The sequence below is a fragment of the Salvelinus alpinus genome, chromosome 4, assembly GCF_045679555.1.
Source record: "Salvelinus alpinus chromosome 4, SLU_Salpinus.1, whole genome shotgun sequence".
NCBI classification, from domain to species: domain Eukaryota; kingdom Metazoa; phylum Chordata; class Actinopteri; order Salmoniformes; family Salmonidae; genus Salvelinus; species Salvelinus alpinus.
The window spans coordinates 35,668,484-35,729,198 of record NC_092089.1 but is presented as its reverse complement, the minus strand read 5'-3'; the positions used below and the strand labels follow the sequence as shown (position 1 = coordinate 35,729,198).

General features: G+C 43.1%; 7 protein-coding genes across 8 annotated transcripts in view; 2 read left to right on the top strand and 5 right to left on the bottom strand.

The window, feature by feature from the left end:
- The window catches only part of LOC139572373 (trypsinogen-like protein 3), a 1,784-nt gene extending 1,164 nt beyond the window's left edge, over positions 1-620 (bottom strand). The window contains exons 1-2 of one of the 2 annotated variants that reach the window (XR_011674391.1): positions 468-620; positions 1-39 (exon numbers count right to left, since the gene is read on the bottom strand). The exon at positions 1-39 is cut by the window's left edge and continues 136 nt beyond it. Coding sequence is in view for 1 of the 2 variants with exons in the window: in XM_071395103.1 (XP_071251204.1) it covers positions 1-39; positions 468-510 (82 nt within the window). In the remaining variant the exon portion in view is untranslated. The remainder of the gene's footprint in view (positions 40-467) is intronic. The other variant, XM_071395103.1, reaches the window with a different exon arrangement.
- A 2,004-nt stretch (positions 621-2,624) lies between these two features.
- Positions 2,625-6,530, bottom strand: LOC139572374 (apolipoprotein C-II-like). The gene is made up of 4 exons (XM_071395104.1): positions 6,168-6,530; positions 5,248-5,310; positions 3,222-3,420; positions 2,625-3,126 (listed from the first exon to the last, which is right to left on the bottom strand). The coding sequence occupies exons 2-4, from the start codon at positions 5,294-5,296 to the stop codon at positions 3,039-3,041; spliced, it is 336 nt and encodes a 111-aa protein (XP_071251205.1). The 5' UTR covers positions 5,297-5,310; positions 6,168-6,530; the 3' UTR covers positions 2,625-3,038.
- A 2,353-nt stretch (positions 6,531-8,883) lies between these two features.
- Positions 8,884-9,501, top strand: LOC139572579 (membrane-spanning protein YciB-like). Its single transcript, XM_071395284.1, has one exon. It carries the CDS (start codon positions 8,884-8,886, stop codon positions 9,499-9,501), a length of 618 nt encoding a protein of 205 aa, XP_071251385.1.
- A 15,128-nt stretch (positions 9,502-24,629) lies between these two features.
- Positions 24,630-27,303, bottom strand: LOC139572372 (apolipoprotein C-I-like). The gene is made up of 4 exons (XM_071395102.1): positions 27,062-27,303; positions 26,279-26,345; positions 25,039-25,180; positions 24,630-24,914 (listed from the first exon to the last, which is right to left on the bottom strand). Exons 2-4 carry the CDS (start codon positions 26,331-26,333, stop codon positions 24,848-24,850), a joined length of 264 nt encoding a protein of 87 aa, XP_071251203.1. The 5' UTR covers positions 26,334-26,345; positions 27,062-27,303; the 3' UTR covers positions 24,630-24,847.
- Positions 27,304-33,021: 5,718 nt separating this feature from the next.
- LOC139572371 (apolipoprotein Eb-like) lies at positions 33,022-37,330 on the bottom strand. Its single transcript, XM_071395101.1, has 5 exons — positions 37,165-37,330; positions 36,500-36,565; positions 35,369-35,522; positions 34,436-34,723; positions 33,022-34,315 (listed from the first exon to the last, which is right to left on the bottom strand). Exons 2-5 carry the CDS (start codon positions 36,540-36,542, stop codon positions 33,973-33,975), a joined length of 828 nt encoding a protein of 275 aa, XP_071251202.1. The 5' UTR covers positions 36,543-36,565; positions 37,165-37,330; the 3' UTR covers positions 33,022-33,972.
- Positions 37,331-53,862: 16,532 nt separating this feature from the next.
- On the bottom strand, positions 53,863-55,473 carry LOC139572370 (apolipoprotein A-IV-like). The gene is made up of 4 exons (XM_071395099.1): positions 55,385-55,473; positions 55,225-55,280; positions 54,848-54,998; positions 53,863-54,730 (listed from the first exon to the last, which is right to left on the bottom strand). Exons 2-4 carry the CDS (start codon positions 55,262-55,264, stop codon positions 54,154-54,156), a joined length of 768 nt encoding a protein of 255 aa, XP_071251200.1. The 5' UTR covers positions 55,265-55,280; positions 55,385-55,473; the 3' UTR covers positions 53,863-54,153.
- A 2,632-nt stretch (positions 55,474-58,105) lies between these two features.
- On the top strand, positions 58,106-59,714 carry LOC139572369 (apolipoprotein A-IV-like). The gene is made up of 4 exons (XM_071395098.1): positions 58,106-58,206; positions 58,316-58,369; positions 58,564-58,714; positions 58,863-59,714. The coding sequence occupies exons 2-4, from the start codon at positions 58,330-58,332 to the stop codon at positions 59,437-59,439; spliced, it is 768 nt and encodes a 255-aa protein (XP_071251199.1). The 5' UTR covers positions 58,106-58,206; positions 58,316-58,329; the 3' UTR covers positions 59,440-59,714.
- Positions 59,715-60,715: the final 1,001 nt, after the last annotated feature.

Below are 60,715 nucleotides of genomic sequence, written 5' to 3'. Positions count from 1 at the left end.
CCTGCAACAACGCTCCATCCTCCTTCACTGGAACAGCCGCTAAATAAGAGAGAGAGAAATGGTCATAGTATAGATGAGTGTAAAGACTGAGTGTACAAAACATTAAGAACACCTTCCTAATATTGAGATACACCCGGTCAGTCTATGTCATGGAAAGAGCATAATGTTCAGTACACTCAGTGTATTTTATTTTACTAGGCAAATCAGTTCAGAACAAATTCTTATTTTCAATGACAGCCTAGGAACAGTGGGTTAACTGCCTTGTTCAGGGGCAGAACTACAGATTTGTACCTTGTCAGCTCGGGGATTTGATCTTGCAACCTTTACGGTTACTAGTCCAACGCACTAGGCTACGCTGCCGTATATCTCCCTCCCTAACCTGTCTCTAAAAGAAGGTATCATTCTTCATGCTCTTGCATTGCATAACTGTCTCATGATGCTGTAGATACTGTGTATTACAGTCTTACCTGCACATCCCAAAGCCAAGGCCAGCAGTAGCAGCTTCATCATGTCTTGGTCTCTGTATGAGACTGGGTTTAGTCTGTGGTTCTTTTATACCTGTGTATCTGTGCCTCTAGCCTTTAGATCTCTGGGAGTTGACCGCCTGGGCTGCACCTGTGCTTTGTTTTCCTGGCACTTCTCTCATGTCTGTGACTGGATTGGTATGCTGTGACTGGATAGGTATGCTGTGACTGGATAGGTATGCTGCGACTGGATAGGTATGCTGTGACTGGATAGGTATGCTGTGACTGGATAGGTATGCTGTGACTGGATAGGTATGCTGTGACTGGATAGGTATGCTGCGACTGGATAGGTATGCTGTGACTGGATAGGTATGCTGTGACTGGATAGGTATGCTGTGACTGTATGCTGCGACTGGATAGGTATGCTGTGACTGGATAGGTATGCTGCGACTGGATAGGTATGCTGTGACTGGATAGGTATGCTGCGACTGGATAGGTATGCTGTGACTGGATAGGTATGCTGTGACTGGATAGGTATGCTGTGACTGGATAGGTATGCTGTGACTATAGGCCCCCATCCAGTCAATTACAGATGTGTTTGTAATATACTTTTATTTTATTGGACATACAGATGTAGGATCTTAATTTCAGCCAGTTTTCTAAAGCAAGAAAACAATCCTGCAGCAACAGAACATGTGGATTATTATGTGCATTATAATCAATGGACATTTTTGTAAGGGTTGATACTGGGAAAATCAAGTCTGAAATTTCTACATTACATTTACATTTAAGTCATTTAGCAGACGCTCTTATCCAGAGCGACTTACAAATTGGAAAGTTCATACATATTCATCCTGGTCGCCCCGTGGGGAATGAACCCACAACCCTGGCGTTGCAAGCGCCATGCTCTACCAACTGAGCCACACGGGACCGTGGAGATTAAATACTTCAGGAGCCTTTTTAAACCTCAAATACACAACAAGCTCTCCTGCAGCAAGGTGATCAAATGAAGATCCTACATCTGTATAAGAGCATACAATTTGCCATTTTTGACATAAGTACAAATATACAGTATATATTTTTTACATTATTAAAACAACAAACAACAAAGCAAAAACAAACAAACAGAACAAAAAACTTAAAGCCCTTTAATTTAAAACACGTTGGCCCTTTAGTATGAGACGCATGTGTTGTTCTTTATAGTACAGGTGCTATGTCCTTTTACTGTCACCATTGGAAAAAAACGAATAAACAAGAGAGATAAGGCTACTCATATAATTCCTAGCATTTAGAGTTAATATTTCACTGTGATCAAAGTACTCAGTGGGATCTACTATTATGTAACCCCTTGTATCAATGTGCAGTGCCCTCATTTAGTAATATCAAGTGAAGCTATTCATTAACCGTGGTTTGATTACTAAGAGAAGGCAACAATGTGGCCTTGTGAGACAGATAAAGTTGTGAGAGAATTGGGAAATCATGATGGGGAAATGTAGGTACTCAGAAGAAGCCTACTCAGGGATTTCAGGTATTTAGTTTGAATACATTTTGAGTCAGTTTGAATGAATCTTAGACTGAGGCTACATCAGATTGGCCATATCCCTGCTAGTGTATCACAACCCTATGAAGAGGTTAACTAACAGTTCAAGATGTTCTTCTCTGTGGTCTTGTAGCTCTAGGCTCTTACATCTTCAGTGAGCATGGTCATATTTGAGGTAAAATGTATTATTTCTGTCTGTTATCATTGCAGCTTCAAAAGGATCATGAATAGCTCACTTCGAACCTTTCTGAGATCAGAAACCCAGAGGACACCCTTTATTTCCACTCATTTAGAAACTCAAGCTCTGGTTGAGAATGTGTCTGTCAGAAACAGTCACAGGAATCAGTGTTTTCTTTTTCCTCTATATTCAGGTGGAGAGGCAGTTGACTCAGTGTTAGGTGATAGTTATGTACAGTAGGCATTGTGAGACTCCATATTGTCCATATTGTAAACTCTGAGACATGATGTACACACAACCATATTGACATCACAAACCTGTGGGAGATATGCATGAACATATCCTACGTCTCTCAACTTTGTCTGATAATAAAACACTAAGTACAATGATCGTACTGATTCATATGAATAATGCCCCTCAAGAAACACATAGGGTTTACTGGTTTTCTACAAACGCATGTTTTTATTTCAAGATACGTTGACATTAAAAATAACATTTAAAAAAGTATTTTCCTACTTTCACTGACTTTGCTGATAGCTACTTTACTGTAAAATGTTTTAACTTCCTACGACTGTGATATGTGGTTGTCTCACCTAGCTATCTTTAGATGAATGCACTAATTGTAAGTTGTTCTGGATAAGAGCGTCTGCTAAATGATTGAAACGTAAAATGTTGACATAAAATAATACTGTATTTCAATCTACACAGACTCCAGGGGGACGTCACGAGGGTTGGAGGTCTGGTGAAGCTGATCAGAGGCTCCAGGATGAGAGAGTAGAGGCCCACAGCTGCGACACTCTCCTCACCAAGGCATTTTGAAGACGTTGGGGACACAGAGGGAAACAAGGAAGGGTCTTTACTGTTGGTATAAGATGTGGTAGACCTGGTCCTGCAGGATGCCAGCGTAAGTGATCACCGCCACGGTGGTGTCACTGAGGGCATTCCTGATGGACACAGACACATGGACAGTGCATTAACTGTCAGCCTGCTATCTTGACCTGCTGTTCCGTTCTTGTGTGTGTGTGCGTGTCTGTCTTACTTGGCCTTCTCCTTCAGCTTCACGCCATCGATGCTGTCCAGCCAGCTAGAGGCGGTGCTGATGGATGTTTCGTAGTAGCTCTTGGCGGCGCTGGTCAGCTTTTCCAGGGTTCCCTGCTCTCCATCAGCCTCGGCAACATCTGCAACCGGTTCCTCAGGCGTACCCTCAGCTTGTCTAGGCAGACGGAGGCCCTGAGCACCTAGAAGGGGAGGGTTAGGGTTAGAGGGTCAAAATGGTTGGTTGGTCAGTCTGTCAGTCAGTCATTATTGCCGCTCGAGGTGCTCTTATCTGGAGTGTTTAATGTTTCAAATCAAATCAAATTTTATTGGTCGCATACACAAAATTAGCAGATGTTATTGTAGGTGTAGCGAAATGCTATTATGATAAAGCAACCTTCTGGGATGCCCAGTGAGACTGCATAAAAGACAACCTGGAACACCACCAGTATGTCAGTCAGTTAGTCAGTCAGTCATCAGTCATCAGTCAGTCAGTCAGTCAGTTAGTCAGTCAGTCAGTTAGTTAGTCAGTCAGTCAGTCAGTCAGTTCAGTCAGTCAGTTAGTCAGTCAGTTAGTCAGTCAGTTAGTCAGTCAGTCAGTCAGTCAGTCAGTCAGTCAGTTAGTCAGTCAGTCAGTCAGTCAGTCAGTCAGTCAGTCAGTCAGTTAGTCAGACAGTCAGTCAGTCAGACAGTTAGTCAGTCAGTCAGTCAGTCAGTTAGTCAGTCAGTCAGTCAGTCAGTCAGTCAGTCAGTCAGTTAGTCAGTCAGTTAGTCAGTCAGTTAGTCAGACAGTTAGTCAGTCAGTCAGTTAGTCAGTCAGTCAGTCAATCAATCAGTCAGTTAGTTAGTCAGTCAGTCAGTTAGTCAGTCAGTCAGTCAGTCAGTCAGTCAGTCAGTCAGTCAGTCAGTCAGTCAGTCAGTCAGTCAGTCAGGTAGTCAGACAGTTAGTCAGTTAGTCAGTCAGGTAGTCAGACAGTCAGTCAGTCAGTCAGTCAGTTAGTCAGTCAGTCAGTCAGTCAGTCAGTCAGTCAGACAGTTAGTTAGTCAGTCAGTCAGTTAGTCAGTCAGTCAGTTAGTCAGTCGGTTAGTCAGACAGTCAGTCAGTTAGTCAGTCAGTTAGTCAGTCAGTCAATCGGTCAGTTAGTCAGTCAGTCAGTTAGTCAGTCAGTTAGTCAGTCAGTCAGTCAGTTAGTCAGTCAGTCAGTCAGTTAGTCAGTTAGTCAGTTAGTCAGTCAGTCAGTCAGTCAGTTAGTCAGTCAGTTAGTTAGTCAGTCAGTCAGTCAGTCAGTCAGTTAGTCAGTCAGTTAGTCAGTCAGTCAGTTAGTTAGTCAGTCAGTCAGTCAGTCAGTCAGTCAGTCAGTTAGTCAGTCAGTCAGTTAGTCAGTCAGTCAGTCAGTCAGTCAGTCAGTCAGTCAGTCAGTCAGTCAGTCAGTCAGTCAGTCAGTCAGTCAGTCAGTCAGTCAGTCAGTCAGTCAGTCAGTCAGTCAGTCGGTCGATAGATCAGTTAGTCAGTCAGTCAGTCAGTCAGTCAGATTCAGTCAGATCAGTCAGTCAGTTAGTCAGTCAGTCAGTCGAGTCAGATCAGTTCAGTCAGATCAGTCAGTCAGTCAGATCAGTCAGTCAGTCAGTCAGTTCAGTCAGTCAGTCAGTTAGTCAGTCAGTCAGTCAGTCAGTCAGTCAGTCGGTCAGTCAGTCAGTCAGTCAGTCAGTCAGTCAGTCAGTTAGTCAGTCAGTCAGTCAGTTCAGTCAGTCAGTCAGTCGGTCAGTCAGTTAGTCAGTCAGTCAGTCAGTCAGTCAGTCAGTCAGTCAGTTAGTCAGTCAGTCAGTCGGTCAGTCAGTCAGTTAGTCAGTCAGTCAGTCGGTCAGTCAGTTAGTCAGTTAGTCAGTCAGTCAGTTAGTCAGTCAGTCAGTCAGTTAGTCAGTCAGTCAGTCAGTCAGTCAGTCAGTCAGTCAGTTAGTCAGTCAGTTAGTCAGTCAGTCAGTCAGTTAGTCAGTCAATCAGTCAGTCAGGGTCTTGACTGTGTACTTACTGAGGCCCAGAAGAGTGACAAGCACAGTGATGATCAGAATCTTGTTCATGATGTCACTCAGATCTGTGTGCAAAGCAAACATCTTGGTGAGGATCAGACAAACCATTCATCAACTTGTCCACTAGTCGGCATCATTTCCTCTTCCTTTTCAGCTCTGCTCTTAGCCTTATCTCATCTCAGGCTGATCTAATCTCTTCTATTTTATCTCAAACATGTCTTTTAACATGTGTCCAATGACTAAGGTAAGGCTATTCTGAGGTTGGCAATGTTTTTAATGACAATGAAACTATAATTTTTCTGGGTTTGTGTCACACTATGATGCAGCAGACCACATACAGATGCAGGATCTTACTTTGACCAGTTTCTCACAGCAGGAAAATAATCCTGGAGAAACAGGAAATAATAATTATAATATTATTATAATTAATGGCCATTTTTGTAGGGGGTTGATACATTTTAGTTAGCAAATCAAGTCTGAAATGTTAAATTGCAAACTTTAGAAGCCTTTTTAAATCTTGAATATACTACAAGTTTGCATTTCCTGCTCTTTCCAGCTCATTTCCTGGATCAAATTAAGGTTCTACATCTGTATAGACATGCTATAATTTATTTAGTTATTCCGTTCAGTTGGAACCCCTCTCAATACCCTCTACTTGATCTCTCCCAGAGAGTGTTTTGTCCAACATTCTGGAGACAGACGTGTAATACCCATCTTACCCACCCAATACCCATCTACAACACCTTATAACAGTGATATTATCATGACGTGCACCCTTTTCTTTTTCTCCATACAGATGTGTGAACCTAAAGAAGATGGTGAACTAAAAGATGGTGAACTAAAAAATGGCAAACCAAAAGAGGGTGAACCAAAAGATGGTGAACCAAAACAGGGTGAACCAAACGAACATGGCTGTACTCACTGTTTCTCCTCTCCGTACTGGGTGACAGTAATGAATAGCAGGCAGTAGCTGAGAGGCGGCGGTGAGCTAGCCTGTATATATATGAGTGGGGATGTGTTGACTTGTCGTTCTCCGAGCCAAAGTGCACTCCTCTGAGATAAACACCCACTGTTCAGGTGTTTGTGTATGTGATAAAGAAAGTGAGAGAGAGGACAGACAGGGTCAAAGATGGAGATGCTATGACAGTAACATGTTCATAATTTGTTGATTTAGTATCATTTGAGTTTAGTGTAGGGGATTCTGTGTATTTGCCAATCCAGATAGGTGTCCTGAAATGTAACAGAACAAGTTATCCTGATTGCTGATTGGTTTTCATTGGAGACTGGTTGATTTTTATTGGTCTTTATTAAGTCAGTAGAGTTCATATTACAACCCCCTACCACCACCCCCTCCCATGCCTAAGCACACAGTCCTAAGTCTAGATCACCATTGACACGTCCGTCGGTCTGGTTACTACAGGTTAGCACAGACCCCACTGCACTCAAATGGTGCTGGTAAACTAAGACAAAGATTCACCAAGTGGTGCTGGTAAACTAAGACAAAGATTCACCAAGTGGTGCTGGTAAACTATCGGTCAATGACTCACTACCAGTGAAAGTGAATGGTGGGGCAGCATGATCTGTATCACTGAATATCTAATGTGAAGCCCAGTGCTGTAGCTGTGAGCTGTTTAAACTGCATCATTCAAATCTTCAGGTGTATTGTGATGAATCTGCCATGATCTTTTAGCAAAAAAATCCTCTTAATAACCTGTCCTGGCTGTGTGTGTGAGGTCAAGTGATTTTACAATAAAGTATGATTGTACATTTCCAGTATTACGTTACATTTCCCGTGTTAGACTTGATTGGTACAACGGGGGAGTTCAGTATTTATTTCCAACTTGTTGTTAGATGTTTCCTCTATGGGCCAGAAGAAACTGTCATCCATGCTTCAGTTCTTTTAACTGACACTGCAAACTCAACATTAAGTTGTGAAATACTGAACTTTTTCTTAGTATTGAAAGATTTTTTTTCCTTCTTTGTTTACTAAATTTAGTGCTGTGTAAACACTCCAGTCACCTGATTCCCTGTCACACGTCAGGTTGTTTTGTGTCCTGTCACTATGACAGGTTGTTTTGTGCCCTGTCAATATGACCAGGTCTCTGGTAGGTGGTGGTGGTGATAAACTGAAGGGACAGGCTGGTATGCATCTAATGTCTTGACATTTGTCAATCACTTTGAGATCTGTCGGGTAAAAACGTTGACTGAATAGAAGGTATCAATAAATGAGTTGACATAGCAAGGGAACAGACAAGGACAGAGTAATGCACGTTTTCTTAGATTATCTGTAGCACTAAAGCAAAAACCTCCTGACCATATCCCTTCTCACTGATCATTGGTTGAATAGGGAGGGTTGTGCCCTTGATCATTATCTAATCTGTTTGGCGCGGAATTAGCTTTTGGAGTGAGATTGAAGATCGAACTCATTAAACATATTTTAATTGGTGTATATGTCTTATTTATTTAATTATTAATTGAGGCCCTTTATTTAGCCAAGTAGGTTATGAAGAACATGTTCAGCTACATAGCGACCTGGCAAGAGGGTGCAGTGAAACAGGGCAGCAACAGCAGACATGTAATATTTGCACTTTGTGATTGACCACCCACACTGTATGTCTGCTGTATTTCTCTCTGGTAGTGGGAAAAACGTGTTGGACTTGTGTGACTCAGTTGCCCAGTTCAGGAAACATATTGTTATATCCCTCCTCTGTACTCTACTCTACTATTCTGTACTGTTCTGGACTGTTCTGTTCGGTTATGGACTTTTCTGTTCTGGACTGTTTTGGACTGTACTATTCTGTTCTGGACTGTTCTGGACTATTCTGTTCTGGACTATTCTGTTCTTGACTGTTCTGTTCTGTTCTGGACTGTTTTGTTCTGGACTGTTATGTACTATTCTGTTCTGGACTGGACTGTTCTGTACTATTCTGTTCTGGACTGTTCTGTTCTGTACTGGACTGTTCTGGACTGTCCTGTTCTGGACTGGACTGTTCTGTACTATTCTGTTCTGGACTGTTCTGGACTGTTCTGTTCTGTACTATTCTGTACTGGCCTGTAATGTTCATCATACAAATCTGGGAGATATGCATGAACATATCCTACATTACACAACTTTGTCTAATAATACACAACTGAACAAACAGGTCATACAGACTCATACAACTGAATCATACTCCTCAAGAAACACATAGGGTCTACTGTTTTCCTGCTATTCATGTTTTTATTTCAAGAGAATTTGTTGACATAAAATAACACAGTATTTCAAACTGTTCCAGATGTGCCTGAAATCTGACGTCAGAGTCATTTGAGTTGACTGCACCACTGGGTGCCACTATAATTTGACATGTGTTTCTGCCCAACTGGGTTTCCCGTGGTGAAACACTAGGGCTCTTTTCTTCATTCATAATGGTAAGGTTCTGTGTGCAGTCTGAGGTGAGCCTAAAGAGAGTAGGGGCGCACAGCTACGACAGTCTCCTCACCAAGGGACTTTGAAGATGCAGAGGTAAGCAAGGAATTATATTTACTGTTGGTGTAAGATATGGTAAACCTGTTCCTGCAGGATGCCAGAGTAGGTGCTCACCGCCATGGTGGTGTCAATGTAGGCATTCCTGATGGACACACAGACACATGGAAAATAAATGAGCAACATCAGCCACCGGGGCCGGTTCCTCAACCACAGCCTCCTCAGCCGCACGCTCCTCAGCTACCTCTTCTGGAGCCTCACGCTCCTCAGCTACCTCTTCTGGAGCCTCACGCTCCTCAGCTACCTCTTCTGGAGCCTCACGCTCCTCAGCTACCTCTTCTGGAGCCTAACGCTCCTCAGCTACCTCTTCTGGAGCCTCACGCTCCTCAGCTACCTCTTCTGGAGCCTCACGCTCCTCAGCTACCTCTTCTGGAGCCTAACGCTCCTCAGCTACCTCTTCTGGAGCCTCACGCTCCTCAGCTACCTCTTCTGGAGCCTCACGCTCCTCAGCTACCTCTTCTGGAGCCTCACGCTCCTCAGCTACCTCTTCTGGAGCCTAACGCTCCTCAGCTACCTCTTCTGGAGCCTCACGCTCCGCAGCTACCTCTTCTGGAGCCTCACGCTCCTCAGCTACCTCTTCTGGAGCCTCACGCTCCTCAGCTACCTCTTCTGGAGCCTCACGCTCCTCAGCTACCTCTTCTGGAGCCTCACGCTCCTCAGCTTGCCTCGGCAAACGGATGCCCTGAGCATCCGTGGAAGAGAGGGGAGGGTTAGAGATTCAAAGTGTGTGTGAAAGTCTACATTTAGCCGGCTCAAAATGTTTGGTTGGTCAGACTGTCAGTCAGTCGATGGTGCCGCTCCAGGTGGTATTTTTTTCAGACTGGAGAAGTTTTTACGTTTCAGGAACCACACTAATATGACATAGAAACCTTCTGGGATGCACAGTGAGACTGCAAAAAAGACAACCTGGAACACCACCAGTAAGTCAGTCTGTCTGTAAGGATCTTGACTGTGTACAGTCGTGGCCAAAAGTTTTGAGAATGACACAAATATTCATTTTCACAAAGTCTGTTGCCTCAGTGTCTTTAGATATTTTTGTCAGATGTTACTATGGAATACTGAAGTATAATTACAAGCATTTCATAAGTGTCAAAGGCTTTTATTGACAATTACATGAAGTTGATGCAAAGAGTCAATATTTGCAGTGTTGACCCTTCTTTTTCAAGACCTCTGCAATCCTCCCTGGCATGCTGTCAATCAACTTCTGGGCCACATCCTGACTGATGGCAGCCCATTCTTGCATAATCAATGCTTGGAGTTTGTCAGAATTTGTGGGTTTTTGTTTGTCCACCCGCCTTTTGAGGATTGACCACAAGTTCTCAATGGGATTAAGGTCTGGGGAGTTTCCTGACCATGGATCCAAAATATCGATGTTTTGTTCCCCTAGCCACTTAGTTATCACTTTTGCCTTATGGCAAGGTGCTCCATCATGCTGGAAAAGGCATTGTTCGTCACCAAACTGTTCCTGGATGGTTGGGAGAAGTTGCTCTCGGAGGATGTGTTGGTACCATTCTTTATTCATGACTGTGTTCTTAGGCCAAAATGTGAGTGAGCCCACTCCCTTGGCTGAGAAGCAACCCCACACATGAATGGTCTCAGGATGCTTTACTGTTGGCATGACACAGGACTGATGGTAGCACTCACCTTGTCTTCTCCGGACAAACTTTTATCCAGGATGCCTCAAACAATCGGAAAGGGGATTCATCAGAGAAAATGACTTTACCCCAGTCCTCAGCAGTCCAATCCCTGTACCTTTTGCAGAATATCAGTCTGTCCCTGATGTTTTTCCTGGAGAGAAGTGGCTTCTTTGCTGCCCTTCTTGACACCAGGCCATCCTCCAAAGTCTTTGCCTCACTGTGCGTGCAGATGCACTCACACCTGCCTGCTGCCATTCCTGAGCAATCTCTGTACTGGTGGTGCCCCGATCCCGCAGCTGAATCAACTTTAGGAGACGGTCCTGGCGCTTGCTGGACTTTCTTGGGCGCCCTGAAGCCTTCTTCACAACAATTGAACCACTCTCCTTGAAGTTCTTGATGATCCAATAAATGGTTGATTTAGGTGCAATCTTACTGGCAGCAATATCCTTGCCTGTGAAGCCCTTTTTGTGCAAAGCAATGATGATGGCATGTGTTTCCTTGCAGGTAACCATGATAGACAGAGGAAGAACAATTATTCCAAGCACCACCCTCCTTTTGAAGCTTCTAGTCTGTTATTCAAACTCAATCAGCATGACAGAGTGATCTCCAGCCTTGTCCTCGTCAACAATCACACCTGTGTTAACGAGAGAATCACTGACATGATGTCAGCTGGTCTTTTTGTGGCAGGGCTGAAATGCAGTGGAAATGTTTTTGGGGGATTCAGTTCATTTGCATGGCAAAGAGGGACTTTGCAATTAATTGCAATTCATCTGATCACTCTTCATAACATTCTGGAGTATATGCAAATTTACCAAAACATGGTGAACCAAAATATGGGGAACTAAAAGATGGTGTACCAACAGATGGATAACCAACGAATATGGCTGTTCTCACTGTTTCTCCTCTCCGTACTGGGTAACAGGAATGAATAGCAGGCAGTAGCTGAGAGGAAGCAGTGAGCTAGCCTGTATGTACACTACCGTTCAAAAGTTTGGGGTCAAATAGAAATGTCCATGTTTTTGAAAGAAAAGCAACAAAAAAATTGTCCATTAAAATAACATACAATTGATCTGAAATACAGTGTAGACATTGTTAATGTTGTAAATGACTATTGTGGCTGGAAACGGCATATTTTTTATGGAATATCTACATAGACGTACAGAGGCCCATTATCAGCAACCATCATTCCTGTGTTCCAATGGCACATTGTGTTAGCTAATCCAAGTTTATCATTTTAAAAGGCTAATTGATCATTAGAAAACGCTTTTGCAATTATGTCAGCACAGCTGAAAACTGTTGTTCTGATTAAAGAAGCAATAAAACTGGCCTTCTTTAGACTAGCTGAGTATCTGGAGCATCAGCATTTGTGGGTTCGATTACAGGCTCAAAATGTCCAGAAACAAAGATCTTTCTTCTGAAACTCATCAGTCTATTCTTCTTCTGAGAAATGAAGGCTATTCCATTCTAGAAATTGTCAAGAAACTGAAGATCTCGTACAACGCTGTGTACTACTCCCTTCACAGAACAGCGCGAACTGACTCTAACCAGAATAGAAAGAGGAGTGGGAGGCCCCGGTGCACAACTGAGCAAGAGGACAAGTACATTAGAGTGTCTAGTTTGAGAAACAGACACCTCAACTGGCAGCTTCATTAAATAGTTCCCACAAAACACCAATCTCAACGTCAACAGTGAAGAGGCGACTCCGGGATGCTGCTCTTCTAAGCAGAGTTCCTCTGTCCAGTGTCTGTGTTCTTTTGCCCATCTTAATCTTTTATTTTTATTGGCCAGTCTGAGATATGGTTGCTAATAATAGGCCTCTGTACGCCTATGTAGTTATTCCATTACAAATCTGCCATTTCCAGCTACAATAGTCATTTCCAACATTGACAATGTCTACACTGTATTTCTGATCAATTAGATGTTATTTTAATGGACAAAAAATGTGCATTTCTTTCAAAAACAAGGACATTTCTAAGTGACCACAAACTTTTGAATGGTAGTGTATATTTGAGTGGGGATGTGTTGACTGAGTCAAAGTCAAAGTTCACTCCTCCGTTCAGGTGTTGATGAAGAGAGCTGTAACGATTGTCGTCGGGAGAAGGAGAAGAGGACCAAGGTGCAGCGTGGTAAGTATTCATAAATACGTTTCTTTAATAAATATGAACACTAACAAAACGACAAACGAACAGTTCTGAAAGGTGACGACAAACACTAAACAGAAAATAATCACCCACAACTCAAAGTGGGAGAACAGGCTACGTAAATATGGTTCTCAATCAAAGACAACGATAGACAGCTGCCTCTGATTGAGAACCACACACGGCCAAACACAAAGAAATAGACAACATAGAACACCAGACCTAGAATGCCCACCCAAACTCACGCCCTGACCAACCAAAATAGAGACATAAAAAGGATCTCTACGGTCAGGGCGTGACAAGAGCAAGAGAGAGTGGGTCAAAATGGAGGTGCTATCCCCACATCATTTCGTTAATCAATGAGATTACAACCTATTTTCACCGACTAAAAATACAGCAAAAAGTTTGCTGAAATCCCAATGTGTTTTCACTGTGATATCAACAATCTAAAAGCACAACCAAATTCCGACGGAAAATCAATGTGAGATTTTTGGTTTAGTTGTCACCTAAATGTGTTATCACTGTGCATTCAACCATTTAAAAGCACAACAAAGTTCAAATTTGAATACAATGTCAGATATTTTATACAGCAACTTAAAGGTGATACACATAGGATTTTCTATTTAATATTTGCATTGTAATTTCAGAAAATGTCCATAATATATCTGCAGTAATAGTGGAATGATAATGTTTCAAAGGGAGATTTGTTTTGAATGCAGCCTAGTGCTAGATGAATTGTAACAGCACTAGGCTACATTCAAAACAAATCTCCCTTCCCCTCATCCCATGGCGGAGACTTGCGCTTGAGCCTTTTACTTTTAGTTTTGGTCCACCAGCTTCAAACAGCTGTAAAAAATATTTTTTTGTTATTGAAAATATATTTCACAGTGTCTGTTACTTGAACTCTATGAAGCATTTATTTGGGCTGCAATTTCTGAGGCTGGTAACTAATGAACTTACCCTCTGCAGCAGAGGTAACTCTGGGTCTTCCTTTCCTGTGACGGTCCTCATGAGAGACAGTTTCATCATAGTGCTTGATGGTTTTTGCGACTGCACTTGAGGAAACTTTCAAAATTCTTGTCTTAAAGTAATGATGGACTGTCATTTCTCTTCGCTTATTTTAGCTTTTCTTGCCATAATATGGACTTGTTTTTTTACCAAATAGGGATATCTTCTGTATACCACCCCTACCTTATTTAACCTTTATTTAACTAGGCAAGTCAGTTAAGAACAAATTCTTATTTTCAATGACAGCCTAGGAACAGTGGGTTAACTGCCTTGTTCAGGGGCAGAACGATAGATTTGTACCTTATCCACTTGGGGATTTGATCTTGCAATCTTTCGGTTACTAGTCCAACACTCTAACCACTAGGCTACGCTGCCGCTAACTTGTCACAACACAACTGATTGGCTCAAATACATTAAGAAGGAAAGAAACATCACAAGTTAACTTTTAAGAACACATACCTGTTAATTACACCATGCCTAAACCGGACGCGTTGCGTGTGCGAGCGTTGCAAAATAAATGTACACATACAGTGGCTTGCGAAAGTATTAACCCCCTTGTATTAACCCCCTGTTTTGTTGCCTTACAACCTGGAGTTAAAATTGATTTTTGGGGGGTTTGTATCATTTGATTTACACAACATGCCTACCAAATTGAAAATGCTAAATATTTTTTTATTGTGAAACAAACAAGAAATAAGACAAAGAAACAGAAAACTTGAGCGTGTATAACTATTCACCCCCTCAAAGTAAATACTTTGTAGAGCCACCTTTTGCAGCAATTACAGCTGCAAGTCTCTTGGGGTATGTCTCTATAAGTTTGGCACATCTAGCCACTGGGATTTTTGCCCATTCTTCAAGGCAACACTGCTCCAGCTCCTTCAAGTTGGATGGGTTCCGCTGGTGTACAGCCATCTTTAAGTCATACCACAGATTCTGAATTGGGTTGAGGTCTGTTTCCCCTTAAACCACTCGAATGTTGCTTTAGCAGTATGCTTAGGGTCATTGTCCTGCTGGAAGGTGAACCTCCCTCCCAGTCTCAAATCTCTGGAAGACTGAAACAGGTTTCCCTCAAGAATTTCCCTGTATTTAGCACCATCCATCATTCCTTCAATTCTGACCAGTTTCCCAGTCCCTGCCGATGAAAAACATCCCCACAGCATTATGCTTCCCCCACCAGGCTCCACCACCATGCTTTGCCTGTTTGGCAGTTCTTCAGTTTCAGGCCAAATAATTAATGTGAGCCAGCAGACCTGACTGGTCACTTGCAGAGTATGCAAAAAGATAATCAGGGCAAAGTATGGACAAACCTCTGTCAACATTTACAAGTCCATCATCTTGCTGAGTTCGCTGTTCTGGATGAACATAATGGTGTTCCTTACTAGAAACCTTCACGTAGGCCTAAGACATGGTAAAAAAAAATACACTACCTGATGGTTCCTCATTGCACTTTATTTTAAATGTAATTTTATATTGTAGCCTAAATTCAAATCAAGACTAATTTTGTTCGAAAAAATATATATATTCTGTCAAACCTTGAATGACCGATTTACACAGGTTTTTTTGCATTCATTTAGGTCATTTTTATATTTATTTTGTTTAGGATACTTTATATATTTTCAAACTTTAAGGCCAATATTTAGGATTTGTACAGTTCTATAGGTTAAAGGCATATTCTGATAGGCCTATTCATTTATTCGTTTTTAAGTGTTATAAAGAATGTTATAAATATTAATTTGTTTTATCTGATTGTATATTTAGTATTTTTACAGTTCGATAGTTTACAAGTTGAACTTGATCAAAGTAACATTTACTGCAACTTTTATTGACAGTGGCCTATGTGTTGGTCTATATTTTTTATTTTATTTTACCTTTATTTAACCAGGTAGGCTAGTTGAGAACAAGTTCTCATTTGCAACTGCGACCTGGCTGTTTGGTTTGCAAGGAGGGATTTTCCGACCTAACAATTTATTTTGCCTATACTTTGGTCAAGTAAAGCAGAAACGTACCAGGTTTGTTACATTTATATATTTGATTAGTCTATCTTTTAATTGTTTGTTCTATCTCTAGTCAACTTTCTGAGCTCAAACTCCGTCAGGCCTATACAGGGACTTCAGAAAGTATTCACACTCCTTGACTTTTTCCACATTTTGTTATGTTACAGCCTGAATTCGAAATGTATTCAATTAGATGTTGTGTCATTGGCCTACACAATTTACTCCTGAACTTATTTTGTCTTCCATAACAAAGGGGTTGAATGCTTAAGATATTTCAGCTTTTCATTTTTTATTCATTTGTAAAAATGTTTAAAAACCTAATTCCACTTTTGACATTATGGGGTATTGTGTGTATCTACATTGGTCTCTTGCATTATGTTAATAGTCTAACTATCGCATATGTATTGGAATGTATTTTGCTATGGCAAATAGGGAATGGGCCATTTGGCATGTCACCCTGCCGTGTGCTCCCTCCACTGTGCTGTTGTCAGCTGCCGGACTCTGGAGGTGCAGTCAAATTTAAATATGCTAATCGTTTGTGACATTACGATGTCGTCACCATCGTCAATGGTTGTCAAATATCGTCAATAGAAGATGCAATCTTAAAATCACCCAACCCTACTGTCAGTATGGATCACACATTGGCACACAAGTCTCTGGTAGGCATGGTAGTGGTGGTAAACTGAGGGAACATTTGTAAATCACTTTGACATTAAAAAAATATTTATTTTTTACAAAAATCTCAAAGTATGTAGTATACCCTCTGTTACTATGGGTATTCTCATCTGTCCTGTCAAGTTCTGTCCTGTTCTCATCTGTCCTGTTCACATCTGTCCTTTTCTCATCTGTCCTGTTCTCCTCTGTTCTGTCATGTTCTGTCCTGTTCTCATCTGTCCTGTTCACATCTGTCCTTTTCTCATCTGTCCTGTTCTCCTCTGTTCTGTCATGTTCTGTCCTGTTTTAATCTGTCCTGTTCACATCTGTCCTTTTCCCATCTCTCCTGTTCTTATCTGTCCTTTTCCCATCTGTCCTTTTCTCATCTGTCCTGTTCTCATCTGTTCTGTCCTGTTGACATCTGTCCTGATCTCATCTGTTCTGTCATGTTCTGTCCTGTTCTCAACTGTTCTGTCATGTTCTGTCCTGTTCTCATCTGTTCTGGCCTGTTCTGTTCTGCTCTCCTCTGTTCTGTTCTGTTCTCAATCAAAACAAGTGACGGGCTACAGTTTTGTTGTGTGTGTTAAAATCTCAAAATGCTGCTTTAACCACTTTGTACCGAAATGGTGCTTGTTTTAATGAATTCCAAAGAAACATATGTTTTTATAGGTTGTTATTGTGTATTTACCATGTAACTCTTAAATAATGAATCATAATAATAAGTACATAATTTCTTTACCCTAAAATAAAGTGCTATCCATAACTTCTTAATAATTAAACAATTAAGCAGTTTGATCAACATTTCTCACTTGTGGTATTTAAAGAAAAATCTGGTTCATGATATTATTATTCATATGGATGAGTAAAAATGTTTCTGCACCAAATACCCTAATTAAACATGATGCACAAGTATCAGTCGAGTGTTTCAACTTTCAGATCTTTATTGAACACAAACACACACACACACACAAACTCCTGTTAGAGTATCAAACACGTAGTTATATACATGCACAATGTTGAATGAATGTTTAAGCTCTTTCGAGATGTCAATCTTCCTATCTACCATGCTTTGACCTTTCTTTCACTTGAACAGTCATGTCTAGGAAAGTGTTGACATAGAAAACGGGAGGGGATGTGTTTTGCATTGTGCATTTCTCTTCTCAATCACCTTCAGGTATTTCCCCCCTCTAGCATTTAATACATGTATCAGAAGCACAGCTAAAGCAGAGCCAAGCCCTGTGTGGAAAGGTACAAGCGTGTGGGGTGGTCCGATGCGACGGAGGCTATCTAGGGCTCATTCCTCGACGGGTAGGACTTTGTCGAGGTAAACCTTGATGGAGTTGATGGCCTCGTCCAGGTAGGTGCCGACATGGGGGCGCACATAGTGTCCGTACAGACCCAGGCCGGCCATACGGGCCTTGTCCACCAAGGGTGCTGCTTCCTGGGCCAGACCACTGGGCAACACACACACAGAGACAGGAGGAGATGTCAGTGTGTCATAGGTTAACAGCCATCCTATGTGTCCCAGACTTGGGTTCAAATACATGTGTATTTTAGTATTATTATTTTTATATCTGTGTATTGAGTATTCTGAAATACTCAGCCCAAAACAAGTACTTTTATTTGAGTATTTGAATGGATATTTGAGAAAACTAAAACAAATAGTCTTCCAAATTGTATTTGAAAGTATTTCAAAAACCTGGGTTAAATGCATGGGAGTGTATCTGAGCCAGTGTATTTCAGTCATTTCAAATACTTTCCAAGTGTATTTCCAACTACTTGTTTTTTTAAATAAAGATGATCTGAATACTTGTTTTGAAATGTAATGAAATGTAATTGAAATACCTTAAATTGTATTTTAAGTTCTGATGTGTCCAGTGGTTAACGTCCAATAAAGAATGGTAAAATATCTAGGTAACATGTTGATAGGCATGAGGGGCCAGCATCTAAGATCCTATAATCATTTGAAATCCTATTTCAAAGTTATGGACAGATAGACAGAATAACTGACAGTAAATCAGACAGACGGATAGACAGACAAACAGGCAGGACAACAGAAGGACATCGACAGACTGACTCAGTGCAGGGTCTGGATCGATGCGTCAAGTTAACTTGGTTGTGTCGCGGTGGGGCACTCACGTTCCGATCTTGACAACGCTCAGGAATTTCGGGTTGCCCTGCAGCTCCTCGATGTAGTCTTTGGCAGCCTGGCCCTGGCCCTGGCCCAGGCTCTCAGTCATAGGCCCCACAGCAGCCTGCACCTTGCCGTAGGCGTTCATCAGCCTCTTGTAGAACACAGACTTCATGGTCTCATACTTCTCCACCAGCTCCTTGTCTGGCTCTGGTACTTGACACAGGCACACAGAGACTGGAGGGGAGACAGGGAAGAGATAGTTTTTATTAATTCATTGCACTTGCTTGACTTGATTGACTGCTGTTATAGAGTATCTAAAACCACTGGACTAACTATAGCCACAAAATAGCCCTAATATATTAAAATGCTTCGCATAACCATGCAGTGTGTGTGAGTAAGGTTGATTTAGTGTCTGTGTAATGGAGATAGTTTGGTCACTTGGTTTGATCGCTCTCATGATGAGTAAACTTGGCTGAAATAATCAAAGGCCATTTCAACCTGACGTCTGAGGTCTCTCTTATCCCTGCAGATTGTGTAGCAGTGGTGTCTGATGCCCATAGTGTCACTGCTCAACGTAGTCGGTCTATCACCTCCACAAGTCCATCACAGTTCAAGGCCTTTCACCTCTCAGATAAACATACAACTAACTGTGCTATGCATTCCTGTTGCTGACATATTCTCTCACTGTCACTGACATGTTCACAGCTGCAGGTCAAAGGTAGCTATTACCTTCTGTTGTATAAATGGCTGGAATGAACGCTATATATCCATTTTCATAAATGTTGGTAAATTTGCCTTTATTGTTTAAAGACATTATGGAAGAGATAGTTTTTGTCACTGTGTAATCATGGCATGGGGTTGTTCAATGACAGCCATGTCTTTGTTTAAAATATCACGAGGGTTTCATTTCATTTTTTTTTAGCAAAATGCTATATATCCGCCTCTCTCACAGAAAGAAGTTGTATTACAGCTAGGTTTTACACAGTCAAATGTGCCAAATAGCTACATTGTTTATAAAGAACTGTAGAAATTATACATTTGTGACATCAATATACGGTAATTATTTTTTTACAAAAAAATATTCAACACAGTAATATGAGATCTGTATGTAAAACCTTTATATTTTACATTTTTGTCATTTACCAGATGCTCTTATCCATCTTAAGCTAACTAGGTGAGACAACCACATATCACAGTAAAATATACAGGATACGAACCTTCCATTCCAGCTAAACAATGGATAAACAGCGGTTTGGCCAAAAAACTTACATTTTCATACACATCTAAAATCTATGAATGAATCATCTGAGAACAGTAACCAATATGTTACACGCACATGAAGGTACCTATAAGCATTCATTTCTGATGAAAAAACACATCTGGTTTGAGTTCTGCAGGGTGTGTGTTGCAGGTTCTAGGTCTTACCTTGGAGTGCAAGCACTAAGGCTAATGCCAATTTTCCGTTCATTTCTGAAAGAAAAAGACAAACACAATAGGAATTTATATGCATTATTTAGATGAAGTTAAATGCAATGCCTGTCTATTTATTAGACTCGAAATCACACCTTTCTGATCAGGCATCAATGAAACTGTTGACCTGTTTATATCTGATAGGAAAGGAAGATGCATCTTAAAATGCATGAGAAAATAACTGTATACATTAATACATTTATATTTTTAGAGATACTAGAGCATTGAAATAATATATCTATAAAAGTTGAGAAGAGAGAGAGAAAAAGATGACCTCCTGTTGTAGTGTGTGTACAGATCCCAGTGAATTAAATGACAGTCTCCTTTGGTGGCTGAGTTGTCTGTAAAGCAATCTGGACAAGTAGACACCATGATATAGTGAGGAGAGTAAACAAACGTCATCTAATGAGTATGCACACAGGTACGCAGGCACACAAACACCTACAGGAACACACGCACACACGCACACACACCCACGCACCAGACACACCAGAACCCACTGTACCTATAGGACAAACATCCACACACTTGTTCGCCTACACAAAGTCCATTGCACTTGAGACAGGTGACGCAATGCATCCAGATTATCACTTGGATTGGTTTCTGAAAATGATTTATGCTGCAATGCCCTATTCTGCATACGAGGGAAAGCATAAATTCTCCTCAAAAACGTCTGCATATCAGTGCACGAAGTAGATTTCTGTTTGAATGAAGGATCTTGTTAAGCATTATAACTGTGTCTGAAAGTTTTCCATAATTTATTTGTCAACATTTGTGTGGAACATAAACCAGTATGTTTGACTGCCTCTATGTAACTCATTGAAAATCTGTATTCTTGCACACATTCAGAATTCACGAACTCAACAACAAAACACTCTTCACAATGTCTAACAAAAAATCATCTCAATGGTTTATTCACGCTAAGGTCCATTCTCACTGTCTATTTGAACGTGTTTCATGTATCCCAGTTAGTCAGATTATGGTTTTGATTGAATGAAACAGGGCCCTGAGTGTGTTGACTGTGTTCCAGGATCGATGTCTGCAGTCCACACAGAGAGAGCTGAGAGAAATGGCCTGCAGGTCACACACATCTCCCCTCCAGCCAGACACACCTGCTGAACCTTGTATCTCAACTGTCAACTCTCACCTAGATAACACTCCGATTTCAGCACAGTCTGTAGATGTCACTCCCATCACTGATGTCTCTGTCCGTCTGTCCGTCTGTCTCTTTCTTTCTGTCTCATTCTTTCTCTCCCTCTTTGTCATTCCCTGTTGCTTTCTCTGCCTTTCTAAAATCTATTCTCAGTCTCTCTCAGCTTTCTACTTCATTCAATTCAGAGATGGATGAATGTGAGGAGTGTAGACCGTGTCAAGGGAAAGTTTATGAAAAGGCACAACACTATAATGGTACAATTAAATGTTTTTTATTTTATTTTTCGTTGAATTAATTTTGGTGGTTCACAATAGTTAATTGACTCACTCAGATGCAATATGTGAGCCATAACGGTATGATTACTAATACACTCTATGGCAGTTTTAATACTACCACAACCCTTGTGCTGAGGTTAGTGAAACACCAGTAAATGGGTGTCCTCATTCACCGGCCAAATCATACAGCACTGTTTACGCGCTCTTCTAAAACATTGTAACACAAATGTCCTAGTTGTAATCCCTAGTGCATATGAACATAGCATCAGCCCTAGTATCACCTTGCATGAGTATATGTGCTGGCAGTGAGCTGGGTGGGTGTTCGTCTGCCTTAGATTCAGGTGCCATTAGATGGGTCTGTACTGGTCCATCTTCTCCTTGACTCTGTCCCAGAAGGAACTGGTGGATGCTGAGGCCCAGTCCATGTAGGGATCAGCCACTGGTTTGATGTGGTCCTCGTAGTACGCACCAGCAAAGGCCTGCACCACCTCTCTTATTCTCTGGGCTTTAACTTTGGCTGCCCTGTAAGACACACACACAATAATAAATCAGTTGGAAGCAGCATCCACTGAGTGCACGCCTTTTACCCTTATTCTTAAAACGGCAAGGTCGGCCATGGTGACTGTGTGTCTGTTTGTACCTGTATGCCTCTGTTGCCCGCTGCAGAACCCCCTCAGAGTCAGAGTCCCCTGGGGCTGGCATCTGGGCCACTATGGACACACATGCTATGGAGGAGAGAAGTTACAGTAGGTTACAGTAGGTAACAGTAGGTAACAGACTACCAGTCCATGTCAACAGTTCAATGGAGGATAGAACAGATAGAGAGTAAAAAAAAAAATGAAATGCACGGCCACACCTTGAAGGAGCAAGACGAGAGCAACCAGCCTCAGTTTCCCTTGCATCTGTCATAGAAACAGAATGAGAGGGAAGACTTGGCTAAAATACACATCTCACTTAGAAAATTGATATTACATATAATGAAATTATTCAATAAACAGTACATTACATTTTTCATCACCCCAAACAAAAATAATCATACATTCAAATGATACATCACTGATATGTATATATATTTCTGTAATCAACAGTATCACTCATAACAGCTGGCCTCCAGTATAAAAACAGCTGGTCAATACACAATTCAAAGTAAGTGAAAGAGCATTTTAGGGAGCACTTTACCTTAGTGTTTGTTCTCAGTATTGTCCAATCTGTTTGGTGGAATCAAGTCACTTTATTTGAATTAGGGGACTTCTCACAGCGCTTTTTCTTGGTTGCATGTGTACGTTGTTCTTGTTTTGGTGACCACTGACCGATGGTCTGTTTTTGGGTGGGAAGTGGTGGACTGATTGGATTGGCTTAGATGATCAGTGAGTCAGTCATAAGTAGTCCAGTGGTTCGATACTCTTTATTTATTTAAGTTCTGAGAAAAGATTTTTCAGGGTATACTGCAAAAACCAAAACGTAAGCAAGCGGAAATATCTAATATTTCGTGATAATTCCCTTTAGACGATATATTTTTTTTTACCAAGCTAAATGATCTAACGTCATTGGCAGATAATTTATTTTAACCTAAAAAAAAAAGGTTAACACAAAATATCATGAAAAATATCATGAAATAAGATACATGACTTGTGTCAGCTGCTGTATGCAGTAGGCCAAAGTTCCTTTAATAAAGACGAGTGGACATGTTGGCTTGTAAGTATTCAGACCAGGTCTTTATATCACTGTGCTCCAGATAGATTTATTAAGAAGACAGCAGGTCAATGAAATAGAGTACTGTTTTGGACTAGACCCAATGTCTCAGTCAGCAGAACTCAAGAGAGGAGTCCACTTCACAATACCTATCTCTCTCTCTCTCTCTCTCTCTCTCTCTCTCTCTCTCTCTCTCTCTCTCTCTCTCTCTCTCTCTCTCTCTCTCTCTCTCTCTCTCTCTCTCTCTCTCTCTCTCTCGCTCTCTCTCTCTCTCTCTGCAACACATCAGTTTCAGGCATAATGCTGAATATCACACTGATACATGACCAACTGTGGATGTCATTTTCAAATCTTGTTTTCCTGCTATTGCTCTTCACCTCTGGTCCTGTCGACAGACACAGCACAGTAGTTGGTTGTTGTGGGAGAAGAGGGTACAGAGAGCAGATTAAAGCTGCCCACTCATGACACTCCACCAGAAAATATGGTGAAAATATGAGTATTCCCTGGTGGGGTGCACAAACCTCTTGCCCCCTGGACCCCCTCTAACCCCCCTACGTCTGACCCTTGACCTCTGGTCAAACACAGGAGCAGATTCCAGTAAACAGGGACAGCATAGTAATCATTAACTCAGGATAAACATTGACTTTAGCACGGGCCTTGTGAAATGGAGGACCAGCAGGAAGTGTAGTGCTCCCAATTGCCCTTTGGTGTCTGCTATTGAAATAGATGGATAGACCACTATCTCTCATAGAACACTCTCTGCTATTAATTCATTCTGCAGAATTATTTGACCGGGTTAGTATCTCTCAGTAAAGCTATTGACGAGTGGATATCCAGAGTGATACAAGATATCCAGAGCATCAAAGTATGTCTGTTGTATTGCTTTACAGAGTGCTCATTGTTAATGAGAGCTCAATAACAGCATCAATCCAGAGTCCATTTGTGATTGTGACACAAGTTTGTATCTTTTTTTAGGGTAAACATATCTTAGCACAGGAACATGAAGTTTCAAGAGATTGAACATTGTTCATAGAGATACTTTTCAGGGCTGCACACAACCAACATGTTGAATGGAAGAAAGGGGCCATTGACAGACCCTTGTCTTACTGTTGAATCTCAGTTAGAGAAGTGTCTGGGCAAAATGTGAAATTACATGTGTTGCAGACTGCTTTTAAGTATAGTATCTTTCAGTCAGAATGCACTAATTCTTTCTCTGGCCACCATGGTGTTTTTAACCCATGTGACATACTGGTCAGCTGACCATTCACGTTGACCACATTAACATCCTACACCTATCCCACAATGCATCACAAACAGAGACGAAGTGAATGTTTGGTCTTTGTACAGTTTTTTTATACATGTTATGCATACTGTCTGTATTATGTGTACAGGTCTTCATGTCTTTATATCCTTATAAAACCGTGCTTCTACATCTGCATTTCTTGCTGTTTGGGGTTTTAGGCTGGGTATTTGTATAGCACTTTGTGACATCGGTCTGCTGTAAATAGAGCTTTATAAATACATTTGATTGATTGATGTGCCCCCCATATATTAGTTGAAGAGACACACAAATCATTGCCAATCAAACTCATTGTTCAGAATAACTTCTAACTTGTCATTGCTTGGACTCATTGGTCTCTTTAAAAATGAACAGGTTGACTTCTTACTGTAGCAAATCAAATGCATAATATAACAACCCACAAATATAGTTTTATCACAAAGGTGTCTTTATTGTTCAGGTTATTAAAGCAAGCCATGTTTATTAAAGCAAGCCATAACAATTACACAGAGATGACATCAGTCTCTTCACAGAGGGGGAATATAACCTTGGTGTCAGCGTCACGGCAACCGCGTCACCAGGCAAGAAGCGTGATGGGGGCGTGGGGGGGTCTTAGACAGGCAGGGTCAGAGGTGTACAGGCTTACTACTGCTTGGGGAAGTTCTCGTCGACCTTGGCCTTCATCTTGTCAAACTGCTCAGTGAACCAGTTCCTGGAGACGGGGAGACAGAGACACAGTGAGTAATTTCAGTCTTTAATTATTTCAGAGTACTAATGTAGATCTCCAATTAATTAAATGTTGGGTTATGTTTTGGGGGGTGTGTGTGTGCGTGTACTTGGTCTTGGAGGCGAACTCGCTGTCCCCGATCTTTTCAAACATGTCCTTGGTCTTGACGGACAGGTCATCAGTTAGTTCCTTCATCTGATTGCCGAAGGTGGCGAAATGCTCCTCAATGGTCTTCTCAGCCTCCTGAGCCTCTGTAGAGAGAGAGAAAGGAGGCAGGGTTAGAACTATGAACAGAAGGACAGAGTGTTAGAACTATGAACAGAAGGGGAGAGTGTTAGAACTATGAACAGAAGGGGAGAGTGTTAGAACTATGAACAGAAGGGGAGAGTGTTAGAACTATGAACAGAAGGGGAGAGTGTTAGAACTATGAACAGAAGGGGAGAGTGTTAGAACTATAAACAGAAGGGGAGAGTCTTAGAACTATGAACAGAAGGGGAGAGTGTTAGAACTATGAACAGAAGGGGAGAGTGTTAGAACTATGAACAGAAGGGGAGAGTCTTAGAACTATGAACAGAAGGGGAGAGTCTTAGAACTATGAACAGAAGGGGAGAGTGTTAGAACTATGAATAGAAGGACAGAGTGTTAGAACTATAAACAGAAGGGGAGAGTGTTAGAACTATGAACAGAAGGGGAGAGTGTTAGAACTATGAACAGAAGGGGAGAGTGTTAGAACTATGAACAGAAGGGGAGAGTGTTAGAACTATGAACAGAAGGGGAGAGTGTTAGAACTATGAACAGAAGGGGAGAGTGTTAGAACTATGAATAGAAGAGGAGAGTGTTAGAACTATAAACAGAAGGACAGAGTGTTAGAACTATGAACAGAAGGGGAGAGTGTTAGAACTATGAACAGAAGGGGAGAGTGTTAGAACTATGAATAGAGAAGGGGAAATAGTCAGGAAAATGAGTAGACTGAGGGTTTCATCATGAAGAGAGAAAGGTGGAGAGAGAGAGAGAGAGAGAGAGATATGATACATGTGTGTTCATATAATAATATATTTGTATTGATGTGTATTTGAGGTCAGACTTATGCATTCAGTAGTAATGGATTTGTATAGAGTAGTATCAAGTGTATTTGTGTGTGTGTGAAGCTGTGTGTTTGTGTACATGCATGTACATGTGCATGTGTGTATGCATGCGTTTGTGTGTTTGTGTGAGAGAGAAACATCACATACGTGTCACCAGTGATAATGCATTAGTATTGACGCCAGTATTGAGGGAGGTGAATGAGCAATGAAATGATTAGATAGAGTGAGAGTGTAATGGCTGCCTAATAGGGTAGGGCTTCATACCTGTGTGTGCGGCGAACACAAGCATCAACACGGCAATGGCAATGGAAAGTTTCATCTTGACTGTTGGCTGCAAGGGAAGGACACATTTAGTAACAACACCCTGCCTTTAATATCCTCCATCATAAAAAGGTTTGCATGATGTGAGTTAGTTATGAGTTAAAACAAAATCGTAGCATTATGCCGTCAGGGTTTCATCAGGAGCTGTGCTAAACAAGTGAGATGTAAGCCATCCTAAACAATTATTATTGTTGTAATAAATGATCAACAGCTGTTATGTTAGTGCATTCAGAACAGTGGACAGCTCCCTTGGCGTTCTCTAGCCTACACACAACTTAGATTGCTGACTTTACATGAGCAAGACAAAAAAACTTTGATAGCCTTACATTTTAGATTTTAAACTCGACCTGCATTTGATCAAATTAGTAAACTAACATAACAATTGTTTCTATGAATATCTGTCCTGAGCATTGGATGGCGCTCAGAAACAGAAGGTAGGCTGGATGTCTTTCCCGCTGTATAAACTACACCTAGATGTCGCCACAATACCGCAAACAGATTTTGAGAGACTGGTATAGATTTATGGAAAGGTTGGGGTATAAAATAAACAACTGCATTGACGGCATTCACGTGCATATATTTTGAGTAAATAAACTGATGAACAAAAGTTCTTCCGGCCTATGTGTTTGCTCAGATAAGAACAAAAACATACAAAGATAGGCATTTGAAGTAATAACAATGAAAATAAGTTTCTAGAAATGCAAGTGAAAAGTAGGTTAATCTTACCTGTTTTCCCGTCTCAGAGAGAAAATAACCAGAGTGTGTCTGACAGACTGACGGAGTCCCTCTATATATCCCAGGACGCTGACGTAATCAGTAGTCACCACTTCTGACCTATGGTGACCCCACATCGCACAATGAAGCATGCGCCAAGAGTGGCCTACTCCCACCTTCTCCTCCAGATTAACCAACCCTCCCCCATCTCCCTTTTTCGGAGAGCCCAGCTGAGGTATGGTCCATGTCCTGTCTTGTTTCAAACCACACATGATCACGTATTTAATCAGATTTTGTGGGAATGTATTTATTTGACTGGATCTGTAATTCACAGTCTGATCTGGGGGGGGGGTTCAAACTGCCTTAGGTTTTATAATGTGATATTAATTTGTCATAAAATATCCACTATAAATCATCAGACTGTGAGTGCACAGAGATACAGACCTAAAGTGGACTATGACCATTAAACTAGGTCACAAGATACTTATACTAGGTAAGATATTGATACAGTTCTGCAGTGGCATCACTAAACAGCACTGCATTGACTCTGGTGCTCAGTGCAGATCTGTCTCTGAGTCCACCAGACCAGTCCATTTAGGGCTCTATTCAATCCATAGCACTGAAGATTTGCGACCAATAATTAAAAGCAGTGTTCCCACCGTTGCGTTGACTGCATTCAATGACCTTTGCATTTTAATGCAGATCTTCTGCGATACGGATTGAATCCAGCCCTTAGTCTTTCTGGCAAGGCAAGTATTTGGGCCCCATTCCATCCTTCCCTCCTCCCTTCCCTGAAGTCATCCCTGTTCTGACTTCTCTGAATAAATGAAAGCTGTGTGATGAAATCCTTGTTGACACCTATCAATTTCATAATATAAAATATAAAAATCAGGCCTATAACATGTGCGCTTCTTCCCCTCTGATCTACTTTCAGTGCCATTACCCTTCACTGACCTCACACACAGATCTGTGTTATCAGTGTTATCATGTGATACAGCATGCACAGTATCATATTTGTCCACTGTTATGTAAATCTGATAGAAGTCCATTAAATTAGTGCTCCTCCGTGCTGTCTCCAACAGAAAGAAGCTGCGCTCAACAAACCTCTACTGTCCTGGAATAGCCAGTACGTAACTCCACGTCCAAGAACTACAAAGTCTGGCAAAGTCTTATGACTTTATTTGCAATATTCTTAAAATAGTAAGTCTAGAAGGTCATTCTCTGTGTTGGAGCATACAGGGGTAGTGGACTACAGTTTGTTGAACTATAGTAACCTCTCATTAGTGCTGGAGGGGTATGTATGTTTTCCTCATTGCAGCACTTCCCTCTTTACACCCAGCCCCTTGCTGCCCACGGCAGTTTGCCCATTTGGTGCTGATGGCTTTAGCCATATGAAACCCTATTATGATGCACAGATGACCATTGTCTTGCACCTCTTAATCACACAGTACCCATTCCTCACCTGTGGCAGAGTGTGTGAGTCTTTGTGTGAGGCATGGACGTGCATGTCTCGCTCGCTCATGAATTGCAATAACAAGCCGTCTGATAAAAGACTGTTTTCCCCCTTCTTTTGCCAAAGGGCTCCTGTGGTGAATGGTTTGTGTTCCAGCACCAAGATGGGGGAAGAGGGGGGAGGAAGGGTAGTAAGAGGTAAAATCTCTGTGGGGGTTGTCGGGGGTTACTGTCGGTTTTGCTCTGCCAACACTTTCTAGCTGGAGCCCTTTGTTGCTTCAGCCGGAGCCAGAGACACCCAGGAGCTGCAGTATAGTACGTGAGAAGAAGTGCTGACTGGCAGAATGCTTGTGGTTTTCCTGTTTTCTCCTTGGCCAGACCACTACAAATACATACAGGGTTTACTATAGTGTAGGACACTTCACCCAAACACGGCCTTCCAGTAAAGGAGGAACAGAAACAAACTGTGACTCAATGACAATGCACTTCAACACAGAGGTTGTTATTAGGAGTGTGACCTGATTTAGGGGAGAGGTCATTGTAGTCATTGTTGCTCTTCTTGTCTTCTCATTGAAAACAAGGTCACATACTTGAAATGGGATGCTACTTTTTATGCTTAGGGTTGAGTAGAGATGGTTTACTAGACACAGTTAATGCTTGCATGGAGTATTTTTTCTACTGTTTTTTTCCTGGTTAAAAAATGATGTGTAGGGCCTCCTGGGTGGCGCAGTGGTCTAGGGCACTGCGTCGCAGTGCTAGCTGCGCCACCAGAGTCTCTGGGTTCGCGCCCAGGCTCTGTCGCAGCCGGCCGCGACCGGGAGGTCCGTGGGGCGATGCACAATTGGAATAGCGTCGTCCGGGTTAGGGAGGGTTTGGCCGGTAGGGATATCCTTGTCTCATCGCGCTCCAGCGACTCCTGTGGCGGGCCGGGCGCAGTGCGCGCTAACCAAGGGGTCCAGGTACACGGTGTTTCCTCCGACACATTGGTGCGGCTGGCTTCCAAATTGGAGGTGCGCTGTGTTAAGAAGCAGTGCGGCTTGGTTGGGTTGTGCTTCGGAGGACGCATGGCTTTCGACCATATGGTCTCTCCCGAGCCCGTACGGGAGTTGTAGCGATGAGACAAGATAGTAATTACTAGCGATTGGATACCACGAAAATTAGGGAGAAAATGGGATAAATAAATAAAAAAATTAAAAAAATAATAATAATATTTAAAAAAAATTAAAATAAAAAAGGATGTGTGAGCACATTTTAATGAATATCATCAAGAAGCTTGTGTTCATATTTATAGACTTAATCACGAAACAGTGCTTCAACTTCAAAAATAAAGATGCCCATAGTGCTATTGTATACAGTGAAAATTAACTTTGTTTAGTTTATTAAAACTACCATTGAACAACAACACTAAAGTACTGTAGGTGTACAGTAGAAGTCGGAAGTTTACATACACTTAGGTTGGAGTCATTAAAACTCGTTTTTCAACCACTCCACAAATTTCTTGTTAACAAACTATAGTTTTGGCAAGTCGGTTAGGCCATCTACTTTGTGCATGACACAAGTCATTTTTCCAACAATTGTTTACAGACAGATTATTTAACTTGTAATTCACTGTATCACAATTCCAGTGGGTCAGAAGTTTACATACACTAAGTTGACTGTGCCTTTAAACAACTTGGAAAATTCCAGAAGATGATGTCATGGCTTTAGAAGCTTCTGATAGGCTAATTGACATCATTTGAGTCAATTGAAGGTGTACCTGTGGATGTATTTCAAGGCCTACCTTCAAACTCAGTGCCTATTTGCTTGACATCATGGGAAAATCAAAAGAAGAGCAATTTCCAAACACCTGAAGGTACCACGTTCATCTGTACAAACAATAGCACGCAAGTATAAACACCATGGGACCACGTAGCCGTCATACTACTCAGAAAGGAGACGTGTTCTGTCTCCTAAAGATTAATGTACTTTGGTGCGAAAAGTGCAAATCAATCCCAGAACAGGAGCAAAGGACCTTGTGAAGACGTTGGAGGAAACAGGTACAAAAGTATCTATATCCACAGTAAAACGAGTCCCATATCGACATAACCTGAAAGGCCGCTCAGCAAGGAAGAAGCCACTGCTCCAAAACCGCCATAAAGAAGCCAGACTACGGTTTGCAACTGCACATGTGGACAAAGATCATACTTTTTGGAGAAATGTTCTCTGGTCGGATGAAACAAAAATAGAACTGTTTGGCCATAATGATCATCGTATGTTCGGAGGAAAAAGGGGGACGCTTGCAAGCCGAAGAACACCATCCCAACCGTGAAGCACGGGTGTGGCAGCATCAAGTTGTGGGGGTGCTTTGCTGCAGGAGGGATTGGTGGACTTCACAAAATAGATGGCATCATGAGGAAGGACAATTATGTGGATATATTGAAGCAACATCTCAAGACATCAGTCAGGAAGTTAAAGCTTGGTCGCAAATGGGTCTTCCAAATGGACAATGACGCCAAGCATACTTCCAAAGTTGTGGCAAAATGGCTTAAGGACAACAAAGTCAAGATATTTAAGTGGCCATCACAACACCCTGACCTCCATCCCATAGAAAATTTGTGGTCAGAACTGAAAAAGCCGGTGCGAGCAAGGAGGCCTACAAACCTGACTCAGTTACACCAGCTCTGTCAGGAGGAATGGGCCAAAATTCACCCAACTTATTGTGGGAAGCTTGTGGAAGGCTACCCGAAACATTTGACCCAAGTTAAACAATTTAAAGGCAATGTTACCAAATACTAATTGAGTGTATGTAAACTTCTGACCCACTGGGAATGTGATCAAATAAATTAAAGATGAAATAAGTCATTCTCTTTACTATTATTCGGACATTTCACATTCTTAAAATAAAATGGTGATCCTAACTGACCTAAGCCATGGAATTTTTACTAGGATTAAATATCAGGAATTGTGAAAAACTGAGTTGAAATGTATTTGTATAAGGTGTATGTAAACTTCCGACTGTAAGTGCTTTTTTCAGTAGGGGATTGGTGGAGCAGAGAGGAGGGATAAGTGGTGGCCTTCACTGCCTGGCTTCCAGCCTAAATGTTTACTTGCTGGCCACTATCCTACGCTTCAGAGGCAAACTTTGTGACTCACACTTTCTGTTAACTACACACAAAAAAACTCCATGTTTTGTTTGGTCTGCCAGAATGCCTTACTATTACTGTGTGTTTCTGGTGTTTACGTGTTCTTTTAAACCTGATTTATCCAGGTTAAACCTAAAATCTCTTGGATAAAATCTGTTTTGGAACACAGACTGGGTCCAAGATAGCAGCAGGGTCAGCGATATTACAAGTCAAATTGCAAACGTGAAAAACTAACTGTAGATCCATCAAAAGCAATTATCATAGAATTTGTGTACCTACAGTATATGTGTGTGTGTGTGTGTGTGTGTGTGTGTGTGTGTGTGTGTGTGTGTGTGTGTGTGTGTGTGTGTGTGTGTGTGTGTGTGTGTGTGTGTGTGTGTGTGTGTGTGTGTGTGTGTACCGTCGTGCACATCTGTGTATCTTAGACAGGAGAGGAGGGTTGAATAACTATAAACATAGTAGATGAAAACACAAACATGGTTCTTGAAACCTGCTGGGATAACGAGAAAGGAATGTGAGAGCTGATCCCGACAAGCCAGGACCGGGGAAGTAGGGAGAGAGGGAGGGAGGTACGGAAGGAGGGAGGAAAGGGGACAAAAGAGAAAGAAAGACCTGCAGGGCAGGAGGGGGCGGAAAGGCCCTTTAGTGTTTGGTCAATCAAGCACCATCTGTACAGATTAGAAGATGAATTGACAGTGTGTGTTGAGAGGGGGGTATGGGTGGTGGGGGAGGGTCCTAAAAGAAAAGGTGAACGGGGGATGTGGGTTAGGGAGAAGGATAGGTGAAAGAAGGCCTTACTGAAAATCGTCAGACATATCCCTATAAACATACGTAACAACAGCCTGAAGAAAGTGTATTATGAGGAACATGTGTGTGTTTATGAGTGTACAGGTTGGTGTTTCAGGGTTAAAGACATGGGATCTGGGGAAAAGATGATAGAAAAGAAGATAGAGCATAACATGACGAGGACATTCTGTCCAACCTATTTCTGGAGCCTCCAGATGTGATGTTACGTGACATTATAACCTAACGTAGATCTCAATTCAACTTACATTGTTTGTGGTTTATAAAGACCAACACTGAATTACTGTATGTCAGGGGTCTCCAACCCTGTTCCCGGAGAGCTACCCTCCTGTAGGTTTTCTCTCCAACCCCAGCTGTAACTAACCTGGTTCAGCTTATCATTGTTATCAGAACATGATGCATGATAGAGGGAATTTATAAGCATAGGAATGTCTTGATTTTATGTGTTCATCAACCATAGATTGTAAGATGAAGATCCATCTATTCAGCTATATTAACTACCTAATTTGTCATTGTAACTAAAAATAAAGAAATGTCAAAGTTGAAAAAAGTTGATAAAGGTTTGACAAGAAAAGAACACACTGACAATTGAGCAACTCTTTACATATTTTATTTCTTCAGCGCTGGGTAGCACACTGCAGTCAGCCAGACAGCCAGACGGACAGTGTGCTATGGTGAGCAGCAGGGCGTGTTACATTGTGAAGTGGCAGAGACACTCTGGCCAAACTGAAATAATACAGACAGGTAGTATATGGACCCTGTGAAGTATACCTTTTAGTTTCATTGTCATATTCGCGTCATATCACAGTCATAGTAAATACACTTCTATATGAATCACAACAAATACAGAGCCTACAGAGCAGGTGTAGATACAGCATCATAGACAAGCAAGGCATGGAGTGGTTCTGCTCCTTTGGTTCTGGACAGACTGATGCTAGTGCTGGAGATAAGCCCAGTCTTAGTTCAGTGCAGTTATTGAAATGAAGGACAGGGACAGCGCTGGAATGGGCCGGAGACGATTTGGCTCACGATTGTTAGATACTGTTTCAACCCCCCTTGTATCCCATATAGCAGCCTTAGAAACCTGATGCAAATTAGTAGAACAATTTGGAGAAGACATCTAGAGCACTTATAATGAGGAAGACAAGCGAAGCAGGTTAAAAACAATGGCCTCTTGTGTGTTTAAGAAAGGCAGTATTGAGTTGTGTTCTTAGATGAGGAGATAATACAGCGAGAGAGTGATTGAAGTGATTTAAACAGTAAATGCCTTTCTGAGGCCTGAACAGACATAAAGAACTGTGTTTGTCTGCTCAAGACCACTTCAAAGCTCTGTCATCCTCACCCATCTCTCTCTATCAACCCCCCTCAACCAAAACACACAGTGCCAACACAGTGAAAACAGCATCAGTAACACTTAACTCCCTCCTCCTCTCTGTGTTAGCTAGGTGAATGGTGGCACAGTGCTTCACAACCCCCACCCCTACTTAAACAGGGGTGCAGTGGCGGGACACCGGTCCTCCGACCCCCTCCCTCCCCTGGGTCCATTTAGACAGCGGTCTCCTTGACCTTGTCCATGGCGGTCTGGAGCTGCTCACGGATCTTGGCGGCGTAGGGGGCGATCAGGCTGCTGAGCTCATCGATCTTGCCCTCCAGGGTGATGCGCAGGTCCTCGGCGGTGGCCTCCAGCTTCTCGCGCATGCCTTCGGCCTGGGTGGAGACCTGCTGGCTCAGGTCCTGGGCCTGGTTCTTCAGAAGGTCAGTGAAGCTGCCCAGCCTCTGTGCGGCGGTGTCGTGGGCCTGACTCACGAAGGGCTCCACACTCTCCTTCACGAGATCCATGTTCTGGGAGGTACGGGACTGGATCTCACCCAGGTAGGTGGCCACGGTCCTGGGGGAGGGAGAGGCAGAGGGGGTTTGCATCACTTGGAAGATATTAAAACTGTATTTAGAAATTCTATGTTGGAAATCAAGCTGTTACAGTACATTAGCTGTTGCCATCTATACTCACTTGCGGATCTCCTCGGTGTCCTTGTTAAGGCGTTTCTTCAGTTTGCGGGTGTAGGTGTTGGCACGGTTGTGGACATCATCAGCATTCTGCTCCATCATAGTCTTGAGCTCTCCCAGGTACTGTGTGCTGCGCTCCTTGGCGTCAACCATGTCGGTCTGGAGCTTGGTGGTCAGAAGCTGCAGGTCCTGGCCCAGCAGGGCGGCTGTGTCCTGGGAGTAGGGTCCCAACTTGGTCTGGATGTCCTCCCTGTACACGGTCAGCTCAGCCATGGTGTCAGTGATCAGGGTGCTGCGGAGAGGGAGGCATGGTCAGAGATGGTCATAAAGTGGGTAGAGGGAGACATGGCCAGTGACATAAGGGGACACAGGGGTACAGGGGGGAGGATGGAGGAGAGAGGGGAGACATCGTCTGGGAAATCGGGAGACACAGGGGTACAGGGGGGAGGAAAGGGGAGGCATGGTCAGGGACATAGGAGGACACAGGGGTACAGGAGGGAGGACGGGGGAGAGAGGGGAGAGAGGGGAGACATCGTCTGGGAAATCGGGAGACACAGGGGTACAGGGGGGAGGACGAGGGAGAGAGGAGAAAGAGGGGAGGCATGGTCAGGGACATAGGAGGACACAGGGGTACAGGAGGGAGGACGGGGGAGAGAGGGGAGACATCGTCTGGGAAATCGGGAGACACAGGGGTACAGGGGGGAGGACGAGGGAGAGAGGAGAAAGAGGGGAGGCATGGTCAGGGACATAGGGGGACACAGGGTACAGAGGGGAGGCATGGTCAGAGACACAGGGGGGAGGATGGGGAGAGAGGGGAAAGCAGGGAGGCATGGTCAGAGACAGTCACACAGCACAAGGTGATAATGGAGAGCGATGAAGCAAAGTGTATGAGCCTATATCACTTCAGAATAAAATAGTGTTACAATGTGCCACTCACTCGAGTTCTCTGCTGAGCTGGGAGGCCTTGAGGTTTTCCACCAGTCCGTCGGCTCTGCTGTTGATCTCAGACACGTAGGTCCAGAAGCGCTCAACGTTCTCCTCCCAGTGGTTCTGGAGGGCCTCTGCCTGGCGCACAGCGCGGGCATGGCAGCCTGCAGGGGGACACAGAGAGCTCTGAGGTGAGGTTTCCATAATATACACCATCAGGGGGGTTAAATCCAGTCTGGTGATGAGTGTGGAGCCTTGGTACAGTATGAAGCCTAATTATACAAGTGTTACAGTATTGTAAGAGTTGATCTTAAAGACTGATTTCAGCAAGGAGTCAGTAAATGCATTCTTGCACATACAGTTGACTAATACTATATATATATACTGTATATACAGTTGACTAATACTAAATATATATACTGTATATACAGTTGACTAATACTAAATATATATACTGTATATACAGTTGACTAATACTAAATATATATACTGTATATACAGTTGACTAATACTAAATATATATACTGTAAATACAGTTGACTAATACTAAATATATATACTGCATATACAGTTGACTAATACTAAATATATATACTGTATATACAGTTGACTAATACTAAATATATATACTGTATATACAGTTGACTAATACTAAATATATATACTGTATATACAGTTGACTAATACTAAATATATATACTGTAAATACAGTTGACTAATACTAAATATATATACTGCATATACAGTTGACTAATACTAAATATATATACTGTATATACAGTTGACTAATACTAAATATATATACTGTATATACAGTGCCTTGCACTGGATTTCTTCACATTTTATTGTGTTACAACATGGCATTAATGTATTTCATTTTCATTTTTTTTGTCAACAATCTACTCAAAATACTCTGTAATGTCAAAGTGGAAGAAAAATTCCAATTTTTTAAAAAAGATTAAGAAAACATTTATAACTAAAATATAGTCGTTAACTGTAATGAATTACAGTTAAAATACATTTTAATCCCACTTTCTAACACAATAAAATGTGAAGAAATCCAAGGGGTATGAATACTTTTGCAAGGAACTGTATATATTGATAACAGTGCCAAAAGGGAACAGTGTAAACCCAGGTTTACCAGAGATAACTGCCAGAGCAAGGATTATTGCCACAGCCTTCATGATTGATTGACAGACAGATACACCTATGAAAACAGACATAGACCCAAGTCAGACAGTGGTTGTCTATCAAAGCTATGGAAAACAAATACAACAATATACAAAGATACAATGTTACATCATTGGAATAATTGGCAGAATATTTTTTTGAATAAAGTAGAATACTACTCTGAGCCAATAGAATAAATAGGAAAAATTACCTTTCATGGACGCTAAATGTCCATAACTGTACTCACTGAGCACTTTTAGAATAGCAACTAAACTAGTTCTATGCAATCAAACGTTTCAGATTAAACTTTAAATCCAGTCATTATGCTATAAACTAATAAGGTATTGTAGTTTCCACTGCAATGCATCTCTTCTTAACAGTTTTACCATACATTTGGTCTGGTTAATCTGCACACTACAGTAAAAAGATTAATGACTTGCTTTTCATTGCCTAATGTGAAGGCTACAGTAGCCTAACCTAATGCAATAATTTATAAGTAGTCTCTATCTCGGTATCAAATCTAGTCTACTTTAACAGCTGCTTTATATTTCTACTAAAAATAAGGTATTTCACTCATGACTAAAGCACGTTTGTAGCCTATATGGTGCCCATTAGTTGTCCCCACTCCTCACTCACCTAAGAAATCCAGTTCTTTCCGTGCTCTAGGGACAGTTCGCCGGGCTTTTTATACTGTCCTGGGACGGCCGCGCGCCTGTAGCTGGGAGAGCGCGCACATGTGATGATGTGTGGCTCAGCTCATGGTTCGTTCCACGCGATGTGCCACTTCGCGTTCGAAGTTCTCATCTCTTTGCGTTGTTGTTGGATATATGGTGATTGTGCAATATATAGTTTATGATGTACGTCAACGAAAATAGTTTGTGCTTCTATGAAAAAACTGTAGGCTATTTGAAACAAGGAAACTCGTTTAAAGAACTCTTAGATGTGATTGTGGCTCACTCAGATTGTTTATACATTTCCTTCTTGGTCTTTGGCTTTTCCAGGTGTGTTTTATGTAATCCGTTTTGGAAATACAATTAAATGTTAAATGTCTCAGAGAACAATTCTTTTGCCAACAATAATCTACTGCTGGCGCCAGGAATCTGTAAATAGGCTATCCTTGTCAGGCAGCTCCAATGGTCTTCAATGTATTTGAATCAGTTTATTTTTAATCATGAAACTACAGTATCAACTGACTACCCCTGCCACTGTATGGCACCTCTCCACTCCCCATCAGTCTTCATTCATTTACACTGGGCTATTTGAATGCATGATGGTCACCAATCAAATGCATTTGAAAGGCACTGTCTCCATAATGACCAGACTGGGTAAGTAGTCTACATGAATGATGTTGAACCCATGACCTATGGAACATCTTCTATCAGAATTACATGAATAATACTGTTCACTATTCACAATCCAACTAGGATCAGTCATTTACAGTGCCTTCAGAAAGTATTCACACCCCTTTACTTTTTCCACATTTTGTTGTGTTACAGCCTGAATATAAAATTTAGATTTTTGGCATACACTCAATACCCCATAATGTAAAAGTGGAATAATGTTTTTCAAAATGTGTACAAATTAATAAAAAATAAAAAACGGAAATATCTTGAGTCAGTAAGTTTTCAACCCCTTTTTTATGCCAAGCCTAAATAAGTTCAGGATTAAAAATGTTCTTAACAAGTCACCTAATAAGTTGCATGGACTTACTCGGCGTGCAATAATAGTGTTTAACATGACTTTTAAATTACGTTAAACACATCTATGTTTCCCACACTTACAATTATCTGTAAAGTACCTCAGTCGATGTGAAATAAGTCAAGGGGTATGAATACTTTCTGAAGGCACTGTAACTGTTAACATCTGTTATTTCCTCAAAACAATAACTCCCCAGGCTAACAGATCAGTGCAAAACAAGATAGGAGTGGGAGATACTGCTGTTCCCAGAGACATGTCAGGGCTTGGGGATAGAGCTGGGGTGCAGTAGGAAGGATTATGAGTGGGCGGTAGAGAGAGTGGCGTGAGGGGCAACGAAGGCAGTTCATACATCACAGACTGCGGTTAGTTGGGATAGGCATGTCCAATGAGGAAAATGTTTTTGAGGTAAAAGGAGTTACTGTAGAAAATGTAACCTCAATATAACTCTCAAGATAAGGATTTGACAGAGCTAGCTTTATTGTTCATAGCCTGTAAGGAACTGAGACAATGACAAAAAATAAAATAAAAAGAGAAAGTGCTGACTCCAACTGAGCCATATGAGTTCAACTCACACACCCAAATGTAGCTCTAATTCTCCTTTTTGTTAGGTCTAGTCACAGTTTATGCATTGTTGGACATCAAGGTTAGAGCTTTGGGCAATAACCGAAAAGTCGCTGGTTCGAATACCAGAGCCAACAAGGTGACACATCTCGCTGTGCCCTTGAGCAAGGCACTTAACCCTAATTGCTCCAGAGGCGCTGTACAATGGAGTGCAGGGAGTGTGGCCGCGACCACACGCCCCGCAGGTGTCTCGTGGAAGTTGGGATATGCAACAAAGAATTCCATTACACTTGTTTATAACATGACAAATATAAGCATCCCCCAAATTATATTCTTAGGATTCAAGCAAAGGTCAGAACTGATGTTATTTGAGAGAGGATTGTCATTCCGTCTGCATTTGCAGATTACTCTTCTTGATCAAAAGAAGTCAATATGTGTACCAGTGGAGGAAAAAGTAACAAATTGTCATACTTTAATAGAAAATGACTCAATGTAACGTAGATGCAGGGAGTCAGGAAGCAAGTGCAGTTAGTGAGTTTAATGACCAAGAACGATATAAAACAAGAGAAGCGTCTAACATGGAAACAAACAATATTGCTTGGTGGGTGATAACAAAGGAGTGCTAGATAAAAGGGAAGTAATCAGGGTAGTGATGAGTCCAAGATTGCCTCATGATGGGGCGCAGGTGTGTGTAATGAGGGTTGCCAGGTGTGCGTAATGAGGTTGCCAGGACCGGTGGTTAGTATACTGGCAACGTCGAGCGTCAGAGAGGGGGAGCGTTGTCCATACCTCTTCTGCGCGCCTTACCACCGCACATCTACCGCAGGAGCTTTGGTCTGGCTTGGAGTCCACGGAGCCAGGGCCGGCTGATATCCCAGAACACACTGGAAGGGAGTCAGCCCGGTAGAGGATTGTTGCAATGAATTCTGAGTCTATTCAGCCCAAGGAAGGAGTCGGGCCCACTCCCCCTGCCAGTGACTCCTCAGGAACCTCCCCAGCTCCTGGTTCATCCTTTCCACCTACCCGTTAGATTGAGGCCCGAAGTGAGGCTGACCGTGACCCCCATCTTCTCCATGAAAGCCTTCCATACACGTGATGTAAATTGGGGGCCACAAATCAGAGACAATATCCTCCAGAAGGCCATAGTGCCGGAAGACCTGCTGGAACAGTGCCCCAGCTACCCGGAGAGTGGTAGGGAGACCAGAGTGAGTGATAAAACGGCATGATTTGGAGAATCTGTCCACAACAACCATAAAAGTGGTGAAACCATCAGACAGGGGAAGATCAATGACAAAAATCTATTGACAGATGTGTCCAAGGCCACTGAAGCACAGGGAGGGGTGGAGTTTCTCTGGCGGAGCGTTCCGGGGAGACTTGGTTTGGGCACATACGGAGTTGACATTGCGGGCAATGTCCTGCACCAAGGTGGGCCACCAGTACTTAACAGAGATAGATTGAGTGGTGTTGGTGGGTGTCCAGCGGCAAGAAATGCGCTCCGGAGGACAGGTAGCCGGTGCGGGTTCCCTCCAGAGCCTGGCGGATGTCCATGTCTATGTTTCAGAGAACGGGGGCAACGATTCCGGAGGGCGGTATGATGTGACCCCTCAGGACAGGGACCTCTTCCGAATCGTGGAGACGGGACAGGGCATCGGCATTGATGTTCTTTGAACCTGGGCGGTATGACAAGGTGAAGTTGAATCTAGTAAAGAAAAGGGCCCAACTAACTTGGGTTCGTGGCGCCCTCCAGCCAATGTCTCCACTGCCAACTTCACCGTCAGGAGCTCCCGATCACCGACGTCATAGTTCCTCTATGCAGGAGAACTTTTTTTAGAGTAGTATGCTCATGGATACAGTTTTTGTGGATTACCTTGTTGTGACAGGACAGCCCCCACGCCCACTTCTGACGTGTCCACCTCTACCACAAACGGCAGCATATGGTTTGGGTGTTTCAGCAACGGGGTAGAGGTGAAATGCCCCTTCAACAGGCGGAAGGCCTCATCAGCTGTAGGATTCCACACCAACTTACGGTGCCCATCCTTGAGGAGAGAAGTGAGAGGAGAGGCGATGGCACTGAAGTTCCTGATGAAGTGGTGGTAAAAGTTGGCAAACCCCAAAAACTGTTGTAGTCCCTTTATGGTGGTTGGGACTGGCCATGACCTGACCGCATCTACTTTTCTTTCCTCCAGAACCACTCCCTGTGGGCTGTTGCTATATCCTAAAAAGGAGACCCGATGGAACTGGCACTTCTCCGCTTTGACGCACAGATGGTTTTCCAGGAGGCGTCCCAGGACTACCCTGACGTAGGCGGTATACTCCTCCAAGGTGGCCGAGTAGTTCAGGATGTCATCGAAATACACAACCACCTGGCGCCCGAGCATGTTCCGAAACACCTCGTTCACGAATGCCTGGAACACCGACGGAGCATTGGCTAAACCATAAGGCATCACCAAGTACTCGTAGTGCCCAGACACTGTGCTGAAGGCCGTCTTCCATTCATCCCCCTCCCAGATGTAGATCAAATTGTAGGCACTCCGCAGGTCCAGCTTGGTAAAAATAAGTGGGCCCCACGGAGCCGTTCAATGGCGGCCGTCACCAACGGGATGTGGTAGCGTGCTTGGTGTTGATGGCATTGAGACCTCTGTCGTCAATACATGGACGAAACCCCCCTGCTTCTTGGCCACGAAGAAGAAACCAGCTGATGCAGGGGAGGTGGATGGGGAATGAAACCCTGTTGGAGAGCTTCCTGGATGGAGTCGCAGAGTCTGTTAGCAGGTCGGTTGCTCAGTCCCAGGGGCAATGAGGAGGGAGACAGGTAGCGCGAGTCATGGAGAAAACCTCCCGGAGATCCTGGTAAACCTCCGGGATGTCGGCCTGGAGGGCAACCACAGGACTCTCAACCGACGTGGAACCACAGGGTAAGGGAAAGCAGGTCTTCCGGCATCCAGGTGCCCAGGCCGTAACATCCATCCTCGGCCAGGGAGGCCGAGGACGACTGTATACGGGTGCCTGGATGATGAGGAAGGGGAGGCTTTCCTGGTGCAGGGGTCCCACAGTGATGGTGAGTGGTGCTGTGATGTGTGCGACTGTGCCAGATCCAAGTTGTAGGTTATCCAGCGCTTGAACTGGAAACTGAGAGGAGAGAGGGTATGACGTTATGTTCAGAGAGGAAGCAAGGGCCTGGTCAATAAAATTCCCAGCGGCACCGGAGTCCACATAGAGCTGTGGAAACAAAACATTAGGGACAGCCAGCTAGTGAAATTAGTACTAAAAAGGGTTTGGTGGAGAGTGAAGATGGAATACTCACACCTACCCCAGGAGACGGATGATCACTGGACTGTCTCTTTGATCTAGTGACTCTCGGGATAGAACCTAGCGGACACTGTGTAAGCTGGTGTCCCTCCTGGCCACAATAGGGACAGAGCCTCAGCTGTCTCCGACGGCGTCGCTCAGACGCAGGGATGCATGTGGCCCCTACCTCTTTGGATTCAGACTCTGACTCAGATCAGTCAACGAAGAAGAAAGATAGGCGATGGGAGTGCCGATGCTCCCAAAGGAGGTTATCCAGATGGATGGCCATCGTGATGAGTGCTTCCAATGAGAGGGTGTTGTCTCGGCATGCCAGCTCTGTCTGGACCTCCTCACGTAATCCTCTTCTGAATAAGGTGTGGAGTGTCGGCTCATTCCATCCGCTGGATGCTGCCACCGTACAAAAGATGAGGGCGTACTCCGCAGCAGTCTGGTTCTCCTGCCATAGTTGGAGTAGGCACTCACCCACCTCACTGTCCTCCGGTGGATGATTGAACTCCTCTGAACAGTGCCATGAACCTCCCATAGGAACACAGCTCCTTCTCTCCTCTCTCCCACGCCCGCCGGTCAACAGGGAAATAACCGTGGCAACTTTGGACCTCTTGGTGGTGGGGGCTCCCGTTTGATGAGAGAGCACTGGAGGAGGAAGACATGACAAGACATTTGGATGGAGTCCTGTCATATTTGTCTGAAAGGGACCAACGGGCATCGCTGACCTAGGCAGACTGTTGAATGGGCTGGGGTGCTGGCTCACTGGGTCGATTCATGGTAGAGGATCCTTCGCTCGTTGGGGGTGTCGCCCCTTGGGGAAGATCTAGACGTTGAAGAACGCGGAGGACCTCATCCATCGCCGTCCCCAGTTGTGCCAGCTGACCGTGGTGTTTACGAAGTAGGTCTCCCTGTTCGCCGAGGCAATATTCTGTAACATAGACGCAGGTAGTCAGGAAGCAAGTGCAGTTAGTGAGTTTAATGACGAAGAACATGGAACGATACAAGAGAAGCATCTAACATGGAAACATAAACAATATTGCCTGGTGTGGGATAACAAATGAGTACTTCATAAAGGGGAAGTAATCAGGGTAGTGATGGAGTCCAGCTGTGCCTCATGATGGGGCATAGGTGTGCGTAATGAGGGTTGCCAGGTGTGCGTAATGAAGGGTTGCTAGGACCCGTGGTTAGTAGACCGGCAATGTCGAGCGCCAAAGAGGGGGAGCGGGAGTACACTTGACACTCGAGTATAAGTGAGTCACCCAGTAAAATGCTACTTGAGTAAAAGTCTAAAAGTATTTGGTTTTAAATATACTTAAGTGTCAAAAGTAAATGTAATTGCTAAAATATACAGTACTTAGACAGTAATAATTTCAAATTCCTTATATTAAGCAAACCAGAACGGAACCATTTTCTTGTTTTTATTCATTTACATATAGCCAGGGGCACACACCAACATCATTTACAAACGAAGCATGTGTTTTTAGTGAGTCCGCCATATCAGAGGCTGTAGGGATGACCAGGGATGTTCTCTTGATAAGTGCTTGAATTGGACCATGTTCCTGTCCTGCTAAGCATTCAAAATGTAATACTTTGGGTGTCAGGGAAAATGTATGGCGTAAAAAGTACATTATTTTCTTTAGGAATGTGTGAAGTAAAAGTAAAAGTTGTCAAAAATGTAAATAGTAAAGTAAAGTACAGATACCCCCAAAATCAACTTAAGTAGTACTTTAAAGTATTTTTACTTAAGTACTTTACACAACTGATGAATACAATTGAAGTACATCAAGGCCACATCCTGATCAACAACAATGTCCTTGCGGTATTGCTTGTTTATCACATCAGATTTGTTCAGAATATGTTCTGCCTAGGAATTTGGTCTGGCATAGTAAGATATAAGCATAGTTAAGGCTTGGTTAAAGATGGTGTTGTATGGTGAAAGTTAACATCTTGGGTCTTGTAATGGGTTCTGGAAAGCCCCAGTGATACAACAACAGAGCTTTCATAATGAGGAATCTTCTGTTGAGTCATTGTTATACTCAGGTAATGAAAGTCTATATATGTGCAATGCTGGCCATATATAGGCCTTGTTATCAGCACCACTACTGATTCCAGCAGTACCGGTGGCCTTTACCGAGAATGGTCCAGCAGGTACGCTACCTCTGGTGTCAATACTAGACATTCCTCTCTGTGTGGTAATCACAAGAAGCCTTCTCCCAAGAAACACAAACTGGAATTGATTGGTTTGTTCAGAGCCTGATAGTATGAGATAAACTCCAGGAGTCAACTTCTATCTCTTCACTGATTGGTCGGAATGGATATGTACACTACCGTTCAAAAGTTTGGGGTCACTTAGAAATGTCCATGTTTTTGATAGAAAATAACTTTTTTTGTCCATTAAAATAACATCAAATTGATCAGAAATACAGTGTAGACATTGTTAATGTTCCAAATGACTATTGTAGCTGGAAACGGCAGATTTTTTATGGAATATCTACATCGGCCTACAGAGGCCCATTATCAGCAACCATCACTCCTGTGTTCCAATGGCACGTTGTGTTAGCTAATCCAAGTTGATCATTTTAAAAGGCTAATTGATCATTAGAAAACCCTTTTGCAATTATGTTAGCACAGCTGAAAACTGTTGTTCTGATTAAAGAAGCAATACAACTGGCCTTCTTTAGACTAGCTGAGTATCCGGAGCATCAGCATTTGTGGGTTCTATTACAGGCTGAAAATGGCCAGAAACAAAGACTTTCTTCTGAAACTCGTCAGTCTATTCTTGTTCTGAGAAATGAAGGCTATTCCATGCGAGAAATTGCCAAGAAACTGAAGATCTCGTACAACGCTGTGTACTACTCCCTTAAAGGAACAGCGCAAACTGGCTCTAACATTTTACATTACATTTTAGTCATTTAGCAGACGCTCTTATCCAGAGCGACTTACAGTAGAGTGCATACATTTTATTACATTTTTACATACTGAGACAAGGATATCCCTACCGGCCAAACCCTCCCTAACCCGGACGACGCTATGCCAATTGTGCGTCACCCCACGGATCTCCCAGTTGCGGTCGGCTGCGACAGAGCCTGGGCGCGAACCCAGCCCAGCCTGGGCGCGAACCCAGAGACTCTGGTGGCGCAGCTAGCACTGCGATGCAGTGCCCTAGACCACTGCGCCACCCGGGAGATGGTTTCTAACCAGAATAGAAAGAGGAGTGGGAGGCCCCGGTGCACAACTGAGCAAGAGGACAAGTACATTAGAGTGTCTTGGTGGAGAAACAGACACCTCACAAGTCCTCAACTGGCAGCTTCATTAAATAGTACCCGCAAAACACCAGTCTCAACGTCAACAGTGAAGAGGCGACTCCGGAATGCTTGCCTTCTAAGCAGATTTGTCCAGTGTCTGTGTTCTTTTGCCCATCTTAATCTTTTCTTCCTATTGGCCAGTCTGAGATATGGCTTTTTCTTTGCAACTCTGTCTAGAAGGCCAGCATCCCAGAGTCGCATCTTCACTGTTGACATTGAGACTGGTGTTTTGCAGGTACTACAGTGCCTTGCAAAAGTATTCACCCCCCTTGGCGCTTTTCCTATTTTGTTGCATTACAACTTGTAATTTAAATTGATTTTTATTTGGATTTAATATAATGGACATACACAAAATAGTCAAAATTGGTGAAGTGAAATATTAAAAAAAAAAAAATTAATGGAAAAGTGGTGTGTGCATATGTTTTCACCCCCTCTGCTATGAAGCCCCTAAATAAGATCTGGCTCAACCAATTACATTCAGAAGTCACATAATTAGTTAATTAAAGTCCACCTGTGTGCAATCTAAGTGTCACATGATCTGTCACATGATCTCAGTATATATGCACCTGTTCTGAAAGGCCTCAGAGTCTGCAACACCACTAAGCAAGGGGCACCACCAAGCAAGGAGCTGTCCAAACAGGTCAGGGACAAAGTTATGGAGAAGTACAGAACAGAGTTGGGTTTTAAAAAAATATCAGAAAATTTGAACATCCCACGGAGCACCATTAAATCCATTATTTAAAAAATGGAAAGAATATGGCACCACAACAAACCTGCCAAGAGAGGGCCGCCCACCAAAACTCACGGACCAGGCAAGGAGGGCATTAATCAGAGAGGCAACAAAGAGACCAAAGATAACCCTGAAGGAGTTGCAAAGCTCCACAGCGGAGATTGGAGTATCTGTCCATAGGACCACTTTAAGAGAGCTCCACACTCCACAGAGCTGGGATTTACGGAAGAGTGGCCCAAAAAAAATAAGCAAACATGTTTGGTGTTCGCCAAAAGGCATGTGAGAGACTCCCCAAACATATGGAAGAAGGTATTCTGGTCAGATGAGAAAAAATTGAGCTTTTGGCCATCAAAGAAAATGCTATGTCGGGCGCAAACCCAACACCTCTCATCACCCCGAGAACATCATCCCCACAGCGAAGCATGGTGGTGGCAGCATCATGCTGTGAAGATGTTTTTCATCAGCAGGGACTGGGAAACTGGTCAGAATTGAAGGAATGATGGATGGCTCTAAATACAGGGAAATTCTTGAGGGAAACCTGTTTCAGTCTTCCAGAGATTTGAGACTAGGACGGAAGTTCACCTACCAGCAGGACAATGACCCTAAGCATACTGCTAAAGCAACACTAGAGTGGTTTAAGGGGAAACATTTAAATGTCTTGGAATGGCCTAGTCAAAGCCCAGACCTCAAACCAATTGAGAATCTGTGGTATGACTTAAAGATTGCTGTACATCAGTGGAACCCATCCAACTTGAAGGAGCTGGAGCAGTTTTGCATTGAAGAATGGGCAAAAATCCCAGTGGCTAGATGTGCCAAGCTTATAGAGACATACCCCAAGAGACTTGCAGATGTAATTGCTGCAAAAGGTGGCTCTACAAATTATTGACTTTGGAGGGGGGGGGGGGGGTTATGCACACTCAAGTTTTCATTTATTTTGTCTTATTTCTTGTTTGTTTCACAATAAATAAAAATGTGCAACTTGAAAGTAGTAGGCATGTTGTGTAAATTAAATGATACAAACCCCCTAAAAATCAATTTTAATTCCAGGTTGTAAGGCAACAAAATAGGAAAAATGTCAAGGGGGTGAATACCTTCGCAAGCCACTGTATTTTATGAAGCTGCCAGTTGAGGACTTGTGAGGCGTCTGTTTCTCAAACTAGACACTCCAATGTGCTTGTCCTCTTGCTCAGTTGTGCACCGGGGCCTCCCACTCCTCTTTCTATTCTGGTTAGAGTCAGTTTGCGCTGTTCTGTGAAGGGAGTAGTCCACAGCGTAGTACGAGATCTTCAGTTTCTTGGCAATGTCTCGCATGGAATAGCCTTCATTTCTCAGAACAAGAATAGACTGATGAGTTTCAGAAGAAAGTTATTTGAACCCACAAATGCTGATGCTCCAGACACTCAACTAGTCTAAAGAAGGCCAGTTGTATTGATTCTTTAATCAGAACAACAGTTTTCAGCTGTGCTAACATAATTGCAAAAGGGTTTTCTAATGATCAATTAGCCTTTTAAATGATAAACTTGGATTAGCTAACACAACGTGCCATTGGAACACAGGAGTGATGGTTGCTGATAATGGGCCTCTGTAGGCCTATGTAGATATTCCATAAAAAATCTGCCATTTCAAGCTACAATAGTCATTTGGAACATTAACAATGTCTACACTGTATTTCTGATCAATTTGATGTTATTTTAATGGACTTTTTTTTTCTATCAAAAACGTGGACATTTCTAAGTGACCCCAAACTTTTGAACGGTAGTGTATATATCTAGCCAGCTAGCATATCTTGAGATGTACAGCCACTGCAGTGCATGTGCTCTCTTCTGACTACAAGCAATTTCAGGACACATTTAAAAAAACATTTTTACCATCTTAGTTTACACATTACTTGACTGAATAAAAAATATGTGACATAAAATCAAATGACCCATCAGGTGTTTACAATGTCTCTTAGTTTGATGCATAGAACTCCACATGCTTCCTCTACTCTATGTCACAGTATGGGTGTGTCACATGGGAAAAGTGGGCATTCAGCAGCATGACAAGTCCAGTCCTGTTCAGGACACAGTCAGAGGATTACTGAAGTAATTGAATCCAAACAACCTCACAATCTGTTGTCACACAATCCTTTTGTGATATCTGACCGGCCTCTGTTATTAGTTATTTTTCTCCCACATTTAATGTGGGAACAGCATTGAATTGGGGTTTTATAGTTGTTCCTACAGGTTCCTAAGGTTGTTGGATTACAAAGGAAAACCCAGCCACGAGCTGCTCAGTGACTCGAGCTTACCAGACCAGCTAAATTCCTTCTACGCCTGCTTTGAGGCAAGCAACGCTGAACCATGCATGAGAGCACCAGCTGTTCCGGACGACTGTGTGATCTCGCTCTCGTAGCCAATGTGAGTAAGACCTTTTTAACAGGTTAACATTTATGAGGGTCAGACGAATTACCAGGACATGTACTCAGAGTATGCACTCACTGAACAGCTGGCAAGTATCTTCACTGACATTTTTAACCTCTCTCTGACCCATTATCTAATACCTACATGTTTCAAGCAGACCACCATAGTCCCTGTGCCCAAGAATGCCAAGGTAACCTGTCTAACTGTCTATTGCCCAGTAGCCCTCACTTCTGTAAGCCATGAAATGCTTTGAAAGGCTGGTCATGGCTCACATCAACACCGTAATCCCAGACACCCTGGACCCACTCCAATTCTCATACCGCCCCAACAGATCCACAGATGACACAATCTCTATTGTAACTTGATCTGGATCCTGGACTTCCTGATGGGCCGCCGCCAGGTGGTGAGTGTAGGCAACATCACATCTGCCATGCTGACCCTCAACACGGGGACCCCTCAGGGGTACGGGCTTAGTCCCCTCCTGTTCTCCCTGTTCACCCATGACTGCATTGCCACGCACGACTCCAACACCATCATTAAGTTTGCTGACGCCACAACAGTGGTTGGCCTGATCACCGACGACGACAATAAGACAGCCTATAGGGAGGAGGTCAGTGGCAGTGTGGTGCCAGGACAACAACCTCTTCCTCAATGTCTGAAAGACAAAGTAGCTGAGCGTGGGCTACAGGAAATGGAGGGCCGAGCACGCCCACATCCACATCGACGGAGCCGTATTGGAGCGGGTCGAGAGCTTCTAGTTCCTCGGTGTCCACATCACTAAGGAATTATCATGGTCCACACACACCAAGACAGTTGTAAAGAAAGCCTTTCCCCTTTCTGAAAAAGCCTTTCTGAAAAGATTTGGCATGGGCCCTCAGATCCTCAAAAAGTTCTACAGCTGCACCATTGAGAGCATCTTGACTGGCTGCATCACCGCTTGATATGGCAACTGCTTGGCATCTGACCCCAAGGCGATACAGAGGGTAGTGCGGACGCCCCAATATCATTGGGGCCGATCTCCCTGCCATCCAGGACCTCAATACCAGGCGGTGTCAGAGGAAGGCCCTAGAAATTGTCAAAGACTCCAGTTACCCAAGTCATAGACTGTTCTCTCTGCTAAATAGTTAAATAGTTAACCAAATAGCTATCCAGACTATCTGCATTGAACTCTTTTGACTCATCACATACGCTGCTGCTACTGTTTATTATCTGTCCTGTTGACTAACTTTATCCCTACCTATATGTACATATCTACCTTAATTACCTGCTACCCTTGCACATTGTTACTCATTGTGTATTTATTCCTTGTGTTGTTATTTTTCTATAATGTTTTCTATTTTTTTTCTCTCTGCATTGTTGGGAAAGGCCCATACGCATTTCACTGTTAGACTACACCTGTTGTTTATGAAGCATGTGACAAAAAACAATTTGATTTGATTGTAATTTGGTTCACTCTTTTTATTTAAACGCCTCAGCCTGAACTGAACTCAATACCCTACCCACTGCTGCTCTCCCTGCTGGGACAGACAGACATGTCCTACTAAAGCTGGGACAGACAGACATGTCCTACTAAAGCTGGGACAGACAGACATGTCCTACTAAAGCTGGGACAGACAGACATGTCCTACTAAAGCTGGGACAGACAGACATGTCCTACTAAAGCTGGGACAGACAGACATGTCCTACTAAAGCTGGGACAGACAGACATGTCCTACTAAAGCTGGGACAGACATGTCCTACTAAAGCTGGGACAGACAGACATGTCCTACTAAAGCTGGGACAGACAGACATGTCCTACTAAAGCTGGGACCACGAGGGACAGGGATTGCAGCACAGCTGTTATGAACAGTAGTGCAGTAGAGCTTTTGTAATGGCTTTCAAGGCATGAACATTGGGGTCATAGAAACAGGGAGAGAGAATGAGAGGGAAGTGAGAGAGAGAATAAGAAGAATGATGGTACGGTATAACTAGCTGTAGACAGACCGACCGACAGACTTCTACAGAGTTCTGTAACAGAAGACACTTCCTCTTGTCCTAAAAATATATATTTATTTGTTCCCTCTCATTGTAAGGATGGGTGATGTGGTAATATGTGTCTACCAGGGCAGTGTGTGAGAGGTTGTCGGTTAGCAGTGAACTCTCATAACCCCAGCCAGCTCATCTTGGAGTCAGGAGTGGTGTGACGGGAGCTGGAGGACTGTGGTCTGTGGTTAGTTGGTCACCTCTGGTCAGAGTGAGACCTCTCACCTCTAACTTCACATGAGTCTGTGATGTCACCACAACTGGCTGTGCCTGGGCCAAAGGGCGCTCAGCTGGGCCCAGTTTTAAAACTAGGTTTGATTCTATTCTCCGTGTGTGTGTGTGGTCAGTCATCTGCTTCTGACTCACTGATTTTGCTTACGTAGCTGACTGGTGGCAACTTGCACCGAACAATAGGTTGACCTCACCTCCAATGCCCTTTTTACATAGAAATAGTGTCTGTTCACTAGCAAACAACAAGGACCATAAATCAAACACAGTTCACTATGTAAAAATGCTGCTCCAAGGAACATAAGGAACACTGTAAGGACCATTTCCGTACTTGTCTCTTGTTCTTATCTATTGACCTTTTGCCAGTTCATTATAGGCTTAGATGTGGGCCCTTTATTTAGTCTATCATTACAGAACCCCTGTGGCATAAGGCAGATCTCAGATATTTGTTTTACAGTCTTATTACCAGGCAAAGATATAAATCGATATCCACTTTTGGTTTATGTTGAGTTGTCCTGTTCCCTGTTCTCACAGAGTTGTTTTATGGACATACGTTCTGCTACCCAATACAGGTAACAGTAAACAAATAATATGCTTGTCTAACAGTGTTTGGAGGGTTAACAGTATGGCCAGTAGAACGCGTTTGACAGGTCATTTATATTAGGTTGATAATGTAATGATGTTGAACAAAGGAAGTACATGGCTAACCCAGCAGGGTTAACGGTTACTGGTGCCAGTGGCAGTTTGGGGCAGATCCAAGGAATTTTGTTTACCTCTGGGTGAGGCAGCATGGGAGAGCCCTGGTAGAGCCGGAGGGGGAGAGGGGGAGGATACAGGTACATCATCAGACATGCAGAGACAGCTCTGAACATGCTCCATACCTACCTCTGGAGGGGGTTTGGGATTGTGGGGTGTGATAGGATTTCAGATAGTGTTACAGGACTGTATTGTTCTTACAAGTAATTCAGAGAGAGAGGGAGAGAGAGGGGGGGGGGGGGTAGAGAGAGGGTGGGGCGGGGGGGGGGGGGGGGGTAGAGAGAGCTGTACATTACTGTTTGTCAGGTCATTGTATATACGGTTATTCTCTGATTTCTGTGAAGAGGTCAGTAAATCACCATCATTGCACAGGGCTTTATAATTCCCTGAATTGACAATGAACTGCCACTAGATGGCATTCATTCTAAAACTATGTTGAAGGAGAAAGCAAGCTGTTGCCAGTGGTGTGTATTCATGGATGCCAAGGGAAGCCAGGCTTCCCCCCAAAATGTACCAATCAAAAAGAATAAAACATATACAATAATTTATATATTTTGAGCTAAACTGAGTGAACTCAACTGTCAATGGTCCTGGTGCACCAAAAAAAAGTGTTTATTGAAGCCAGTTTGGATTTGGATTCACACCAACCACATCACATCAAAATAAACAAAAAACTTGAATTGTTGCATCTCGTTGTGTTGTTGTCCTCCGGTGGCCTTATCCAAAATTAGCCATGGATGGAGATAGGGATTTGGATCCAAACGTTAATTCATACATTGTGCCCCTGGCCTCAGAGGATGGAAGTTCAATATGTAGCTACAGTAGATGTTTTTCTTTTTTGACATTTTTTTTAACCTTCATTTAACTAGTCAAGTCAGTTAATAAGAACAAATTGTTATTTACAATGACGGCCTACCCCGGCCAAACCCGGTGACACTGGGCCAATTGTGCACCGCCCTATGGGACTCCCAATCACGGCCGGATGTGATACAGCCTGGAATCGAACCAGGGACTGTAGTGACACCTCTTACACTGAGATGCAGTGCCTTAGAACGCTGCGCCATTCAGGAGATGACAGCTGCACCACTCAGGAGATGTAGTAGGCTAATGTTAACTAACTGGCTAATCGTTGCCCATGAAAGGAAGTTAGGCTAGCGAGCAAGCATTTTAGCCCAGTAGCCTAGGACAACAAAAACTAAAAGCGTGTACTGTATGACAGTCATAGACCGTTTCGTCAACATGAGAGGAGGATGACATTGGCGTTTCTCTTCAAGTAGGGTGAGTCAACATGTTTTTTCCTACTTTTTCTACACACACACCGACACACACACACACACAGAAATCAGTACCATGGACAGCCACATGATATTTAGCTTACGTTGATTGGACTAAATTGTTCTGAGAATCTTTTAGTTGTAACTGTATTAGATTAAGCAGAGGCGATTTGATGATGTTGAAATGTCTAAGTTGAAATGGTGCTGGAATAGTGGAGGCAGCTCCTGTTTTCTTTGGGACCTGCAGTAACTCTCCGGTGTTCTAAATCCATAGTTGTTCAGTAGTTCGAAAATGTCCGAAATATTAACTTGATTGACCATGCTGTAGGTCATGCAACTGTTTGTTTAAGGTAATATGCTTTGTGGACTACACCGGACATATGTGGCGCTCCGGTTTTGTGATGAAACAAAGGTGTGGTTGAATTTATTCTGCCATTGTGTGTTCTATTGTCTCGGCCTTAGGCCTATATTGTATATCACGGTGTCAAGGCATATGAACTAACAGGTTATAGAGCAAACAACACAATTTTCACAACACAGATATTGTAATTATGGCTCCCACTTTGAAGACAAACAATGCAGGCTATAATCCTAATAGCTTTTACTCTCCCTTTGAGTAAGATATTTAGCTACTTTAATGAGAAGAAATGTACTTACTATGACTGAGATACGTGGTTGTCCCACCTAGCTATCTTAAGATGAATGCACTAATTGTAAATCGCTCTGGATAAGATCGTCTGCTAAATGACTAAAAGGTGAATGTAATATTTAAACATCTTCCAGATTTGTTTATGCTGTGATACACACTTATTTCTGATGGTATATAAGGCTATACTTGTACCTCTTTTTAACCAGCAGGGGCATATGCATATTTTGAGGAGAGATGACTGGATCAGCGGCATACAGTAGTCCTACATGCAACCAGTCTTATTGGACAATGTTTATGTACTAATATGACTTTCCACCTCATACTCTTGTCACCACATTATAATTTGGGGAAGCAGCTTAAATTATTTAAATTAGCATCATAGACACGATACATCAGACACAATACATTTAAGTTATGTTTAGTTTTGCTTTTTATTTCTATAAATTAAGAATAGAACACCAATATGGCACAGTCACTGACCAACCTTCAGATAACAAATAAACAAAATACAAAGATGTCATTGACTCATCAGAGCCAATTCAGTTCATACAAAATTTAGAATGGACCTCATCTGCATTACCAAGTTCATCTTTGTAAACTCTCCCTCATTCTATTGACCATGGTGGCATGTTCTAAGGCTTTGAAGGGAGAATACAGTCGTCAAAAGGGAAAGAGTAGTCAGTTGGAGGAAAGTGTTTGTGATTTAGTTGGTGTTGGTGAAGGCCTGGTAGAGGGCGGTGAGCTGGGCCTTCAGGTCCTGGGCGTAGGGGTCCAGCTTGTCCTTCAGGTCCTCAGCATAGGGGACTAGGCTCTGCTGCACCATCTGAGCTCTGGTGGTCAGCTGGCTCTGGAGGTTCTCGGCCAGGGGGGCCACACTCTTCTGGAAGTCCTGCAGGCGCAGGTCCACCTTCTGCTTCAGCTCGTCAGTGTAGGGACCCAGCTGGGACTGCATCTCCTTCACACTCTGCTCCAGACTCCCCTTCAGCTCCTCACTCTTCTGGAGCAGGGTGGCCCTTAGGGCCTCGGAGTCCAGGGACTCTGCATAGGGGGCCAGATCCTGTTTCAGCTGCTCCACTCTCTGCTGGACTTGTGTTTTGATCTCCTCTGCGTAGGGCTCCAGTTTCCCCTTGACGCTGCCCAGGTCCTGCTCCAGACGCTCTCTCAGCACCTCAGCCTCCTGGGTAATCTTGGTCATCAGGTCCTTGGCTGCAGGAGGAAGCTGCTCCTGAAGGGAGACTGCGTATTGGCTGGCCACATCAGCACTCTCTGTGATTCGGTCACTGCAGGAGAGGAGAGGAGAGGGGGTCATGTTCAGGTCCCCATCCTAGTAATCTGAGCGATTCGACTATAGACATTCCACACATTATAACAACTAGATCACAAATCACATAACTTACTTGACATCCTGTCCCAGTTGAGACTTCCTGATCATCTGGACGGTGTCGTCGGCCGTTTGCGTTGCCTTGGCGACATAGTCCCAGAAGGCATCTGTCAGCTGCTCCAGCTGTGGCTTAGGCTCATCAGCGTAGAACCGGTTTGCGTGGCAGCCTGTTGGGGCGTAGCAGAAGAGTTAGTTGTTGTGAAACAACTGGTTAGGCATGGCAGCCTGTTGGCGGCATTAAGGTAACTAGAAAATTATACTCCCTCTGCTATGGTTGTTATTATTGACTATTGACTTAAAATTAATTTGGTAGATTGATGGAATGTATTATGTTGCTGTACTTCAGCTCTATAAATTTCACTTCTAATCTGAATATTCTTGTATCCCACTCACCAGTGAATACTGCCAGAGCGAGCACCGCAAGGACCTTCATGACTCTCAATCAGATTCTGTGAAATAAAGCAACAATCACTTAAAACATTGTAATCCACCAGAAAAAAAACATCATGGAATGCTATCAAATAATACCATGGACTTGTAGAATCCAGCTTACCGTCTTTGTGTATGAGTGTGTTGGTGTATCTCTGAGTCCAGTCTGCAGTGACTAGTTTCAGCCGTGTCCTGGCCTGTATATATAGTGTGCAGGGCAGTAAGGAACACAAAGTCCAGGAGCCAGTGCCTCGCTGTCAGCAGTGCTCCAAATCATAAACCCTCAGACCGCAGTGCACCACTCAGCACCTGTCTACCTGACCCAGCCCAGTTCTGTTCTGACAACTCACCCTGGACCTGTCCCAATGAACCCCTGGACCCAGAATGCACAGGAGAGCACTGCGTTATCATCACCTCTGGGTAAAGTGTCACAAACAGAATTTGGGACACAAAATAGTGGTCAGAGATACTCAGTGAAAGACCAATCTCCTGGGACTGCATGCTGATAAGCACATCTCCATTCAATCCCCTTGTCTATAGTTTTTCAATGATATGCAGTAGTGATACATGTGCAGCAGGACACTGTTGGCCTTGCAGTTATACAGGTCTGTTACTGTTAATATCATCTGAGGGTAGATGTATTGTGTTGTATTGAGGCTTATGCACTTTTACATACACTAGCATGTTCCTTTCTCTCAACCATAATGTATATTTGTCTTTATATATGATGCTACAACTCTACAATGCTAATAGTGAGTATCTGGTTCACACCAGGTCAGTTTCATAGATTTTTCCTTGATGGCACAGAAAGTCTCAGATCGAATCAGCCATTCTCTGAGCCAATCACAGCCATTTCTCAGACATAAATAGCACTTTGTCCAGACAACACCTTCCTTCCAAACTTCATGAGATATCACAGTCTGATCAGATATGGTATTGATTTATAGTCAGTTTAAGTTTGATGTCCAGCCAGCTGGCATTGACTCCCAGAATATATTCTATGATATGGTTTTCAGTTTCACTGTGAGGTCATGTGTTCAAGCACTTCCATGTGTCAGTTGTCTGACCAAAGTTCATTTGACCCCGGCCCATGCACACTGTGATAGGGTCTAGGGTTAGGGGTCGCATGGGCCCAGTCCATTCATTAGATGTGATTTCACAATAACTAGTAGATAACGTATGGTGTCTAGGAATATACTGGTAGATATACTGGTAGTTGACCTTGTCATAACCTCGCCCCCGTGTTATTGCGCAAAGAAGTGACTGGGAACAACATTACCATGTCAAAAAGGTGGATCAGTCTACCCAGAGAATGGCCAGATTGAGAATCTTCATAGCACTCATTCTACATCACTTGAGTTATTCATGATGTCACATCCTGTGAGCTGTGAAGTCAGGAGTTGAGTTCTAAACCTCATATCTGCCCACTGTGCCTTATTACAAACCATCGCAGTGCCACTCTATAGAGAGTAGAATAAGGAGAGGCAGTTGCCTGGAATCTACTATTCCCTATGTAAACGTTCAACACCTCAAATAACCTCTGACCCCAGTGATGACTAAAATGTGTGAAGGTTGACACTGCGCTATAGGTTTGCATTGGCAGTTGAGGTGACACAACCGTTGGGATGCTACCGTTGATGGCTGAACAAATGCCAGGATGTCTATCATTTTTTATTAAAAAAAATAAAATAAAAATGTCACCTTTATTTAACCAGGTAAACTAGTTGAGAACAAGTTCTCATTTACAACTGCGACCTGGCCAAGATAAAGCAAAGCAGGGCGACACAAACAACAACACAGAGTTACACATGGAATAAACAAGCGTACAGTCAATAACACAATAGAAAAAAATTAAGTTTATATACAGTGTGTACAAATGGCGTGAGGAGGTAAGGCAATAAATAGGCCATAGTAGCGAAGTAATTACAATTTAGCAGATTAACACTGTAGTGATAATTGAGCAGATGATTATGATATATACAGAGAAAAGAGTCGGCCCGAGAATTGAACCCTGTGGTACACCCATAGAATGAAATCATGTCCTTGTCGAAAAGCACCAAATTGAAAAGTCACATGTACTAATGCCAGCATCCGTAGAATCTAGTTAGTATTATATGTGGTTGTGGTCTCATTGCCTGACCTGATTACAAAGTGTCTTTGGTGTGGACATGTTTAAGGTTATCTGCCGGCCGTCAGCAGTGAAATACCTTTACCCATTAGTATTACCATAAGCAGGGGCGCATCTTTGGTTTTAGAAGTGGGGGGGCCATATTTTGGAAAATTGTTTATATATTTTTTATCCAGTCGGATAAACACTCCAAACAGACTACCCAACCGCTCGGAGACGTCCGCATGGTCCTAAAGCACACAGTTGCCTCTATTGTATCACATTCCAATGATAAAACTGTGGGCGACAAAAATGCAATTTCAGAATGTGGGGGGGACATGTTCCCAGTGAAAGTTGCATCCCTGACTGTAAGTCTTCTCTAGAATGAGGCTTTCAGTAGAAGGGTCAAGGTCCATGCACAGTTGTCTAATTAGAATATAACCAATAAAAAGGACCATGGTGGTGGTGGGGGAGATTCCCAAAGGAAACATATTGAAGTTCAATCAAAGCAAGCTTAATCAAGTCTGGTCTGTCTATGTTCAGTCTGTCCGGCTCAGAGAATGAATATGAACATAACAAAAGAATGTATTGTCATTGTGATTTGTGTGTGCGTGTGCATGTGTGTGTGTATGTGCATGTCGATATAGTAAGCGAACAGTCATGTGGTGACAGCCAGCAAGGAGTTGTAGTAGAAGCAGGAAGAGAGGTGACATGGCAGTGACTCCTGGACTTTGGGCTTTCAGCTACAGCTCTGGTTTCGACTATATATACAGCATAGCACTGGCCTGATAGACACACAGACAGACTGAATACACAGAGATACACCAAGAAAAAAACAGGTGAGGCCAATGCTGAGATTCAAAACAAGGTGTTGAGAAACTGTGATTTTAGGGTTCTAAGATTCAAATGTAATTGAAGTGTAATTGATTAATGATGTTTCTGTTTCAGTGAGAAACGCAAATATGAAGGTGTTGGTGGTGCTTGCAATTGCTATACTCTCTGGTAAGTAACATCTAATGTTACCACAACCATAACTACTCTGTAAAAAAAAATATTTGAATGCAACAAGATTATTAGAATGATTATTATTTTAAACTTAGTCTAATTCAAGCTCCTTGAACAGTGTAAGGTCATAAAGCAGGTCAGGTTAAACTAGCAGTTTCACAGGAACTAACTCTCCTTCCATGCCCCAACAGGTTGCCATGCTAACTTATTCTATGCTGATGAGCCCAAGCCACAGTTGGAACAGCTGACAGATGCCTTCTGGGACTATGTTGCCAAGGCAACAAAAACTGCCGACGACACCGTCCAGATGATCAGGAAGTCTCAGCTGGGACAGGATGTCAAGTAAGTCATTTGGCCTGTGATCTAGTTGTCATAACATGTTTGTAATGTCTGTAGTGGAAGCCCTCAGTGTACTAGTCACCCGAGTGGTGCAGCGGTCTAAGGCACTGCATTGCAGAATCCTGACCTGACCCCCTCTCCTCTTCTGCAGTGACCGTATCACAGAGAGTGCTGATGTGGCCAGCCAATACGCAGTCTCCCTTCAGGAGCAGCTTCCTCCTGCAGCCAAGGACCTGATGGCCAAGATTACCCAGGAGGCTGAGGTGCTGAGAGAGCGTCTGGAGCAGGACCTGGGCAGCGTCAAGGGGAAACTGGAGCCCTACGCAGAGGAGATCAAGACACAAGTCCAGCAGAGAGTGGAGCAGCTGAAACAGGATCTGGCCCCCTATGCAGAGTCCCTGGACTCCGAGGCCCTGAGGGCCACCCTGCTCCAGAAGAGTGAGGAGCTGAAGGGGAGTCTGGAGCAGAGTGTGAAGGAGATGCAGTCCCAGCTGGGTCCCTACACTGACGAGCTGAAGCAGAAGGTGGACCTGCGCCTGCAGGACTTCCAGAAGAGTGTGGCCCCCCTGGCCGAGAACCTCCAGAGCCAGCTGACCACCAGAGCTCAGATGGTGCAGAAGAGCCTGGCACCCTATGCTGAGGACCTGAAGGACAAGCTGGACCCCTACGCCCAGGACCTGAAGGCCCAGCTCACCGCCCTCTACCAGGCCTTCACCAACACCAACTAAATGGCCCAAACCAACACCACTCCTTGATCCTCTGAAACGTTTTGAGTGATTCTGTCATACCCCGAACTGCACTGTAAAACATGGAAACTAAACTGGGCATATGCCCAGAGCATCATATTTATTATTATTTAGTGCAGGGTGAGAAATATAAACCAAACATTCACACTCAAATATTTCTGTGTTTGTTTTAACCTTGTTAAATGTTGAATAATGTCAACCTTTTATAATTTCATTAATTTTGAAAGAAAAATAAAGCTATTGCAGTTATGAGCATATGCAAGATTGTTCCCTCATTCATTCAAATGCTAATAGTCAATTATATTATATTCCCTTTAAGTTCATTACACTCCAATTACACATGCAATATGTCACTCAAGGACACAGGAAAAGTCACAACTATGGCTGTCCCTGTCTCTGTGTGTCTCTGAGTGTCTCTCTCTGTGTGTATCTCTGTGTCTCTCTCTCTCTATGTCTCTGTGTCTGTCTCTCTACTCTCTCTCTGTGTCTCTCTCTCTCTATGTCTCTGTGTCTGTCTCTCGACTCTGTCTCTGTGTCTCTCTCTCTCTATGTCTCTGTGTCTGTCTCTCGACTCTCTCTCTGTGTCTCTCTCTGTGTGTATCTCTGTGTCTCTCTCTCTCTATGTCTCTGTGTCTGTCTCTCGACTCTCTCTCTGTGTCTCTCTCTGTGTGTATCTCTGTGTCTCTCTCTCTCTATGTCTCTGTGTCTGTCTCTCGACTCTCTCTCTGTGTCTCTCTCTCTCTATGTCTCTGTGTCTGTCTCTCGACTCTCTCTCTGTGTCTCTCTCTCTCTATGTCTCTGTGTCTGTCTCTCGACTCTCTCTCTGTGTGTATCTCTGTCTCTCTCTCTCTCTATGTCTCTGTGTCTGTCTCTCGACTCTCTCTCTGTGTCTCTCTCTGTGTGTATCTCTGTGTCTCTCTCTCTCTATGTCTCTGTGTCTGTCTCTCGACTCTCTCTCTGTGTCTCTCTCTGTGTGTATCTCTGTGTCTCTCTCTCTCTATGTCTCTGTGTCTGTCTCTCTACTCTCTTTCTGTGTCTCTCTCTCTCTATGTCTCTGTGTCTGTCTCTCGACTCTGTCTCTGTGTCTCTCTCTCTCTATGTCTCTGTGTCTGTCTCTCGACTCTCTCTCTGTGTCTCTCTCTGTGTGTATCTCTGTGTCTCTCTCTCTCTATGTCTCTGTGTCTGTCTCTCGACTCTCTCTCTGTGTCTCTCTCTGTGTGTATCTCTGTGTCTCTCTCTCTCTATGTCTCTGTGTCTG

What these genes read in the sequence shown, in the direction of transcription:
- LOC139572374 (XM_071395104.1), bottom strand. Translation starts at nt 5,296, where the DNA reads ATGAACAAGATTCTGATCATCACTGTGCTTGTCACTCTTCTGGGCCTC. An exon ending in TGTCACTCTTCTGGGCCTCA is followed by an intron (nt 3,421 to 5,247) that starts GTAAGTACACAG and finishes CTCCCCTTCTAG; the next exon opens with GTGCTCAGGGCCTCCGTCTG. An exon ending in AAGCTGAAGGAGAAGGCCAA is followed by an intron (nt 3,127 to 3,221) that starts GTAAGACAGACA and finishes TGTGTCCATCAG; the next exon opens with GAATGCCCTCAGTGACACCA.
- LOC139572579 (XM_071395284.1), top strand. Translation starts at nt 8,884, where the DNA reads ATGAGCAACATCAGCCACCGGGGCCGGTTCCTCAACCACAGCCTCCTC.
- LOC139572372 (XM_071395102.1), bottom strand. Translation starts at nt 26,333, where the DNA reads ATGAAACTTTCCATTGCCATTGCCGTGTTGATGCTTGTGTTCGCCGCA. An exon ending in TGTGTTCGCCGCACACACAG is followed by an intron (nt 25,181 to 26,278) that starts GTATGAAGCCCT and finishes CTCTCTCTACAG; the next exon opens with AGGCTCAGGAGGCTGAGAAG. An exon ending in GAGTTCGCCTCCAAGACCAA is followed by an intron (nt 24,915 to 25,038) that starts GTACACGCACAC and finishes CCCCGTCTCCAG; the next exon opens with GAACTGGTTCACTGAGCAGT.
- LOC139572371 (XM_071395101.1), bottom strand. Translation starts at nt 36,542, where the DNA reads ATGAAGGCTGTGGCAATAATCCTTGCTCTGGCAGTTATCTCTG. An exon ending in TGCTCTGGCAGTTATCTCTG is followed by an intron (nt 35,523 to 36,499) that starts GTAAACCTGGGT and finishes GTCCCCCTGCAG; the next exon opens with GCTGCCATGCCCGCGCTGTG. An exon ending in GACACCGAGGAGATCCGCAA is followed by an intron (nt 34,316 to 34,435) that starts GTGAGTATAGAT and finishes TCCCTCCCCCAG; the next exon opens with GACCGTGGCCACCTACCTGG.
- LOC139572370 (XM_071395099.1), bottom strand. Translation starts at nt 55,264, where the DNA reads ATGAAGGTCCTTGCGGTGCTCGCTCTGGCAGTATTCACTG. An exon ending in CGCTCTGGCAGTATTCACTG is followed by an intron (nt 54,999 to 55,224) that starts GTGAGTGGGATA and finishes ACGCCCCAACAG; the next exon opens with GCTGCCACGCAAACCGGTTC. An exon ending in CAACTGGGACAGGATGTCAA is followed by an intron (nt 54,731 to 54,847) that starts GTAAGTTATGTG and finishes CCTCTCCTGCAG; the next exon opens with TGACCGAATCACAGAGAGTG.
- LOC139572369 (XM_071395098.1), top strand. Translation starts at nt 58,330, where the DNA reads ATGAAGGTGTTGGTGGTGCTTGCAATTGCTATACTCTCTG. An exon ending in TGCAATTGCTATACTCTCTG is followed by an intron (nt 58,370 to 58,563) that starts GTAAGTAACATC and finishes ATGCCCCAACAG; the next exon opens with GTTGCCATGCTAACTTATTC. An exon ending in CAGCTGGGACAGGATGTCAA is followed by an intron (nt 58,715 to 58,862) that starts GTAAGTCATTTG and finishes CCTCTTCTGCAG; the next exon opens with TGACCGTATCACAGAGAGTG.